This window comes from Solanum lycopersicum, chromosome 12, assembly GCF_036512215.1.
Source record: "Solanum lycopersicum chromosome 12, SLM_r2.1".
NCBI classification, from domain to species: domain Eukaryota; kingdom Viridiplantae; phylum Streptophyta; class Magnoliopsida; order Solanales; family Solanaceae; genus Solanum; species Solanum lycopersicum.
This window is the reverse complement of record NC_090811.1, coordinates 49,394,134-49,466,222: the sequence shown is the minus strand read 5'-3', so window position 1 is coordinate 49,466,222 and position 72,089 is coordinate 49,394,134. Positions and strand designations below refer to the sequence as shown.

Genomic DNA, 72,089 nt, shown 5'->3' with positions numbered 1-72,089 from the left:
TGCTGGTTTGTTGTTTCTTCTCAACTAAACTTATAAGTTATTATATTCTCCCATCTAACCCTCTCTCAAGGTTTTACCTTTTAAAAAGTGTGGTGGTTATGGTTTCTTCCTATCATTTACCAAACATCTAGGATCCAAGATATAGAATTAAAGAAACTCTTGGTAAGTAGTGTTTTTAACTTGTACGTAGCCATCTTGCAGGTAGAACATTACACAATATGATTGTGCATAATCTCATTAGGGAATTTATATGATTTGAGTAGTTGTGACGATTTTCGAACAACACTAAGTTGCAAGAAAATTACCTGTGTATCTCCTATTTTATAATTGTGAGGTGTCTGGAAAAAACAACAAATTCCTCTACAATATAAATTTCACGCATTTTAATTTTAAGTGAATTTTTGTACTAATACAATTTTTTCCCTTGTGATAAAGGATCTATGTACATTTGAGTCCAAAGGTAGTCAATTGAGTTGTATTATTTGATTATGAAATTGATGAATTAATTAATGTTAATTGGAATGAAATCAACAAGTAGTGCAGTCCTACACAATCATTGAGAGAAATGGTCATTGGGTTGGAGAATCTGGTGAAGCCTTCAACAGTGGGGGTCCTAATGTGTCTAATGCCTTTATAGAGTGTTTTTGGTAAGATTTATTGCTTAATGTGATTTATAGTATTAGCTAGCAGTCAAGTGAAACATTTTAAAAGACTCACTCGTGTTGTCATTGTGCATGTTTAAATGTATTAGCTAGCATGTTTGAATGTATGCGTCAAAATAATAGTGCAGAAAATAAATAACTCAAAGTTAATCAAGCATAAGAATTTTACATGAAAACCCTCTTGCTGCATGCTGGTTAAAACCATGACATGTACTCACAAGATTTAAACCCAAACTCAATTTAACTTAAATAGAGAAAAGTCTTAGAGAGAAAAATCTAGACATCAAGAACCCTACTACGCTAAATGTAGCCACCATCTCAGATCTCGAAATAAGAGCTAAGAAAGCAGCATCTCGGCTTCACAAACACATTAACCAAATCTAGTTGACACTCCTAAGGAACACTACCCAAGAGAACATAACAATAATGATGTAAAGAGGCTTGACTAAAACTTAGATGATTAATCTAACTAACTCTATTTATTTATCTCAACCTAAAAACATATGTAAGTATCGATCTACTATCCTTCATAACATAGAAGTAGATTTTCAATATAAGAACACAAGACATAAATCTGATAATACAGCAAAGATGCTTCTGCACTCCATCAGATCCCTTGTTGGATCTGAACAATATTCTTCCTAAAATATGGCTTCTTTTTGTAATCTTATAAATTTTCAGAATTCAAAAAGTGGATTTGTCTTTAGAGAATATATTATTATCAAATGGAAAAGCTCTTGGAACCAAGCCATGTAGAACAATGATATACCTTATTGATAAGAGGTCGATTAGATTTTTTTTGTTCTTACAAAATTCCAAATAATATTGTTATAGTATCTACCATTGTTTGTAATATTCCAAAAAACTTGATCCACCTTCTCGGGGTTTCCAATCTCTATTTTACAGATATATGCTCAAATATGGCTTGGAAAAATCATTCCAACTTTGTTGTTGATGAACATATTCACTTGAAATTTTGATCTTTTGGGTTAATCGGGGGCTTGATATGCTAGAGGTCCCTTACCGGCGATAAATCAACTAAATTTTTCTCAATTAACTTAAAAGTACTTGTGGGAGGAGTCAAAATAGAGAGAGTATAAATAGGAAGTTATTAGATAACACTCTTGATAAAAAGAAATTTACCCCCACCCCGACCCTACCCGTGAGTATTAAGCTTACCATGCAAACCATTATGCCTTTTGACAACCTTACGAACCAAATAATCAAAATATTCTAGATTCTTATTACCAACATACAATGGAAACAAGAGATAAGTAAAAAGAATGTTTTTTTCCATGAAATTGGTTCATTTTCTTCACCTATTAACTTTTGAGCTAAAGTTTTAGGAGCAGATAAAATAAACTTTTATATCTATTAACTAGCTGACAAAAACTTGACTCATATATTTTGATCCAGTTCATGATGATTATCATAGAAGGATTATTGTCACAACAAAAAATAACAATGTCATTAGTATAATCTAAGTGATTTATATCAGGACAATTGGGATATCTGGAAAAAGGGATGAACCTATTATGATCGTTCATATCATTTAATGATCTAGAGACGACCCTTATATGCAAAATAAAAATATAGGGGGAAGAGGATTACCATATCTTAAACCTTAAGAAGAAGAGTAAAAATTATATCTAGCGCCAGTAATGGAACATAGTACCACAGAGATAATATTAAAGATTATTTTTGTCCATTGTTTAGAGAAGCCAAACATAGTCAAAAACATATATCACAAAGTGACAAGACATTTTGTCATATAATTTCATCATAACAAAATTTCAAAGCAGCATTACCACCCTTATTATTCTTAGTAATATTCGGAATAATTCTTTGAGCTAAAAGAATATTCTCTATGATGAGTCTCTCTTTTACAAAGTCGTGTTGGTTGGGAGACACTAGATATTTTACCATAGCATTTAATATAAAAAATATTTTGGAATAATTTTGTTAATAAAATTTGAAAGACCTATGGGCCTGAACTCACCAAATCAACTAGAGGTGTCAACTTTAGAAATTAACACTAGGCAAGTGTGTGAAAAGTACCTGGTATAACACCCCTAAACGAACTAAGGTGAACTAGAGCCTCGTGAGTGTTTCTTGAGTTAATTTTGTTTTTGAATGAGTAAATTTAGTATTCTTAGGCATTATGTGAATTTTGATTAAGTTTGGAGATCAAACGTCCAAGAACGTCAATGACGTTCGAAAGAAATGACTTAGAAAATGTTCTTGCGTCTTGTTGCGTGTGAGTGAGTTTTACGTGTTCCTTTTGCTTGAAATTGATGGGATTATTCTAATACCTAGAAGACTTAGTTTAGGGGTTTAAATTCTGGGCAAGAACACACTTAGGACCCACAAAGGGCCCGAGATGAAGGGCCCAAGACTTGGCAACAAACTGCCAAAGCAGTGACCAAACGATGACCCTAAGACGGTTGTTAGTCCAACAACGGTCCGTCGACCTAGGAAGTCGATTGGACCTGCAAGTTGGGATTGTGCAGGCTCCAAATGTAGCTAATTCTTAACCAATGAGACCTCACCAACGGCCCGTCCCTTGACAAACGGTTTGTTTATTGGTCTGTTGGTGAGACTGCTCAAAAAGTTGTAAAGTGAACTGCCTTGGCTTGGTGTGTTTGGTAATTCTCTCCAAGTCTCTTATGACCCTAGGATATTATGTTAGGTTTATTTAGATATAATAAAATATTTCAAACCCCAAGACCCCTTTTTAGACTTCATTTCCTAAAACCCAAAACACCTCTTCCTTAGAATTCTCTCAAGTCTCTTTTGAAGATAGAAGTCAAGAAGAACTTGGAGGGCTGGTTAAGACGTGTTCTTCATAAAAATAAGTGGGTTGTCTTGCATTTGAGTTATGGTATCCATCCTTGAACCCTCCTTTATTCAGGGAGTCATTTCCAAAAGATTTTTACTAAGGGTTTTCGAACTCAAATTTCTTCTATCTTTGATTTTAAGCTTGGGTCTTGTTGTAAAAGCGTTCTAATGATTTAACTATGTTTATTATTTTACGAATTTATGATTTTCTTGTTAAAAAACTAATGAACTTATGTATACGTATATTTCAAACTTTTAGCTTAAGAAATAGGTTAAATGAGCATGTTTGGGTAAGGTATGAACTTTGGATTTCTTATGTTGATTATGTGGTTTAGCTACTGACCTAAGGGACTTATTATGATGAAATATTAATAAATTTATTATAGTTTATAATGGCCTTGTTAGATGATTAATTTTTTATATTTCATAGTTCTTATTGTAAATTGTTGTTGAGTGGTATGGTCCACCTTCTTGGTAGCGGTGCTTATTTGATGAATTTATATTACTTAGTGTGTTTCATGAGTGTGGTTTTGAAATCCTAGAATATGAAATGAAGTGATACAGAAAATGAGTCTTGTCTTGTGTTTTGTGAAGTTGAATAGCATGTTTGTCCTATATTAGGTCTAAGTAAAATTTATAACTTTCTGAAGCTTATCAAGTGTGTAAGTTTATGAATGTAGGTCTAAAGCATGTATAGAAATTAATATTAATGAAATGATGTTTATATGCAAGATGTGATCACAATTACTCAAACACACATAAATGAATGTATGAAGTTAAATTGAGTAAATAGAGGAGTTTTGAGGTGACCACTCTTCCTGAGTTGAGATAAAGTGTTTAGTAGAAACCTCACGAAATTCTAAGATATTTATAAGTTAGGTCGGAGGATGAATGCCCTTTGTGAGTTTTCACTAGCTATCCTTAACCTATAGTTTAAAGCGTTTAGAATCTGTGGGGATTATCTCTAGCACCGAGAAGATATGAAGAAGAGGTGATTACACTTCGTGAGTTGAGATTTTGTATTCCAATGTGCCTCTTGAGATGAGTACGTCTCGTGAGTAGAGAATGAGTTGCTTAGTAGCAATCTCTTATCCCTTGACTATGTGCCCGCATAGGTGTAACTGTCGGTATATCCATGTAAAACCTAAAAAGAATGACCTTACTCTAGGCAAGTGAGTATCCTTTATCCGATAAGGGTTAATGTTGAGATTCCATATATAGCTCTTATGGTCTATGTCGGTTAAGCTAACCATCCACAAAATAATTGATTAAACTAAGTCTTCTAGAAGAAAGTACTACTTAGGGTAGGTGGTTGTATGGGACACTATCTACTCATTGCACTAAGTAGGACCTTCGAAAAGGGAAGACTTGGTGCTAAACCTTCTAAAAGAATGTACTACTTAGGGTAGGTGGTGGTATGAGACACTATCTGCTCAATGATAATGATGAAAGTACCTCGATGATAATGAAAGTGACTCGATGATGATGATGAATGATGATTATGATTATGATGATAATGAGAAGGAGGAGGAGGAGAAGGAGAAGGAGGAGGAGAAGAAGAATAGGAAGAGGAGGAGGAGGAAAAGGAGGAAGATGAACAAGAGAAAGAGGAGGAAAAGGAGGTTGAAGAGGAAAAAAAGACAAGGAAGAATCGAATTCCTTGAATTGATTTCTCTGAGCACAAAATAGAGTGTTTAGTTGAATATTGTTTGGTGTCTAAATGGATCAGGAAGAGTGGTTGGACATCTATGGTAATTAATGGTAAAATTGATTATCGAATACAGTCGATATACTTTTGTAATATTTGATCATTAACCAAATCCATACCAATATTGTAGAAAGACAATAATGCCTGTGGATTAAAGTTGACTAATTCCTTAGTAGAAACATTAGACCCCCCACCCCGCCCCCACCGAATCTGATTTATTTCGTTCTGAGGCTACCCCCTTGATATAACACAAGACATAGAAATATGAGTGACCCCAAGTTAACCCGTAATTAAATGTATCATGAACATACGAAAAATAGCTAAGTAAAATGAACTAAGCATAAAATAAATCATTAAATTTCTGAAGAGGAACAAGCCCAACTAGTCTTAATAATAATATAACATAACTCAAATGTTTTATTGAACACTGAAATAACCATTAAACAACTCAAGGATTATCGACTACTTTGTCCAAAAATCTCTACTAAATTGAGTTGTTGGGACATGCCCCCTTACGAACTCTAACAAAACTAAAATTAAAAATAATGACTAAGATGAAAACATGTTTGTTATCCTCGGAATATGAGGACTTACCATTGAAGTTATTGAATGTTGACCCAAATTTGATCTACGCATGATTTGGACGTTGAGTACATGAACCTATATCATGAAACCATGTAGCAAAACATATGTGTTAGTACTTGGAATGTACTGAACATGCATGACATAGATACTAAGTTGAATAAAAGATATATAAGCTGAACAATTACATAAATGAAGAATGAGGTAATCTGATCAAACATATAGATATTCACTTTAATTTTAACTTAAAAGAACTAATTGAATGGAATGTCCAAGTACAAATCCTGAATGTACATGCAGAACTGAATAATCAAATATATATACTGAAAGCCTAGTCAAAGCTTTAAGAGTCTGACTATAGGAGCTATTATTAACTTACATAAACTACATGAGATAAATGTGGACTCTAATGTTAGGCCTCACCCGGAGGATCTAATATACTTTGACAGGGTATAAAGGCATGATTGTTGTACGATCACTAATAATGATGCCTAACATAAGGGACTTAAAATTCATATGCGGGCACGTAGTTTTGGGTAAATGACGGTGCACAGAACCGTAGTCCAAAGCAGTTTTATGTTCTCAACTAAATAAATCTGAAGCTCAAGACTAATACTAAATATCTCAAAATACTGACAAGCTAATTGAGAATGAAACATTTATTATTAAGACCGTAACATTCCTGAACTAAAAGAATTTTCACGAACTACAGTTCTGAGTTTCGTACAAGTTATTAAGTAAAATTTCCAAGAAAACATGTTATTTAGACAATAGACACTATAGCAACTAAACTCACAACAACTCCGAAGATTTTACAACTACCAGGTCTAAACAAGCTTTGTGGAATCAAGAGTCTGACAGAATTCTAAGGATTTAGTGGATGAAAGGGAACCATTAGTGAAATATTACATGCATGGTGATGAAATTACCGGATAAATCCTTTAGATTTTGGGGCTGAAACATTAAAAACACCTCTGCTTGTTCTTGGAAAACTAGCGCCTAATTCTTATCTCTTTACTCTTATTTTTGATCATTTTTGGAAAGTGAGGGTTCTAAGTGAGTTTTGACTAAATAATTAGGCATAGACTGAGTAAAATAACATAGTTTTGGTCTTAAACAACGTAATTTTTATGTACAATATATAGGGGAATAGGCAAGAATGATCCTAACATAAAGCTGATGAAGGGCAATCCATAAGACCACTAACAGACCGTCGGTAGGATTACAACCCGTTGACTGGATCGTGGTTCTTTTCCAGATTTTACTCATTCTTGGTAAGCCCATCCAAAGTCCCTTCAGTGGATCGTATGAAGCACCATGGGTTATCAAGGTCAAGATGTTTCTTCACTTTGGGATGGGGGCTACGAGGTAAGGTTGGCGAACCAACCCACGGCTCATCAGTGGGACCACGGCTCGTGGAGGGCTCTGTGGTCCACTATATTTAGCTAGGTATAAACCATGATGAGGGTAATGGGTCATGGTTCCTTTCACGGCTCGTAGACCTCCATTTGTCACCAATTTTCTATTGTTAGTCTTTGTTAGGTTCTGAGGTCTTACAATATCTCCCCTTAGAAACATTCATTCTTGAATGAAGACTAAGCAAGCTTGGTTAGGGGAAAAGGCTGAAACCCTTACGAAATAAATTTTAGAAACTAGTATCTGAATGAATTTAGTTCCATGAACCATGCAAATATACTGAAATGTTATGATAACTGAAAGAACAAGATACTGACTGTGAGTTAACCAAGAGTAAGCTTAGAGATTGTAGAGGAACTATTAGCTCAAGCTGTAACTGAATATGAAGGAAAGAGGTGAGGGATTCTAGAGCTCATTATTTCTTTAGCTTCCAAGTAGCTCCCTCTACGGATAGAGTCCTCGTGAAAAATCTTTAATTAAACAAATTCCTTATTTTTAAACCTATGAACTTGATGGTCAAGAATTTTAACTGGCATATCTTCATAAGTGAGACTATCCTTAACAACCACACTCGTTAATTGTACTATCGATGTCGGATCACCCAAACACTTCTTCAATACGAAAATATAGAAGGCTGGATGAACCTCTACTAGTTCTTTTGGAAACATTAACTCTTACACCACATTTCAAACCTTTTTCAGGAATATGTAAGGACTTACATATCTATAACTGAGCTTCCCTTTCTAGTCGAATCTCGTATCCTCCTTTGAAGGTTACACGATTAGGAAAATCCTGTCATCGATTTCAAATTCTTCTGAGTTGTCTTTAATATATCTCTGATGAGATTACGTTTTTTCTATAACTTCATGAATCAAATGTGTACTAATAAAGATTGTTTCACCGACTTCAAACCAACATATCGAGGATCTACATCTACATTCGTATAATGCATCATACGAGGCCATACAAATACTAGAATAAAAGCAAATATTATAGATGAACTCTATGAGATGTACGTGATCATCTGAACCTCTTTTCAAATCAATCACGCAAGCTCTCAACATGTTCTCTAAGGTTTGAATGGTATGCTCTGCCTGATCATCAATATGTGGATGAAATGTTTTTGAGATTTACCTGATTCCAAGACTTTTCTAAAATGATTCCATGAAATGAGAGGTAATCTGAGGACCTCTATCTAAGATGATACACAAGGTGACATCATGCAACCATATTATCTCATTGATGTTGAGTTTAGCATAGTCCACCACAGAAGCAGTAGTCTTCACCTCCAAGAAGTGAACGAACTTAGTGACTCGTTCAAATATCACCCAAATGAAATCATGTTGTCTACGAGTATGAGGTAAACTCGTAATGAAGTCCATGTTTATCACTTCTTAATTCCATGTAGTAACATTTAACATGTTGTCCTACATTAACATGTTGTCCTCATGGTTTCTGATGTCCTACATTAACATGTTGTCAGTTAGGACACTTAACAAGAAAATATGATATGTTCCTCCTCATGTCGTTCCACCAAAAGCTTTCTGTAGATCACGGTAGATCTTAGTGTATACTGGATGAATGGAATACCTAGATTTATGAGCTTCTATAATGATATATTGTCTCAACCAACCCACATTAGGAACACATAAGTGGACTTGGTAACGAAGCACATCATCTCTTCGTTGAGAAAAAATGTCAATTTTCTACTAAGAAACTGCACCTTTCAACGAAATTAATATAGGATCATTGCCCAGTTTTTCCTTAACCTATGCTACCAATGAAGATTCTGATCCATTTTGAACTATCACATCACCATCTCAGATTTTTGTAAGGAAAAATCCTAAGCGAGCAAGATAATGAACATATTTTGCTAACTCTTTCTTTTCTTCTTTAACATGTGCTACACTACACATAGGCAGTCTATTGAGAGCTTCAACCTATACATTGTCCTTACCAAGATGCTAAATCACGTTAATTTCATAGTCTTTGAGGATTTCAATTCATCTTATCCAACATAGATTCAACTCTTTCTAGATGAACACATAGTGAAGGCTCATATGATCTGTGAACACATGAATATGAACATCATACAAGGTATATCTCCAAATCTTTATGGTGAATACTACGACTTTAGAACCATAAGTTATGACCTTACCTCATTGCATCAACAACACACCCTACGCTAATCCTGGAGGCATCACACTAAATCACATAATTATCTGAACCATCTAATAGAGTAATCATCGGAGCTATAGTGAACCTAGTCTTCAGTTCTGAGAAGCCTTTCTCACGCTCATCTAACAACTTTAATTTAACCTTTTTCTGTCAACTTGGTCAATGGGGAAGCTATGGATGAAAATCCTTCAAAAACCTATTGTAATGACCGACCGAACCCAAGAAACGTCTAATATCTGGCGTAGAGTTTTGTCTAAGCCAGTGTTTCACTACCTCAGTTTTCTTAGAAACCACTAACATCCCTTTGTTAGATACTACATGACCAAGGAAAGTGACCAACTATAACCATAATTCACATTTGTTGAACTTAAAGAATAACTATTGATCTTTCAGAGTCTATAGAACAACTCTAAGATAAGTTGCAGGATCCTCCTTACCTAAAAAATAAATGATGATATCATCATAAAATGATAAAAAAAACTAGTCAAAATACTATTTGAATACCCAGTTCAGAAAGTCAATGAAAGTTCCAAGAGAAGTTGTTAGTCCAAAATACATAACCACAAATTTACAGTGACCCTACAGAGTCAGAGTCTTTGAGACTATCTTTGGAATGCCACTATGTCCTAATTTGAGTTGATTATAGTCGGATCTGACATATATTTTAAAAAACCAACAAACACCCTGAAGTTGGTTGAACAAGTCATCAATCACAGGGATGTGATATGTTTTCTTGATTGAGACTTTGTTCTATGGATGATAGTCAATGCACATTCTAAGAGGATTGACTTTCTTTTGCATAAACAACACTAGAGCACTTCAAGGAGAGTTCTTGGGTGTTATGAAACCTTTTTAAAAAAGGTCTTTCAATTATTTTTTAAATTTCTAGTCCATCGGAGACATTTTGTAAGGAGAAATTGAAATGTGTTGGGTATCTAGAAAGAGATCTATTTTGAAGTCAACTTCCATTTTGAGAACAAATCTGGGAAGATTTTATAGGAGCACTTCTAGAAACTCATTTACTATTAGGCTGACTCAATATTTGGGGTTTTGGGGTTTGTATGTTTAACCTGGACATGATGATAGATATACCCTTTGGAAATCTTTTTTTGTCCTTAATGTAAGAGATAAATCAACCGTAAGAGCTGAGCTACTACCCTGCCTTGTTAAGACTAGCTTGTTTGGAAACTTAAATTGAACGATTATAGTTCTATAATTGATAGAGCAATAACATATATATAACTAATCGATGCTTAGAATGACATCAAAATCTACCATTTATAACTCTACAAGGTCTGATGAGGTGATTTTCTAGGATATAATGTCAAAACAATTTAGACTATGGATACTATAGCAGCTGAAATCATAATAGAATCCTCTAATTTTACAAAACCTAAGGTTTAAACAACCTAGGTGGAATAATGTAACTAATTGAATTTCAGGGACCTAGTAGATTAAAGGAACCCACTAGTGAAATTCCACACACTTGGTTATGAAATTCTCTGAGAAATCCTTTAGATTTCAAGGCTGAAACTTGAAGAATACCTCTGCTTGTTCTTGGAAAACATGAGTCTCTTTGTTTTTATATTTTTGCTCTAAATTTTGGTGATTTTTTGGGAATTAGGGTTTTTCGTAGGTTCTGACAAGATTATTAGGCTAAAACCAAGTAAAACAACGCAGTTTAGTTATTAAATGACGTAGTATTAATGCCCAATTTGTAGGAGTAAAGACCAAAACAATCCTAACTTATAGTTGACAAGGGTCCATCCTCACGACTAATGATAAATCATTGATGGAACCACTACCCTTCTAGTAGATCATGGTTATTAGAAAGAGTCTCCTGGTTCTTGGTACACCCATCCACAACCCCTTCCACGGACCATGTGGAAGCACTATGGTTTTTCACTATAGTCTAGGGGTTACTTGATCAGGTCGACATACCAACCCATGAATCGTAAGTGGGACCACAGTCCGTAAAGGTGCTAAATTGTCCACCACATATGGTTGGGTGTGAACTACAATAATGGTAACGAGTCATAATTACTTTCACGGCCGTGAACCTTTGCGTGGTTCATTAATTTTTTGTTGTTCAGTTTTAATTAGTTTTGTAGGTGCTACACCTAGGATTACGAGTGGACCCACGCTATCCATAAGTATGGTATATATTAAGAATATTGAGAATAACTAAGTAAAACATTTACTACGTGGAAGCGAAATTGATTGATATATGAAGAGGGAAAAAATCCCAACTGGTTTGAAAGTATATATAAATAACAAAATTTTAGTGATGAATTAGCCAAACACTTAACATTTTGAGTTAAATATACTACTATGTCTTTAAAAAGCCTCTAACTAAGTTAAGTTGCTAGGAAATGCCCCCAACTAACTCTAACAACACTAAACTACTCAAAGTAAAGAATAAAATAAAAGGCATGTCCATTGTCCTTGAAGCATGAGGACTTAATACTAAAGCTTCTGAAGTTGAATTGAGAATCGATCTAATAATGATTTGGAAGATATGTTCCGAAACCAAAATCATGAAACTATGTAGCGCAATTTATGGGTCAGTACTTGGAAAGGTAATAAGCATGCAACATATGTATGCGAAGCTGAACAATGAGCACTGATATAAATGTGAACAAGGATATAGATGTCTACTAAACTATAACTAAAAATTAAACTTAATGAAATGACTAAGTACTAATCATGAAGATAACATGATGAATTGCTTACTAAAAAAATGTTAAAAACCTGGTAAATGCCATAAGAGTCTAACTGTGGGAACTACGATTAACCAACATAAAGCACGTGAGCGAAATGTGGAATATCGTGCATACACCCCATCAAGAGGACCCAATATACCCTGCTAGGGATTTAGAGGCATGACTTTGGAATGATAAATAAAAGTGATGTTAGACAGAGCAGCCTTACAAATCTACATAGGAAGACAGTTCTAGGACTTTGAGGGTACGCCGAAACCTAGTCCAATTAAGTGCTAAGTCTACTCCCAATTGAATATTTATGATGCTTAAATATGCTAAACACTGAATATCTCAAAAACTGACATGCTAACTGAGAATGCAACATTTAAATATACTGAGAATATAATATTTGAAATCTGAAGTACGAATTTCTATCTGGTTGTCCTAGCAAGGATAATTGATGAACTAGGATAAACATAAAAAGGATAGGGTTTTGAGTGCTATACATGGAATTATGCTAAATTATCAAGAAACATGTTATTTGGATCTAAGAAACCATAATTACAATAAATTTAGAAAATCTAAAAATCATAGGTTTAAGCAATTTATGAGAATACAAAGAAATAACTGAATTATTGGTACCTAATGGGTTAATGGAACCCACTAGTGAAATAGGGGTTGAACTTTGGAAAACTCTTATGATTGTTCTTAGGAGAGTTGGTCTCCTATTTCTCTTCTTTTTGCTTTATGTTGGGTGATATATGGAGAATGGGCGCTTTGGGTGGATTCTAAATAGATTATTATGTTTAGAGTGAGTAAAATAGCATAGATTAGGCCATAGTTTGAGTGCCCAATGTATAGGACAAAAACAAAATGACACTGACTTAAAACTGAGAAAGTGTCATTCACTGTGAGACCGAGAGATCGTCATTAGGACAAAGGTCCATCAATTAGGTCGTGGTTGTGGCCCTGCCCAACAAGGCTTTACTGAAATGATCATAAGATTTTCCTCTGTGCTTGGATTTTATCAAACTTAGTGGTGTTAGAAAAAGGACTCAATTATCATTAATTTTATCGGTCATGGGCCAGGTTGAACCCCAAATTTAACTCATTTAGAGCTTTATTTTGATAGAAATAGTGTCCTCAAATGCTTTTCCAGTCTTAATATCTAATGAAAACTCTTAAATTTAGGTATTTGAAGTTTTAGTGCAAGCATGGACACTTACATGCGAAAAGGAACAAAAATACTAAAAAGAACAAAGAAACTAAAACCTGGGCATCGCCAAGTACACCTGGCTAGTCGGTGAAGGAACGTACTCCGCCTTTTGTTCAAGCTTGCCAAATCATGAAGTAAGAGGATCAAAAAAGCGATGAAAGGAGCATTTGGCGCTTTGTTGAATAATTTCACAAAATAGTGCTATATCATCCAATGGTCCAGAACATAAAGATGTTGAAGGCAAGAACAAAATGGTGATAAAACAAAATAAGGGAGAGTCGCCGAGTAATTCAACGATCTCGACTAATCTCGCTTGTGCCACAACAAATTAATATAAAAGCTAAAATACTAGCCTTATTTATTGTTTTTAGATATCCATACATTATTATAGTTTTACACTTTAGAAATACTATTTTACTTGTATTTCTCTCAAGTTTTGAGAGGATTTTTGGGATACTTGAAGAAAGAAGAATTTCATGTTCCCCAAGTTGAAAGTGGGTTTCTCCATTCTTCTTCTTTTTCTTGAATCAAGATTTAATTTCTTATACCTATTTGATTTCAATGTCATTTTAGGTTTATTGCATTATTGCTTGATATGTGGCTAAAAACCTTCATTATTGTAGTGTAATTTAGCATATAGGAGTTGATATTATTGTTCGGTCTTGCATGTTGATAGGTAAGATGTATTCTAATGATGATTTCACCTAGTGGTTGTAATTTGATTTAATGTGTTTTTAGTTGCATATACAAATCCACCCATGTGTTTTCGGCGTGCCTGAGAGAAAGGTAATGAAACCAAGACCTCTAGATTGATGGCCTAAGGAGTGGGTCTACGTGAGGCTCAGCCCGAAAGGGTGAGCCCTATTCCCATATCCTAACACTCAGCTTGAAAGACTGAGTGGAGTAAGGCGTAGGCTAGCCTGTATGCCGCAAATGGGTGTCCGAGAGGAACATATTTTAAATGAGGTAAGTTGCTTGAGGGAGAAATTATTTCCATCTAAAGCTCAGCCTAGTCACTATTAATTTGCAAATTTTTCTCTCGAAAGAATGTACCCAATGATTTATCTCAACTTGTATTGAGGTCACACCCTAAGAACTTCTCCCTATACTTGGTTTTCTTTATTTTTTACCGTTTTTACTATATTTGTGACAACCCCTACCCCCAACCCAATCAATATTTGACACTTTGGTGTCACCCTCCTTAATTTACAATGTTTATATTTACAAATCTCTTTAGTTACGACTAATTAGAATGAGTTTCTAATTGACAACATCTTCTTGAAACCGCTCCTTTATGATACAACCTCAACCCTTGGTTGTGTTACTAAACTATCAAGGATCGTAGACACTCAAACCATAGGTTAGTGTTGTTGGGTATGATAGGCATCAAAATGGCGCAGCTGTAGGGGATTGGTTTTATGGAAAGATGTAGTTACATTAAGAAATTTGTTGTTTTAGTATGGTTTACTAATTTTACTTCTTGTTTTTTTCGTCGAAATGTTGCTTTAAGATAATCATGTCAAATTATGTAAGCAAGAAGATAAAACACTCTCTTCTCGAAGTAATGAGAATTTTATATAAGATTATAGCCTTTAAATGATTTGAAGGCGAACAACTACATGATGCACTAGATGATGTTCAATGAAATTTTGGGTCAATGCCCCTACCATGGACTCCCTAACGCAGTTATTCTAAAATCTTTCTACCGATGTCTCAATTTGGTAAACAAGAAATTGAATGATCAAATTACATTGGGTAGCCTAATATAGATTCCTATGAAATGACAATTAAATTGCTAGACAATTTGACTAACCCAGATCGGGATACGAAAAGGAAAGACTTCTACTTAGTGATCCTTCTTACTAAGTTTGATAAGCTGGCAGAGAAAATAGAGTATCTTAAAGTGCACTGCTACAAGAAAGAGAGATACATTCCTCAACTCTAACAAAATAAATTGAGAAAAGTGAGAAGGGGCATGTCAAAGAAATTTTGGCGCTTTTGCTCCAAAATTCATGATCATTAAAGGATACTAGAAGAGCTCATGAGAAATGTTCGGTGATTAACCAGATGAAAACTGCACATTCTACATTCATTCAATTGCTTGAATCCCAAACGACACACGTATTGATTGAGCTCCGTCAAAGTAAAAAAGTGGCTTAGTGAAACGGGGGAAAACCCCACCAGTGGAGCATAAGCACTACCTTATGTTTATGTTGTGTCACGACACTAACAAAGGTGACGTTTCGGAGGCAACCCAAAACCATCTATTGTTTTTTACTTGTTACTTTTGAAATAAAGGTGTTTTTATGTTTTAGGTTTGTGTGTGAAAAGCATGAAAGGAAGGATATAACCCTATGGGCGAATTGCCAACCCAATCAGTGAACTGGATGAAGAACGTTGTTAGGACCATCAGAAAATTGGAGGTCGAGTAAAACTCAACTAAGTTAATACCCACTTGGCGGATCACCGAATGGCTGACCAAAAGTAACTAATGTCGCCGAATGGGTAAGATTTTGATGAGTTGCATAAATTGGCAGACTTTAACTTTCATCTTTTCTCATTTCTCTCACTCACAAATTTTTTTAGCAAAATAGCCCTTACTTGGTATTATCAGAACTTTTAGTCCAAAATAAGTATATTAGTTGATTAACTAGTGTTTTGATCTGGTTCAATTTGCCTCCTAGAATCATAGTTTTGGATAGATTTGCAAAAAAGGTTAGTCCTTTACACATCCTCTATTTATAGTGATTGTAATCATGTGAGCTACTTTCATTGTATTCAAGTGTGTTGGCCTCTCTGGAAAACACCATGAACAGTGGTTGTTGTAGATCCAACCATAATATGAGTCGTGCATATTTCAAAATTGTATTTCAGAGGTTGCACAGTCGATCTTAAGAGGGGATGAGTTTGTCGGTGATCATGATTTGACTTGCCAACACATTTAATGATACACCTTAATATTCCAACTCGCCTTAAATTTCAAAGGATATTTGATCATTTCTATTAATATCGGCTAAAAACATGCACCTGTTAAGGGTGTTTGGCGACTCGCTGAAGGCAATCCTTGACCTCCCATAGAATGCACCTTAAGTTAATTTCGCATGGTGGCTTTCGGGGAATATAATCTTGTCACTAATCACTTCTTTGATTCGCCGAATGGTTGGAAATCTGTTTACAAACTGTGATTCACAAGATGTCAAGTGTGTCTAACTTGCGCCAACGTCATTGCAGATATGGCTAGGGATAAATTTGTTGGATGAACTCATCCACGTCAAGAGAAGGCAGTAGGAAGCACCTCAACTAAGAAGACAACAACCACAAAAGGTAAGGCACAGAAATTTATAGTAATTGATAGGAAAGAAGTGGTCAAAATAAAAGCACATGTGCCATAAGAAGCGAGCTTGGATAATGAAAGCATATATGACCCCTACTTGACTACCACTAAGAGTGAGGAATCGCACTAAGAATAAACTAGGGAATCCGACAAAGAGTGGAAACTGAAAGCGCAAAAGGAAAAACTACACACTGAAAAGAGTTAAATAACTCATTTAAGGTTGGAATCCTTCAAGTCATAACACCTTCTCACTCAACAAAATAGCAGGCAGGGAAGAAACAAAAGAAAGTGGTACCTACTAAAACCATACCTGCAAGGACACCTTGCTTGAACCAGCTTCTAAAACATCAGGTATGTCCTCAGTAATACCTATTTTCTGATGTAAAATGACTTGGTGTCGTTTTGTTGCCGAATAGATCCACTCCTGTTGTCACCTCCCCTCATGCAGTCTCCACCCATGTTCGGATCATACAGGCAATCCTGATCAGGATCGAACAACTTACTCTGTTTTCAAATCATCAGAATGCCGCCCTAGAAACCCCATACCTGGCATGATTCTGAATGCATTGACTAATGTTGTAACGCCTTTAACATCCACTACTGATGAACTCAAGGATAGAATAATAGTATACCAGTGTAACCAAGGGTTCAAAAATGAGGTGACAACATTATAGGCTAATATTTCTAAATTGAGAACAGATGCGGACCAGCTAATGTCCATTGATATAACCATGGTCTATGAGAAAGAGGCACTTCCAAATGTGTGAAGAAGACCTCATACAACCATCAGAGTCAAACAGATGGTTTTACCCAAGTTAGAGGTAGGGACAGAGAAGATATGGACGCCAATAATGAAGATCAGATAGAGACCCAAAAAATTTGATGAATGAAGAAGTTCTATTGTCCATGGTAAACATGAATTCTATTTTCTCCAATGCAGCTAAACATTCTAGAGTAACCATGAATCTTGATGTCCCTAGAACCAATGCACATACAGATAAATCAACTACTTAATCTGGATCCCGTCAATACCTTCATCTCTATATTTCTGTACTTTTACTTTTAGATTTTTATTTGCATTTAAGGACACATGCTTTTATTTGTGGTGGGTTGAGACCCACTTCTGCGTGCATATTTATGTTGTGTTTGTATGGATTTTCTATTTTACATTGTGTTTAGTACTGCTTGGGTGTTTCTTTTAGCTTATGGATTCTTTTTAATTATAAATGACTAAATGTTATGACCCTTTCGAAAATTTTAATTTTTCTAAAGTTTTTGTCACCTCTTTTGTTGAAAGTGGTTGTTCTCCTACAAATATAAGTCCCGGCTTTGATGAATACAGATGACTTAAATAGTGCTCTCAAACAAACAAACAAGGATGTACGGCTACAAAGAGATCAAATGAAGTTGTATATATAATATCTAAACTCTTGGCATCCCGTTATAATTAGACATGCATCAAATTAATTTCTCTTGTGATGATATTTGTACACTAGCAAAAGTGTGTAGTCTTTTTTGGATTTATTATTGATGTCTTGTGTGATGAGATTACTTTGAACAATGAATGAATAAACCTAGAATTTTCCCCATTAGTCTGATTGATTAGTAAGGTGTGCTCTTGAAATAATCTTACGCAACTTCAAAGAGTGTGAGCAAATTTGACATACACCTCCTTTGTGACCTACCCGTGAGTTTCACGATCGGAGTCAAAACCCCAGACAAGACCGGCATTGTTGACCTCTCAAAGGTCGCAGACAAGCATAATTACGTCATTCTTACTTCGTCTAGGTTAATTTTAGCAGAAAACTTGAAACTTTTTGTTTATCAACATACTTATAAAAAGATTATTGTTAATACGTAATTGTTCACCATCAACCATCTAACATTAAGATATAAGCAACTAAAAGAACTAGTTCCATTCGTATTTGGTGTATAATTGCCAATAAAAGCACCAATACGTAGTCTGAATAAAAACAGGAAAGAAACGCTAGTGGAACATGCTCCACTAACTCAACTCTAAAACTAAGATAGAATATAAACTAGTAGAATCCTCGAAAGCATGAGTACCTACCAACTCCGGATGAATGTTGGACGTCCGGATAAGTGTAACGGTGATCCTGTAGCTCTATCTTCCACATGTGCCTGCACCTAAAATAATGAGTTTGTATAGGTTAGAAAACAGTTGTACTAATTATAGGTATATGCAAGCACACACTAAGGACATGCATGAGAAAGAATATCTCTTTCCTAACAACATGATTTTATGAAGGCAAGTCACTGGACTTGCCAAATTGAGATTAGGAAAAATTCCAATTTGGATTTGGAAAGTCAATGAGCTTGCCAAATTTGGATTAGAAAAGTCAGTGAGCTTTCCTGATTTTGAATACAAAAGTTATGCCATGAGATTGATATGCATCATCATACTCTTCACATTTGCATATAGCACATAACATTTACACATAGCACATATCATATAGCATACAACACAATTTTCCTGAAGCACATAACTTCTTTTATATCATTTGTTCATATGCCATGAGACCTTGGAATCATGTACATAATATCAAGACATCCCAGAAATGAGGGGTCAATAGATGGGACCTCAACTAGGGAGTCTTTATTAGAAAACACAGATTCTGCTTCGTTCATTCATGTGTATTCCATTTCAATTCATTATAGGCCAGTGTAAACACCAGCTATACCTAGGATGTAGTTTAAGGCTTTAATTAGGTTCATTGTGCAATGACCAAGAAGGACCTAATGTCATTATTTGAATCTAACTCACTTTTTTATTATCATATCCTAACACCTTTGGTATCATTCATTTCTTCATGTGCATCATTTGAGGCAGTACTCATTCATTCATTTGGAACTTTAACTTTAACCGACATAGATAATGTGAGCATCATGAAATCCAGTGTCTCCCACCACAAAAAAGAGGTGGAATCACCGGCCAAAGTGACCCAAAACATGATAGCGTACATGGGAATTTAACCCTGCTAGATCCCTATATTGGTCGTATAGGTTGGAAGACTAGGAGATATAACAAGACCCATACCCGGCAATCCGGACAGTCTCATCTCATGAGAGTTACGTGAACCTCCGTCCTTCCCAAAAGAAGGCATCACCTCTCATAGCTAGCCTATCGTTGCTCAGTATAAAGTTTTATTCATTCATCTCATACGTCATGGAAGCTGGCTTCTAGTATGACGACATCATATCTCATTAGATGATTTCTCATCTCATCATTAGTATTAAGATGTTAAGCTCAATACTTTCATTAGAGTGTTCATAGAGACTGGTCTCTTTATTATCTTAAACTCTCATACGTGAGTACGTTTTGGATACAATTACTTAGACTTATTTGAGATGGCTCTCATCATTTACATTAGCCTCATATCATGTTGTCACCACATTTCTTATCATTAGCACCTTTTGCTTTTCATAGTTACTTACCTCTTATTAGATGAATGTACATTTCATCGTATGCCAATGCACTTGGACATTTAGTGTGTTTCACACCCTTACTTAACCCTTCTAGGGTTTCATCATTTCATTGTTCATTTCCTCATTTCATTGTTATTCTCATCTTATTCCAATGCACTTAGCCATTTAGTGTATCTTACATTCATACTTTACCCTTCTAGGGTTCATGATTTCATTACTATATCTTAGGTTCACTTACTTTTGAACGTATGCTACACGTATGAGTCTATACACACAAGACATGGGGCTTCACTCATAGTTTGTTAAGTGATTCATACATTCCTATGATTATGTAATACAAGACTTAAGTATCTTGTATAAATGCCAAGATCATGATTTCGATCTAAGTAGGTGGCATTATTCTTGGATATTTTGTTCACGCATGACTTATATATCAATACGGATGTTTGGGCAAGGAAACCAAGTTCGAATCACCTGGATAGGATTTACATTTTTCATTAATTTTATTTTTAATCTTCATGACATTGGGACTCAAGATTGAACCCCAACATTGACAATATACTTTTGATTTTCTACTTGGTTTCCCTCTTAAATTGGCCGAAGGGTTGTGGGCTTGAATCCCCACAACCTCTTCCATTTTATTCTTTAGATAAAAAATTTTTGGCCAGGGCACTGGGAGGTTGTGGGTTCGAACCCTCATGGCCTCCTTATTTTGGTTTTTAATTTCTTTATAGCATTGGTCGGTTGTGTGTTTGAACCCCTACACCTCCTTATATTGTTGTTAATTTCTCTAGAGCATTGGGAGATTGTGGGTTCGAACCCCCATAGTCTCCTTATTTAAATTTTTAGATAAAACTCACTAAGTTGGGCGTTAGGCAGTGAGTTTGTGCAATCGAGCCCCCACGGCCTTACTTCATTTTTTTTCTTATTGAAATCGCCTTATCATTTCCAGCCTTGAGGTCGTGGGTTCAATTTCCACGCCTCCCAATTTTTTTATTTTAGTTCTTATTCTCTTCTTTCTAACCCAACAGACCCCATTTCGATTCCTCCACAGCACTCTTTTCTTTTTTTGTTGCTTGCGAAATTCCAGTAGCTAAAGGGTGAGGTCACAGGCTTGAATCCTGGTGGCCTCACCTCTTTAACATGTACTAAATTTCCAGATTTTAACCCCCTTCTTGAATGAAATATGAAGTACACTAAGCTGGAAATTTTTTTATAATTCTTAGCTTCCTCCATCAACCTTTTCATATTAGTTTCTTAGGGCATTTCAGCAAGTATTTAGTGCATTGTTAGGTATAGTTTAGTAGTTACATTAGTCAAGCGTTTTCACTCAAAATTTGTAACTTCACACACCATATGAACATCACATCATGCACAACTTTAGCACATAAAATACAAGAATTTACATGCCTTCATACGTCCCAAAACAGTGACTACTTCTCCCAAACATTGCACACACACATAAACTTTTTCACATGATTTCAAACAACATAATCATTTTTCACACAATTTCGAACATACATACTTAAACATAAAAATCAAAGAAAACACATTTCATCCCTCCTTTGTACTGGCAAACATACCCAACCTAAAGTTTAATGGGAGCTAGTGAAAGGGACATGCAAAGAGGGAACAATCTTAGTTTTCGGAATGAATATCTTGAATGTTAAGAGGTATATTGGGAAAGGAACAAAGAGAAAATAAACCCATACCTTTATTGATGTTCAAATAATGAATTTTCTACCAAAAACCCTCTCCAAAATAAGTCCAAGCTACCTCAACGTCCACACCACTCAACGAACATCTTCTCTTTACCTTAACGTTTTTTGTTACTTTGTTTTTCTTAAAATTTTATGTGAGTTCTTCAAGTGTGAAGAACTCTTGATATTACTTCTATTATTTGTTTTTTTTTTGGCAGAACCAACGTGAGGGAGAGAATGATGAAACGTGAGAGAGAGAGATCGTGAGAGAGTAGTTAATAATAGGAGTTTTAGTTTGGGAATTAGTCAAACTAGGACTCCTTATTAATTTAAATAAAAACCTGATTTAATAAGATGAGTGAAAGGACCATTATGCCCTTAAAAATTAGATTATAAACATTAATTAAATCGCCAACTTGTTGCTTCCAATGGGGCTCGAATTCGGGTAGAGTGGCCCTTGTGAAATGGACCATTTTGGGTCAACTTAATCCGAATTGGTTCTTTAATTAAATTAACTAATTAATTAATTTCTTAGGGTAATTACAATATTACACTTGGCCTGTAAAAAGACCATTTTACCCCTGGACCCTCAAAACTCAAGATTTCTTCTTTTTAAGTCCGATAAAGACTCCTTCAATTAAATCTCCATTTTCGAGAGCCTTACTTGGTTTGTTCTAACCTTTTAGAGCTCAACCAATTCCCCAATTTAGTTGTCTTGGTCATAGCGAGGGCTCTGAGTTCTGGTTCTACGCGTATCAATTCGTGTGAACCTTGGTCTAATCATAAACATTCTTGACACCTTAAGTATTTATCATTTTTAGGGTTGTTACATTATCCACCCCCCCCCAGTAACATTCTTCCCTGAATGACACTACCACTACACATCGTAATACCAATCAGATCATATCATAATCACAATGCACAGTCAAGCAATAGCAAAAAAATACAGAGAGATAAGGAAACATAGAATTAAGAGTAGGAAATCTAACCTCAAGAGCTGAAAAGATGAGGGTATCGGGATCTCATGTCGGCCTCAGCCTTCCACGTAGCATCCTTAATAAGATGATTTCTCCACAATACCTTCACTGTGTTAATCTCCTTGTTCCTCAGCCGCTTGATCAGTCTGTCTAAGATATCAACAAGCACCTCCTCATAAGACAAGTCTTCATCAAGCCCCAAACCTTCCATGGGTAGAATCAATGCTGGATCACCTAGGCACTTCTTCAACATAGAGACATGAAAGACTGGATGGACAGAAGCTAGCTCCGCAGGCAATGCTAACTCATAGGCCACCTCACCCACACGTTGCAGGATCTCATTTGTCCCAACATACCTTCGACTCAGCTTCCCTTTTCTACCAAATCTCATCATTCCTTTCATAGGTGATATCTTCAAGTAAACCTGGTCACCAACCTCAAATTCTAAGGGTCGCTTTCTATTGTCTACATATGACTTCAGTCAGCTGTAAGCAGTAGCCAACCTGTCCATAATCATTTAACCTTCTCTATAGACTCGTGAATGATCTATGCACCCAAAATGGATGACTCTCCAGCCTCAAACCACTCAACTAGATATCTACACCTCCTACCATACAATGCCTCAAACGATACCATCCCAATGCTGGAGTGATAGATATTATTATACGACAACTCTATCAAAGACAGAAGGTTATCCCAGCTACCTCTGAAGTCAATCAAACACGCTCTCAACATGTCCTCCAATGTATGAATGGTTCTCTCTGCCTGCCTATCAGTTTGAGGATGAAAGGCAGTAGTAAGCTTCACCTGCTTGACTAAGCTTTTCTGGAAAGATCTCCATAAATGTAAAGTAAACTGATCTCCTCTATCTTAAATGATAGACAAAAGAATCCCATGCCACCTCACAATCTTATCAATATAAAGTCTCTCATAATCCTCAGCTTTGTAGGTAGAGTTCACATGGATAAAGTGAGCAGACTTAGCCAATATGTCCACAATAACCCATATGGAGTCGTTCTACCTTCTAGTCCTCGGAAGACCAACCACGAAGTCCATATTTATGGCCTCCAACTTCCAAGTCGGAACCTCAATAATCTGAGTCAGATCACCAGGCTTAAGATGTGCTGCCTTAACTTGCTGACAATTAGGACACTTAGCCACATATTCTGTAATGTCCTTCTTCATGCCATCCCACCAATAAATATTCTTAAGATCATGATACATTTTGGTGGAACCTGGATGTATGGAATATTAGGAACCTTGGTCCTCTGCCACAATCCTGGTCCGCAAATCATCCATATCTGGTACACACAGCGTATCCTGGTATCAATGTATGCCAGCACCTCCCAAAGTGAAATAGTCATTCATTTTTAACAACACTGAGTCCTTCAGCTCCATCAACACAGAATAAAGATGTTGAACCTTCTTGACTTCAATTACCAACGATGATTCAGAACTAGGATGAACTGAAACACCTGCACTAGTAGAGTCAATGAATCGCACACCTAGTCTGGCCCGTCTATGTACCTATTTTGACAACTCCTTCTTCTCGGCATCAACGTGGGATGTACCCCTCATGCTCATCCTTCTTAAAGCATCGGCAACAACATTAGCCTTACCTTGATGGCAGTGCAAATTCATGTCATAATCCTTCAACAGCTCCAACCATCTCCACTTACGTAGATTCTACTCCCTCTATGTGAATAAGTATTGGAGACTCTTATAATTTGTGAACACATCCACATGCACTCGATACAGATAATGCCATCTTTACTGCAAACACCACAGCTGCCAACGCCAGGTTATGAGTGAGATAATTTTTCTCATGAACCTTAAGTTGTCTAGAAGCATAGGCTATCACCTTACCAGCCTGCATTAGAACACAACCCAAACCAACCCTAGATGCAGCACAATAGACAGTGTAATTCTCACCACACTTAGGCAGAGTAAGCACCGGGGCTACAGTGAGTATGTCCTTGAGCTCCTGGAAACTCTTCTCACAACTCTCGGTCCATTCAAACTTGGGTTTCTTCTTCGTCAAAGATGTCAGTGGGGAAGCAATGAAATAAAAGCCCTCCACAAACCTACAATAGTAACCAGCTAATCCCAAAAGCTACGGATGTCAGTAGGAATAAGGGGCTTTGGCAAGTTCTTAACATCTTGAGCCTTCCTGGGGTCCACCTCTACACCTTGATCGAACACAACGTGACCCAGCAAGGTCACTGATCTGAGCCAAAATTTACACTTGTTGAATTTGGCATACAACTGATGTCTTCTAAGGACCTGCAAGGTTAGTATCAAATGTTTTTCATGATCTTCCTTGGTCTTAGAGTAGATGAGAATGTCATTAAGGAATACTATGACGAAAGAGTCAAGGTATTCACGAAAGACCCTGTTCATGAGATCCATAAATGCAGCAGGTGCATTCGTGAGACCAAATGACATTAATAGAAACTCATAATGACCATAGCGGGTACGAAAGGTCGTCTTTGGGATATATCCATCCCTAACCCTAAGTTGATGGTACCTTACACAAAGATCAATTTTCGAAAACAAACTAGACCCTTGGAGTTGGTCAAACAAGTCATCTATTCTAGGAAGTGGATACTTGTTCTTGATAGTGACTTTGTTGAGCTGCTGATAATCGAAAAACATTCTAAGGGTCCCATCTTCCTTCTTTAGAAACAACACTTGAACGCCCCAAGGGGATTTGCTTGGCTAAATGAAACCCTTATCGGTGAGTTTCTTTAAGTGCAGCTTCAACTCTTTGAGTTTTGCTAGAGCCATTCGATAAGGAGGAATTGAGAATTGTTTAGTATCGGGTTCTAAGTTGATACCAAAGTCCATTTCTCAAAGGGGAGGGAGTCCAGGCAAATCTTCAGGAAACACATTTAGCAACTCATTGACTACAGGCACAGAGTCTATGGAAGGAATTTCATGATCCAAATTGTTAACACACACAAGATGACATAGTAATCCCTTCGACATCATTTTATTGGCCTTAAGATTTTAAATTAGGGGATTAGGACGACTCGAATTGTACCCCTCCCAGACTAGCTCTTCTTCATTAGGGAAAAAAAATCTCACCACTCTACTATGGAACTCCAAGCAAGCATAATAATTGTGATGCCAGTCCATGCCAAGAATAATATCAAAATCATGCATGGGTAACTCAATCAACTTTACACACAGTCTTACCACTTACAACTATTAGGCAGTCCTTGTATACTCTAGCAGTTCTTAAATTTTCTCCTAAATGTGTAATAACCACTATAGTATCATGCAGAACTTCAGGTAGTATTTCAAAAGTAAGAGCAGAAGAGGAGTCAAAAAGGAAAGCATAGACCTTGGATCAAGTAAAGCATAAACAGGAGTTGAGAATACTTGCAACATACCTGTGACCAAATCAGCAGACTTCTCCTTCTCCTCCCTGCCCTTCAAGGAATAGAATTTGTTCCTCTTGGGAGGCTCATCTGCTGCTGCACTCTATGGGTTAGGACTAGGCTGAGCATTACCTCTAGCTTGACCTCTGTTCTGTGGAAAATCTCTGACCATGTCTCCACTCTTACCACAATCGAAGAAGACATTAGTGCCCTGTCTCTACTCTCCACTGTGAGCTCGGCAAAACTTAGCATTGTTCTTCTTGGGACGCTGCATCTCACCTTGATTTCCCCTTTTGGGTTCAGGTCTGCCTCCTCTAGGTTATGTACTCCTCTGAGAGTTCAAATTCCCAGAACTTTGTTTGCCCCTTCTTTACCCTGGCTGCTCACGGACGCCAAAATTGTTATTGTGGCCCCCATGGTTGGGACCTGCATGATCTTGAGTCCTAGGCCTCCAAACATCATGAACACCTCTCTTTTTGTGGTTGTCCTCTACCTGTTGGACATGCACCATCAACTTGGAAAGGTCCATATTATCATGGAGCATCGCAAATCGACACTTCTCCTCTAGGTCTCCATTGATTTCTCTGAGGAACCTGCTCATCTCATCCCTGCTGTTCAAAACCAGGGAAGTAGCATACTTGGATAATTTCAACAAAGCTCAGTACTGTCCTCATGCTTGCTATTAAATACTAAAGAAAGTAACATACCTTGATAGCTTAACAAGCTTCAGGGAATACTCCTTGACCGTCATAGAGCCTTGTTTAAGGTTGATTAACTCCTCAACCTTGGATTCCCTCATCTCTCTGTGGAAGAACCTCTCCTGAAATGCTGTCTTGAACAACTCCAAAGTGACTTGCACACTACCCCAAACACGGGCTATTTTGCAACATCTTGCACCAAGTCTGTGCAACATCCTTGAGCTGATAGGAAGCCAGCTCAGCCTTCTTAGTATCTGTAGCCCCTATATCCATAAGAATCTTATGTACTTCATCCACAAACTCCTAAGGATCCTTTGATGTCTTAGACCTTGTGAAAATAGGAGGGGTCATCCTCGTAAAGTCTCACAGCCTGACAGCCAGGCTGCGAACCGGTGGGTTCTCTCTCTGAAGATCCTGACGGTTGACTTGGGCAGTCATAGACTAAGCCTACATCGTAATGTCTTGTTCCATCTGAGCCAGAGATGTCCTCATCTCAGCATCAGTCAAGCCAGTTGGGTTAACTGCCATGGCTACTCCTTTAGCTGGAGCCTGGGGTGGATTCTTATTACCCTTAGCAGCTGTTCCTCCTCTCCTCTGACCATTAACTCTACTAGTATTCCTTCTCTTAAAAACAACAAGGATTGACGTTAGACACATTCATAACACAAAGAACTCAAACATTATGAAAACAATGATAAGATCAGAAGAAGGGAAATTTTTCCTACGCATCATGCAGTCTCTAATCAAGGATAGAGGTGAACTTCACTACCATTACTTAAAAATTACTCAATGTGGTTGATGTGAACTTATATTCCTTGGAATTTATCCTAGTGCTCTGATACAAACTTTGTCACAATGGGAGTCAAGACCCCAGACGAGACTGGCATCGTTGACCTCTCAGAGGTCGCAGACAAACCTACTTACATCATTCTTAATTCATCTAAGTTAATTTTAGCGGAAAATTTGAATCTTTTTGTTTAGTAACATACTTATAAAAATATTCTCATTAATACATAATCGTTCACCATCAACCATCTAACATTATGAGATAAGCAACTCAAAGAAATAGTTCAATTCTTATTAAGTGTATAATTGCCAAAAAAGCACCAATACATAGTCTGAATAAAAAAAAAAGAAACGCTAGTGGAGCATTCTCCAATAACTCAACTCTAAAAATAAGCTAGAATATAAAACAGTAACATCCTTGAATCATGAGGACCTACCAACTCCGGATAACTGCAACGGTGATCCTGTAGCTCTAACGTCCACTTATGCCTGCATCTAAAATAGTAGAGTTTGTATAGAGATAGTACACACTTGTACTAAGTATAGGCATATGCAATCACACACCAAGTACATGCATTAGAAAGAATAGCTCTTTCCTAACAATATAATTTTTGGAAGGCAAGTCAGTGGACTTGCCAAATTGAAATTAGGAAAGTTTCCAAATTTGAATTCTAAAGTTATGCCATGAGATTAACATATATCATCATACTCTTCACATTTGCATACAGCACATAAAATTTACACAAAGCACATATCATATAGCATACAACACAATTTGCCTGAGCACATAACTTCTTTAATATCATTTTTTCATATGCCATGAGACCTTGGAATCATGGACTTAACATCAAGACATCCCGTAAGTGAGGGATCAACAGATGGGACCTCATCTAGAGAGTCTTTATTAGCAAACATTGATTCTGCTTCGCTCATTCATACGTATTCCATTTCAATTCATTCATAGGCCAGTGTAAACAATATTTATACCTAGGATGTAGTTTAAGACTTTTATTAGGTTTGTTGTGCAATGAAACAAATGACCTAATGTCATTACTTGAATCATATCCTATCCTAACACCTTTGGTATCAATCATTTCTTTATGTGCATCATTTGAGGCTGGCCTCATTCATTCATTGGGAACTTTAACTTTAACCAACATATATCATGTGAGCATCATAAAATCCAGTGTCTCCCCCACACTGAAAAGAGGTGGAATCACTGGCCAAACTGACCCAAAAAATGATAGGGTACATGGGAATTTAACCCCGCCAGATCCCTATATTGGCTGTATAGGTTCGAAGACTAGGAGATATAACGAGACCCATACCTATCAAGCCGAACAGTCTCATCACATGAGAGTTACGTGAACCTCTGTCCTTCCTGAAAGAAGGCATCACCACTCATAGCTGGACCATAACTGCTCAGTATAAAGTTCCATTTCATTCATCTCATACGTCATGGAAGTTGGTTTCTAGTATGACGACATCATAGCTCATTAGATTATTTCTCATATCATTATTAGTATAAAGAATGTTAAGCTCAATACTTTCGTTAGAGTGTTCATAGAGACTGGTCTTATCATGATCTTACACTCTCATAGGTGAGTAAATTTTGGTAACATTTACTTAGGCTCATTTGAGATTGCTCTCATCATTTACACTAGCCACATATCATGTTGTCACCACATTCCTTATCATTAGTACCTTTTGCTTTTCATAGTTACTCACCTCTTATAATGTGAATGTTCATTTCATCATATGTCAATGCACTTGGACATTTAGTGTGTTTCACACCCTTACTTAACCCTTCTAGGGTTTCATCATTTCATTGTTCATTTCTTCATTTCGTTGTTCGTCTCATTTTATGCCAATGCAATTGTCCATTTAGTGAATCTTACATCATACTTAACCCTTCTAGGGTTCATCATTTCATTACAGACATCTTAGGTTCACTTACTTTTGAACGTATGCTAGACTTATGAGTCTATACACAAAAGTCATGGGGCTTCATTTATAGTTTGTTAAGCGATTCATACATTCCTAAGATTATGTAGTACAAGACTTATGTATCTTGTATATATGCCAAGATCTTGATTTCGATCTATGTAGGTGGTATTATTCTTGGATCTTTTGTTCACGCATGACTTATGTATCAATACGGAAGTTTGGGCAAGGAAACCCAAGTTCAAATCACTTGGATAGCATTTACATTTTTCATTGATTTTATTTTTAATCTCCATGACATTGGAACTCAAGATTGAACCCCAACATTAACATTATACTTTTGATTTTCTACTTGGTTTCCCTGTTAAATTGGTTGAAGGGTTGTGGGTTAGAACCCCCAAAACCTCTTCCATTTTATTCTTTAAATAAATCTTTTTTTTGGCAAGGCAGTGGGAGGTTGTGGGTTCGAACCCCCATAGGCTCCTTATTTTTGTTTTTAATTGTGCTATAGCATTGGGAGGTTGTGGGTTCGAACCCCCACAACCTCTTTTTTTTGTTTTTAATTTCGCTAGAGCCTTGGGAGATTGTGGGTTCAAATGCCCACAACCTCCTTATTTAAATTTATAATTAAAACTCATTATTCTAGGCGTTAGGCAGTGAGGGTGTAGGATCGATCCCCCACAGCCTCACTTCATTTTTTTCTTATTTAAATCGCCTTCTCATTTCCAGCCTTAAGGTCTTGGGTTCGATTCTCACGGCTCACATTTTCCTTTCTTTATTTTAAATTCTTTCACTCGCTGACTAGAGGTTGTTGATTTTATGTCCATGCCTCCTAATTTTTTATTTTAATTCTTATTCTCTTATTACTATCCCAACACACCCCATTTCAATTCCCCCCATCCCCCTTTTCTTTTTCCTTGCTCGCGAAATTCAAGTAGCTAAAGCGTGAGGTCATAGGTTTGAATCCTGGTGGCCTCACCTCTTTAAAATATATTAAATTTCAAAATTTCAACCCCCTTGTTAAAAGAATTATAAAGTACACTAAGCTAGAAATTTTTAATAATTCTTAGCTTCCTTTCATCAACATTTTCATGTTAGTTTTTTAGGGCATTTCACCATACATTTAGTGCATTGTTAGATATAGTCTAATAGTTACATTATTCAAGCGTTTTCACTCAAAATTTGTAACTTCACACACCATATGAACATCACATTATGCAAAACTTCAGCACATGAAATACAAGAATTTACATGCCTTCATACGTCCCAAAACAGAGACTACTTCACTGCCACGCATTGCACACACACATCAACTTTTTCACATGATTTTGAACAACATCATCATTATTCACACAATTTTGAACATGCTACTTAAACATAAACATCACGAAAACACATTTTATCCCTACTTTGTACAAGCAAACATACCCAACCTAAAGTTCAATGGGAGCTAGTGACAGGGACATGCAAAGGGGGAACAATCCTAGTTTTCGGAATGAATATCTTGAATCATAAGGAGTCTCTTGGGAAAGGAACCAAGAGGAAATAAACCTATGCCTTTATTGATGTTCAAACAATGAATTTGCAGCCCAAAACCCTCTCCAACTTAAGTCCAAGCTACCTCAATGTCCACACAACTCAACGAACAACATCTCTTTGCCTTAATGTTTTTGGTTACTTTGTTTTTCTTAAAATTTTATGTGAGTTCTTCCAGTGTGAAGAACCCTTGATATTACTTCTGTTATTTGTTGTTTTTGGCAGAACGAACGTGAGGGAGAGAATGATGAAACATGAGAGAGAGATCGTGAGAGAGTAGTTAATAATAGGAGTTTTTGTTTGGGAATTAGTCAAACTAGGACACCTTATTAATTTAAATAAAAACTGATTTAATTTGCTCAGTGAAAGGACCATTATGCCCTTAAAAAATCAGATTATAAAAAGTAATTACATCACCAACTTGTTGCTTCCAATGGGGCTCCAACTCGGTAGAGTGGCCCTTGTGAAATGGACCATTTCGGGTCAACCTAAGCCGAATAGGTTTTTTAATTAAATTAAATAATTAATTAATTAATTCCTTAAGGTAATTACTATATTACCCTTGGCCTGGAAAAAGACTATTTTACCCCTAGACCCTCAAAACTCAAGATTTCTTCTTTTTAAGTCCGGTAAAGACTCCTTCAATTAAATCTTCGTTTTCGAGAGCCTGTTTTGGTTGTTCTAAACTTTTAAAGCTCAACTAACTCCCTAATTTAGTTGGCTTGGTCGTAGAAAGGGTTCTGAGGTCTGGTTCTACGCGTATCAATTCGTGTCAACCTTGGTCTAATCGTAAACAATCTTGACACCTTAAGTATTTATCCTATTCATTTTTAGGGTTGTTACAGTGAGCGTGTGAAACTCTTTTGAACACAGCTTGAACCTTACCCTTCTTTTGGAAGAAAACTTGTGATAACCTAGACCTTTATTCAACCCCCAGCTATAATCCTCATGACTTTTGATTTAATGAATAGCCAACATAAGATTTTGGATTAAGTTGGGGGTGTGGTGAAAAGGAAAAGGAGAGGTCAAGAAGTGCAAAAAAAGTCTACTCCAACTCATGATGTTGTCAAAAATGGAAACCCTCTATATAAAAAAAAAGCAAAGGAAAGAAAGAACAAGAAAAAGAAAAGAAAAGAATGAATAATATAGTTGAAAAATAAAAGAACAAAAGAAATTTGGGTTTCCATGGAGTAAATAATACGATGACCTAGAAATACTAGAAAAAATTGATAGAAGAAGGTGAATAAATGGAAGTGTTTTGAGCTCCACGATTCATGAAGATCTTTAATCACTAATCTTAAATGGCATGCCTTTGCACTCAGACCAATTACAAGCCCGGAAAAGACCTTTTTGATCTTCCATAAGCCAAACAAAAGTTGATCAGAAAATAAGGGCAAACATATGGGTGAAAACATGCATTGTGTTCCTCTTTTTGAGTGTGAGTGTTGCATGTGATTCCTGATCTTAAAGTGATTAACCCATATGCGTGAATATGGAATCATTCTTTGTGTGAGGGCGTTCCGTTACTATTGTTGAACTTGAACTTGCATTAATAGCAAGTATTGTGAGCATGAGAATCTTCGGTAATGGTGTGTCATAACTTTAGTCTTTGAGTATACAATTGATCTTTGCGTGATTAGTTTGAGTATTGTTCTGTATGTTCATGATTGAGTCTTCTCTAGCAATATTTGATACATCCATATGAATTGTTGAACTAGAGCTTTACTTAAAGACAACCAAAAGTTCAAGTTGGGAGTGTTGATGAGTCCACATATTGGACTTATTCAAGGCTTTTTTTTATACATATAGTGACCTCAAATGCTTATTTAGTCTCAGTATATGATGAAAACTCTTAAGTTTCAAGTATTTGAAGTATTAGTGCAAGCATGGACACCTATGCACAAAAAGGAACAAAAAGGATGAAAAAAATGAAAAACTGAAGCTTGAGCATCACCAAGTACACTTGCGTAATAGCAAAAAGAACGTACTCTAACCTTCGTTCCAGCATACGAAGCCCTGAAGAAAGAGGATCAAAAAGGCGATGGAAGTAGAAGATGATGCTTTGCCAAATAGTTTCGCAAAGCGGTGTTATACCACCCACTGGTCCAGAACATGAAGAAGGGCGAGTCGCCGAGTCATTCGATGATCTTAGATAATCTCGCCGAATGGTCCGCCAAAACACTTAATGTGAAAGCTAAAAATAGTAACCTTAGTTATAATTTTAGATATCCAAACATTATCATACTTTTTCACTTAAGAAATACTATATTCCTTATATTTTCTCTAAAGTGTGCAGAGGGTTTTTGGGACACTTGCAGAAAGAAGAATTTCATCTTTCCAAAGTTGGAAGTGGGTCTTCTCCGTTCAACTTCCTTTGCTTAAATCAAGGTTTGATTTCTTATAGCCATTTGATTTCAATATAATCTTAGGTGTATTTTGTTATTGCTTGATGTGTTGCTAAAAAAATCCTTCTTGGGTTGTGATTTAGCAAATATGAGTTGATATTATTCTTGGGTCTTTCTTGCTTATAGGTTAGATGTATTTTAACGATGATTTCAACTAGTGGTTGTGGTTTAATTTAATGGATGTTTAGTTGCACATACAAATCAACTCATGTGAGAGGGAAGTCGTGAAACTAAGACCGCTAGACTGATGGCATAATGAGTGGATCTACATGAGTTTTAGCCCGAGAGGGTGAGACCTAGTCTCATATCCTAACACTCAGCTCGAAAGAGTTAGAGGGGTAAGACCTAGACTAGCCTTTATGCGGAAAAAAGGTGTTCGAGAGGAACGTATTTTAAATGGGATAAGATTCTCGAGGGAAAAATTTTATTCATCAAAAGATTAACCTGGGGTGTGTTTGGTATGAAGGAAAATGTTTTCTATGGAAAATGTTTTCTAGGAAAACAAGTTGATTTCTAACTTGTTTTCTATGGAAAATGTTTTCTAGGAAAACAAGTTGATTTCTAACTTGTTTTCCTATGTTTGGTTAGAGAGTGGAAAACATTTTCCGGAAAACAATTTCTAGTGTTTGGTTGGTGAGTGAGGAATTCTTTTAGGAAAATAATTTTCTATGCTATTTCACCCCCAACTCCCTCCCCACTAGATCTTGATATTTTTCTATTATTTCTAAACAAACTATCAAATACTAATCCTTTAAAATAAGATCTCTAATTTTGCAATGAATATAAGATATTTTATGTATCAAACTGTCGTTTTAATAAAAAAAAAACTTGAAGATAGCGTACCATACATTAGTACATACTTTTAGCTAACACTATACTATACAGACCAATAAATTAAAGGCGAGCAGAATTGCTCATCTCTGTACACCACACACATATTGTGCACAATTGCTCACATTATTGTGCACAATAATTGTTCATCTCTGTACACCACACATATTATTGTGCACAATTGCTCATCTCTATACCATAAGCCTTAGGTACCGTACCATAAGCCTTGAAGTTTTTCACATTATTATGCACTATTTCTCATCTCTGTACACCACACACATATCAAACAGTAAGTTGTAAAAACATATCATAATAATATAATTGTGAATACTTATTTCAATAACACCATTAAATCAACAAACTAACAATTTGTAAACATGTAAAACAACTTTGTCTCAAGCACACTAATCAAATTCAAGCAAAAAGATATCAAGTCCTTTAATAATAGTAGTACTGTATAGAGTTATGTTCTTCCTATTCACTTATATATTCTATTTATGTAGTCGCTTGAACCTTTCCAACCAAACCTTACGAAGATTTTGATTTTTAGCCATGAGAACCTTAGCTAAAGTATCACTTTGTACCAAATAGTCAAAAGCATCCCCTAAGAAATCTTCCCCATAACCTTCAATTGCCATAACTTCTTCATACAAACTTGTCACATCTAATCGGTTATCAGCTATCTTACTTATTGTTGCTACCACTTCTCCAAGTTTTGTTGAAATATCACCAACCACATCTTGCACATTAGAATGACGATTTCTTTTACGACTTGACTTTACTTGAGATGTTTCACTCACATCTTGCACTCCATTCTCCTTAGACGGTCCTTCAATCTCATCTTCATTACCTTTCTCTGAACTACAATCCAAGCCTATATCTTCAAACGACTTAGCACAATCACCCCTAGCTCGATCATTCCCACAAACAAGAGACATTTCTTCAAACATATCAATCTTCTTTTTGATGAACTTATCATGACTAGGATGCGCCTACAATATAAATGACAAAAACATGGTATTAAACAAGAGACATCAACATATAACACAATTGTAACATAAACTTCATGAAATGGCAAAATATAGAACTAAAACACCCCCTCTCTCTTTTCTTCTTTTCCTATAAAACTAAAGCCTCAACTCTTTAATTTCTCACAAACAAAAAAACAGAGTTCAAGTCAAAATTAATAAATAAGATATTTCATGAATATCTTGAATATTCATAGAGTTGCATAAACGACGTCAATACTGATACAACAACATTACCTGAATATGCATTGCATACACTCTGGGACTAGCAGTAATCATCTTCAAGTTGTCATCCCATCCAAGACCACTTTTGTTTAGTAGAGTTTGCACTATATTCCATGTGCTTCTTAGCGTTTTATGGTGATTCTCCACATGCTTTAGAGAACAGTCCATTCCTAGTTGTTCATTAATGGCATTCGAAACACGATTGAATGAGATAACCTTAAACTTATTGGTTGATTTATTTCCCTGCTTCACTTGATCCGCTAAGATCTCCAACATCAAATATTCCATTGGCTTTGACCACCTAAACTGCTTCTCTCCTTTTTTGCCTTTGCTGTTACCAAAAACATTCACACATAAGAAAGACTCCCCCACTCTCCAAGTTGAGGATTTTGTTTAAAAATCTGATTCAAACAGCCACTTTTAAACTAGAAATTAACTTTTTTCATGTGAGAAAAGTAATATCACAATATAGGCAGTCACTCATATAACATTCATAAGAAAGTTTACTTTCGTACTTCCAACATAATGAACAAGTCGGGAGCAGAGTGATTAACATCCATATAAGGAAATGATCACAACCAATATTTAGAGCAATGAACACAATATTCGGATGATATTTTAAATCAATTTCAGCAAAGCGATCCGCAAAGAATAAACATTCAACAGGGAAGTCAAAACTTTGAAGTAGACACTACAAAAACATATTACTCCTAATCTAATCCCATAACTGTTAAAACAAATGACTCTTTGACAACAACAGAAGCAAACAATAATGCAAAGAAATCTATGTCTGCTACTATAGCCAATGGTAAAGTAAACAGCAACAGTGTTAAAAAAAACAGCAAGATACAGTTCACAAAATCAGGACATGTAATAATTAAATCAGGAACTTTGACTTGATAGTTATACCTACTCTTTAAGAACATCTAATTCCTCCTCCTATAATAATTGGTAAACATGGCATGAGCAATGGCATCTCTTTTCGACGACCATTCTCTAGCTACTTCACGTCTCTGTCTTTGGGTTTGATAGCTTTGACTCCCTTGAGAGCTTTGAGTAATTTGAACATTTTGAGGTTGAACTAGTGGTTCCACATCTACTTCTTGAATTATCATGTCGTTAGGATCCAAATTAATTATGTGATTATGTAAAATGCATGAAGCTAACACCACATCCACTTGAGTTTTAAAGTCCCAAAAGGGTTCATTATAAATTACACGGAATAGTCGCTTGAGAATAGCAAAGGCACGTTCAACTGTGGATCTCAATGATGCATGCCGAAGATTGAATAATTCCTTTTCATTTTGGGGTGGACGATCACTATACTCTTGTAAGTGATAGCATACTCCATGATAAGGAGGAATGAATCCCTTACGAAGTCCAAATCCCGCATCTCCAAGATAGAATTTATCTACAAAGTCATGATATAGTTAATTAATATACGTTGTCCACCTAATTTTTTCGATAAAACTACTTTAGATTGAATAAGATACCTTGGGGGATTTGAAACCCATGTGGTCTCTCTAATGCATCATTTAATATGCGAGAGTCATGAGCAGATCCTTCCCAACCAGCTAGTACATACGTGAACTTCAAATTAAAGTTGATGGCAGCCAATACATTTTGTGTTGGTGTGCCTTTTCGACCACGAAATCTACTTTGTTGTTCAATAGGAACGGGTGCAAGCACATGTGTGCCATCTATTACTCCTACACAATTCTATATACAACTTAGTTAATAATATGTACTATTTTTCATAAAATGGTTGAAATTTTAGTATGTCACTTACAGCAAACCATCGATAATATCGATAGTTGTTCCTTATCTCCGATTTAATACTACCATCTGGTGGTTTTATAAGGATAGGGTAGAGCTTCAAAACTGCTTGAAGTACCGTGTGAAAGCATCGATGAATAGATTCGATTGACCGATAGAAGTGTGATCCAATCTTGCGAAATCGTTCATTAAAACCAACGATCTCTAAAAATATTAATACTTGTTCTTGAATAGACATGTTTTTGCTTGAACTCAACAAATTGTTTCTTCTAAGAGCATTGCATAGTTCATAAAACGCATGCTTGCTCATCCTTATTTGTCCTATACAATGAACATCACTTCCATTCAAAATACTATTCATGTAAAATTTCCTTTCTTGATCTTTATTCCTATAAGGTTCTCTAGAAATGCTACTTTGATTTTTATAGGCTCAATAATCGCAACTCCGAAAGCTAAAACAAATGTAGCTATAGCTCAAACTATTGCATCATCTTCATCTTTCTTTGTCATATCCATTTGTTCAAACGACCAATATAACGTAATTGCGTTTATGATATAACAAAGAAAAGAACATAATAAGAAAATATGCCAAAACTTATAGCAACGTCTGATCAATTTTTAGAAAATCAATATCAAAACCAGCAGAGAATTGAAATGCCTTTCCCCCAAATTACCCAATAAAAAGGAAAAAACAAGAAATCTAAAGGGAATACAAAGAATCCATGAAAGGTAGTTTGAATCCTAGTTGCAGCCTATTCTTCCCTAACAGCCTTAAAATCATTAGGAGGAGCTCTAACTACAGCAGCAACAACAGCTGTATAAGCATCATTATTCATTGATGAACAATCAGACCCTTCTGACGCAACACCATTTCTCTGTTTCAAACCCTTAACATCACTCCTCCATATCTTGCATTTCTTAACCACAAACCAGAATCTAAAATCCTATTTCAAATCTACATATCTATGAATAGATAACATTACACACACAACCAAACATACTTGGGTCAAATCCCAGAAAAATATGAAATAATCGAAAGTAATAGGCCACAATTCATAGATTTACCAAAAAATATTGAACCAAATGCATAAATTCACCATATAATGTCAAATTCAAACTCATGAGCAAGTATTTCAGTAAAGAAACAAGTGAAAGATGAATATTTTGAAGAACTTCGCAATAAAAAATGGCACAATTATAATTATTGAAAGCATACCTTCGAATTTCTTACAGAAATATGAATGAGAAGAACAACAATGGGAACCCTAAATTTGGAGAGGAACAAGCTGGAGATATAATAGGGAAACAACCTCCTTTACTACGTTTGAGAGTGGGGATATGCCGAGGGGTGAGATTCACGTCGGCTTCTTTTCTGGAAAATGACTTTCGCTGATTTGTTACGGAAGTCGTTTTCCGCTGATTTTAGGAAAATAAGTCGTTTGGGAAAATGTTTTCCCAATATTTTGTTGCAACCAAACAAAAGAAAATAGGAAAATGTTTTCCTCCATACCAAACACACCCCTAGTCATTATTAATTTTCAAATTTCCTATCGAAATCATGTACCCTGCTGATACCCAATTTATATATTTAATAGTTCAAAATATAATTTTTTAATAATGTTAGATAATTTTATCGATAAATATCCTTATTTGTCAAATTAAGGATTTTTTAAGAAACAATTAGGTCAAAAGCTAAAGGTGGTGGAAAGACTTTTGGGGTAATTTTTTTAGTTTTTTTATTCTTTAATTTTTTGGTGAACAAGTTCACCGAGTTTTGCCGGAATCCGGCGAGTCCACCAAAAAAACCCTTTTCCTCTTAGCCTTTTTCTGGCGAAACCAGCTTCCAACTCCACCTGTAGCAGCAAACGACCAGAACACCTTCCCCTTTTATGTTGTTTCCAGCAATACCCTCGTCCCCCTTCTCATCGTTGCCACTAGACCAACGAACCAGAAACGAAATCAACAGTTATGATGAAAAACCAAGTCCTCACGAGCTTAGCCAAACAAACCTGTATATAAACCCGCGGGAAACCATCACCTCACGCCAGACCCACAACAACCAGACCAAACCCTGCTTCGTTTTTCTCCCTTTTCCGGTGAAAAAGTCACTGAAAATGACACCAAAATTGCTGTCAGTCCCATTCCTCTTCCCCTTTCATGATTCCTCTTCTATTTTTGCAGTTCATCGACTGAAACCAATGAGCTCGGAACCATGAAACAACCAGCGCTAACAATGGCAGAAATCAATCAGATCTCACAACCACTAGCTCCAAAGTTGGAGCAAACACGAATAACAATCCAAACCAGCACCCTTAAGCTTTAAATTCCAACGAACATCAATGTTTTCATCCAATATCTGGTAGAAATTTCTAACGATTTTATAACTTTTTGATGATTTTGTTCACTTTAAGTGTTTGAACTTTGTGTTTAATTGAAGATTTTGTTAATAGTTTTAGTTGTTTGCAAATTTCCTCGGTTAAGTTTATCTATTTTATTTGTTTCGTTCTTTTGTTGTTATATTTTTGTGGCGTTTTTCTTATCTATATGTATTTGTTAGATTTCAAATTTTAAGATCCGCATATATTCTTTAGTTTTGTTTGATTATTTTGCTTTGACTTGGGTTTTATTTGTTGTTGTCTAAGACATAATTTTATTTATTATGTTATTAACATTTTTTACTATGAAATAATGTAGTGTATAGTATTGTTTGGATTTTCTTTTTTTAAATTATTTTTAATCCTTAGCTTTCTACAGTTAGCTAGGTAGTTTTATTTATGTTTGTTGAAATATATAATGTACCATTTACAATGTTCCATTAATGAATAACACGTTCTGGTTGCTATTGTCTTTCATATTGTTTTAAGTTAATATCAATCTTATATATATCTTTTTCTCTTGATGGTTGTTATTTTTTGTTTTGCTTTATGTATCTATCTTTTGCTAAAACTTTGTTGATTGTATTATTTGGTTAATTTTTTTTACTCCAGGGTTCATGTTCTTTGGTCTTCATTGTTTCACTATTCTACCTTTTAGTTGTTATAATTTTTATACGATAAAATTGGCCAATGAGAAAATCTCTCTGTTGGTTTTGGAGGCTCCCCAATGTTAAAAAACAGAAATTTAGTTTAAGTTCATATATTTTATTTGTTGAAATTGGTCAATGAAGAAATTATCATCGATTTGCAAGGCTTTTCACATTAATAAGACGGGTTTTTATTTTTAAGTTATTATTTGAGTTATTCATTTTTGTTTATATGTATTTAGTACCGACTCTTTTACAAAATGTCTTTACAGGTACGTCGAGTTACTTTCCATCGAAGTTATTAGAATAAAATTCAAAATGCAATTTTATTTATTATTGTATATATTATTGGCGATAAGCAAACTTAGGCCGTCTCTTATTATTGTTTTATTTTGTTATTTGCATATATTGCATGCCTATTTTATTTGTATATTATTGTTATCTCCTCCTCAATTTGAAAAAATAAATTCAATTGCGACCCATATTTGTGGATTTCGAAGGATGCCTAACACCTTCCTTTCGGAATAACCTGAACCCTTACCACAATCAAATGGTTTCGTAGATCACTTAAAAGGCTTCCTAGTTTTTTCCTAAAATTAGGTGGTGACTCCTTTAATATTTGTTTATTCTTTAAAATTGAATCAATTAATAAATTTTGAGTCACCTCGACATTTTGCCCTATTTGAATATAGTAGGGATATAAATAGAATGGCGACTCCGCTGGAAAATATAGAGGTTCTAACCAATATGAAATCATTTTTTCATATTGAGGAAAAAATTCCTTTATTGTGTTATACTTTGTATTTTTTTTGTATTTTTCTGATTATTTGTATATAATAGTTGTTGTTTATTCATTATTCATCTTATAAAATGTATTTGGACATTGAATTTTATGGCATATTTCCGCTAAATAGAAAATAGAATTCACTAGGACAAAGGCGGTTATGTGGCTCTCACGACTGTCCTTCGGAAAACATCTTCGAATTATTTTAAAGTGGTAAATGAATAGTTAGCTTGTGGTCATCCAACATCATTTTTATACTTCATCCCGTAGTTTATCCAACTCGGGTAACCTTGTCTTATCTAAGCCACTCTTAGTCAGCCAGTGTAGAGCAAAGTCAAAACCTCGAATTTTGCGCATTCATTTAAGATGAGTCAACAGTCAAGGCATATTTGTATAAAGACATGCATTTATTTTTTGTATGTTATGTGATATACATGTTTTATATGAATATGTTGTATGATAGTCCTTTGTTTAGAAGTTTCCATAAGATCTTCATAGACATTAATATCAAGTCTCATTTACCTTTTGAGTTGTTTTTGAAAGCTTGAAGGTGATTGCTTATTCAGAGGGATAAGGGATAAGAGAACTTGCAAAAAATGAGTTTTTGGATTTCACAAGAAAATAATAACCATTGAAAAGACAAAACAGGAGAGTCTTTGACTATGAGATCACACTCATCCATTTTTTGTAATGTATTTTGCATGTTGGCCCTGTTTTAATAGATTTCTCATTTTTTGCAGGGAGACCATCCCCGACAACAGTCGAGGATAGTGATAATAATGTATAGTTCTTTTGAATAATTGAGAGTATACACAGTTTGAAGAAACAACCAAGAAACAACGCAACAAGTAGTTACTGTAGAAATTTGGATGACACATTCAATAGACGGTACAAAGATTGACAGTTAAGAGGACGCAAAACATATTGGTGCAATAAAATGTAAAAATAAATAAATTTCTGACTATCAATTTCAATGGCGCTAGACCTACGAGGTATTATTTCGAGTTTTTCTAAAGTTTTAAATTTTTATATGTCTTGTCTGAACGAACTAATTGTACCTGATTCTCATTTTAATGAGATAAGTAGGCAAACCTTATTGGGTTCGATATCCATTTTTAAAAATTAAATTAATTTGTGTATATTTTCAAATATATATCTGTACGAACTACGCGGACATGATTCTTATTTTTGTTAAATACATAGGTAGCCCTTCTAGAGTTCGGTATTTATTCTTTCAAATTTCAAAAAAAAGGTGAAAAACTAAATAATTTGTACATATTTCAAAGACATATTTGCATGAAATACGCACACCTCATTCTTATCCAAATGAGATATGTAGGCAACCCTTCTTGGGTTCGGTATTTATTCTTTAAAAAAATATTGTGTATATATCGTAAAAGTCATCTATTCAACTCAATTGAGACCAATGCAGTTACGAGCGTGTAAATATTTTATTTAAAGGAGAGGATTGACTTTGTGATAAACTGTAGATTCTTTTGGTACCTCCTATTTTTACTTTTGTGATGCTTGAAAATCTCCTACATGCATTCAAGATAAGAATAAAACCAACCTTATGTTTCATGTGCATTGTGTGATGAGATTTTATATTAAAATTTAATTGTATCGCACTGTTGATCTAGAGCTTAGCATCAATGTCATAGAGGTGAAATCCTGAGTAATGTTTAGTTTGAGAAAAGGATTGTAGACCTTTTTTGACCTGATTGAGCATTTTAAAGCCTACCAAATGACATTAATCCATAGTATTTTCACATTGATCATGAAATCTTTCTTTGAACAACCACATTTTAGCCATTGCCCTTTTGAGTGCTTACATGAACTATTCCTCTCTTGGCCCAACCTTCTTGAGTGCACCAAGAACGTTCAAATTATAAGAGAAGATTCATGTTTGAAATTTCCAAAAGCAAAGATATCGAGTCTCCCAAAGTCAAGGAAGCCAACAAGACTTCAAGAGAAAGAAAAAGAAAGAAAGTAAGGAAAAAAATTTGACAGTAATAAAAAAGTACACAAATCCCTCTTCAAGGTCAGCGAAAGACAAGAAAAAAATACTCCAATAAAAGAGGAGAAAAAATCAAAAGAAATGAGTGAAATAAAAGAAAGGATCCAAGAAAATGAGGACTTAAAAGAAGTCGAAATAAAGGGGTGAAATACAAGAAAAACTCCAAGAAATAAGGACTCAAAAGAAGTCGAAATAAAAGGGGTGAAAAAAAAGGGAAAAAGCTCCAAAAATGAGAATTCAAAAGAAGTCAGAAAAGGAGAGGACACTGAAGCGGATCTGACGCCAAAGGCGTATCAATCATTAAAGGAAAAAATTCAGTGTGAAACTCAAAGAGAAGTTAAGTCACTCTTATCCCAAATAAATACCCTGCCAAATGACAAGCCCTACATGATCTCATTCAAAATGTTCTCACGTTAGTGGAGATTTACATAAGGGCCAAGAATATGGTATTACAGTTTTATGCATTGAACATTCTTGTGAGTGTGACTGCACTTTGAAAAATGTCTTAAGATCGAATGTTTCAAATATGCGTGAAATAGGACCAGTCTTTGTCGTGGGACATTTGAAACATGAGGATTGATACAATTCAAAACATGTGTTTGAAGTAAGATGAATGAATCTTATTGATCCTTAAGTATGTTTGCTATACCACTTGAAGCTGCATGAATTACCTTGAATGCAATCTTAATTAGAAAAAGAGCAAAATAAGTATAAGAGATTACCTGCAATCCTAACTGTTGGTAACAATTGTAGTCAATATTTGACTATCTCATCACATTCTTTAATTTTCAAAAAGAAAATTAGAACAAAAGAAAGTGACACACACACACTCTTTAATATTTTTAAACCTTTTTTAGAATCTTTCCATTTAAAAAAGAAGAAGAAGAAGAAAAAGAAAAAGAAATTGTCTTTTTGAGTTTTTTGTTGTAAAATGTATAATTAGGTTAATCTAGTATGTCTGAGAGTCCTAATTTACTTCATGGGGTTGTCCGTCCCAAAAATGTGATATATCTTATTATTAGGCTTTGAATATAGCAAGGAATTTCATTCATATTTCTTAATGTTCATATTGTGAATTTTCTACTGATGATCTCTCAGATACTTTGCAGTATTTATCATCTACAGGATTGGAATTGCATTTGACCTGATTCCTGCCTCAACAGGATATGTAGGCACCACGACTATTCGATCATATACCCAGTGTGATTCTTCTTTCTCCTTGTAATAAACACTGGGACATAATTTTTGACAATATCTCAAAAATTCACAATAAAGATGTTATATCCAACAAGTCAAGATGGAAGATAGTTTTTGAGATTCACCAAAAGTTTTAACTGGAACAGAATTTTTGAGGAAGACCTCAAAAATATCGAGTATTGTGAGAAGCATGATAGTCAAATTCGAACGATTTATTATCACTTGAAGTTCAAAGTCAACTTGTAGACCTCTAGAATTTTTATGGCGAGCCAGCAACTCCTCGTACAAATTCCCAATAAAACATGAGTTTCAAAAAACATAAAGCGTTCAAGAACAAATTGATGATTGTTCACTTGTGCCGAAGTGAAAGGCACTTTGTACATATTCTCTTGTGAATCTTTCCTTAAAGTTTCTTAATCATGTTGCAAGCTAAAGCGACATTGTGTCTTCTAATTGTTCTTTTTCGAATACAGGGACACATGATATCATCGAGATGATGAAATTTTCAAGACACACGAGTCGTCCACATCGTAACAGTAAAAAATCATTAAGTCATCCATCAGTTGCATTTTCGTTGCATTTTTTATTTGCCGAGAAGGCTATTGCATTTTTCATTTTCACAAAGGATAATTGCTTTTTTCATTTTCCAAGAGAGCGATTATGTTTTATTTGCCAAGAGGTCCATTGTATTTTTTAGCTACCGAGAAGGTCATTTCATTTTTATTTGTGCAGAGGGTGATTGCATTTTTTTCCCAAGATATCCATTGTATATTTTATTTACCGAGAAGGCCATTTAATTTTATTTGTCAAGAGGGTCATTGCATTTTTTATTTACAGAAGAAGGTCATTGCATTTTTCATTTTCAAAAGGATAATTGCATTTATCATTTGCCAAGAGTGTCGTTGCATTATACATTTACCAAAAAGGTCATGCATTTTTAATTTACCAAAAAGGTCATGTATTTTTTATTTACCAAAAAGGTCATGCATTTTTTATTTACCAAGTCAGTGAAAACATGCGTTGAAAGATATTTACATGTAAGCCACATCTATTCGGTGTTAAAGGATGTGCACCCTATATTTTCAACGTTCAAGTTGGTGAAACTTGTGTTTAAAGATATTTCATTTAAGTCGCATCTATTCTGTTGTGAAGGGTGTGCACCCTATCTTTTCAACGTCCAAATTGTTGGAAACTTGCGTTTGAAAGATATTTGCATTTAAGTTGCATTTATTCGGTGCTGAATGATGTGCACCATATCTTTTCAATGTTCAAGTCGGTGAAAACTTACGTTGAATGATATTTCCATTTAAATTTTATCTATTCGGAGTGAAGGATGTGCACCCTTTTCAACATTCAAGTCGGTGGAAACTTACTTTGAAAGATATTCTCATTTAAGTCACATCTATTTGGTGGTGAAGGATGTGCACCCTATCAATTCAACCTTCAAGTCGGTGGAAACTTGTGTTGAAAGATATTTGCAGTTTTCCTACTGATGGAAATACATTCAAAATCCTACCTATGGATAATATTTTAATTCGTCCTATGATGCACATACATTCAAAATCCTACCGATGGATAATCGTTTCATTTGTCCTATCGATGGACATACATCTGGATCCTACCGATTGGCCTTTTATTCATTCTACAAATGGATAATCTTTTTTCTTTCATCCTACCGATGGACATACACTCGAAATCCTACCGATGGATTATCTTTTTCTTTCATCTTGCTGATGTACATACATTCAAGTTCCTACCGATGGGTAATCATTTTTATTTTTCATACCAATGGACATACACTCGAAATCCTACAGATGGATTATCTTTTTTCGTTCATCCTACCGGTGGACATACATTCAAATTCCTGCATATGGATAATCATTTTCATTTTTCTTACCGATGGACATACATGAAAAATTCTACCGATGGATCATCTTTTTCTATTCGTCATGTCGATGGATATACATTCAAAATCCTATCGATGGATCATGTTTTTCTATTCGTCCTATCGATGGACATACATTCAAAATCCTACCGATCGATTATCTTTTTTCATTCGTCCTACCGATGGACATACACATACGTCCAATCTGATCAATGGATCATCTTTTTTCATTCGTCCTACCGATGGACATATACTCAAAATTCTACAGATGAATTATCTTTTTTAATTCGTCCTATCGATGGACATACATTCAAATCATAGCAATGGATTATCTTTTTTTCATTCTTCCTACCGATGGACATACATTTCAAAATACTACCGATGAATCATTTTTTTCATTTGTCCTGTCGATGGATATACCTTCAAAATCATACCGATAGATCCTCTTTTTCCAATCATCCTACTGATGGACATACATGAATATATATCCTTCAAATTGATCATTTTATTCGTCCTACTGATGGACATATAATCAAAATCCCATCGATGAATCATCCTTTTTCATTCTTCCTGCTGACAAAATCCTACCATGGATCATTCTTTTTCATCTGTCTTATCGATGTATGTGCATTTATATCCTATCGATGGATCATCTCCATTCATCGTATCGTAAGAGATACTACCTTTTTCTTTTAGTTTTGTCTATACTAATGAGTCTTTTTCGAACATCCCATAGGATGCATTCTCAGTGGACCCAGAGGTGCAAACTACTTCAATTAGGACGCAATACAGTATGGATCCTTTTGGAGGCAAGTCTGCAATCGCCTTCCACCACAATCCAGCCATAATTTTATACAAAGGTCATATGTTCGACCAAAATTAGATTTGTCAATTTCTATTGTCCACGATTTCTTTCATCAATCATATAAACCAAAAGTATATGTGTGGACACCCAATTTCGGCCTAACATTTTAAAATTCTTAAGTTTTAAGTTTATTTATTTAATAGTTCAGAATATATTTTTGTATAATTTTAAATAATTTTATCGATAACTATCCTTATTTATCAAAATTTTAAGATTTTTTATTAGTTGACCTGAATTACATTTTTTCATATCCGATTGAATACATTCATATATAAATATTTTGGGTGAATTTTGCATAGGAAGATTCAATCAATAATTTTTTGCCATAATTTCGAGCTCATAATTTGAGCTCATTGAATAACAATTCATTATTTAAGAAACAAGTAGGTCAAAAACTAAGGGTGGTGGAAAGACTTTTGGGGTAATTTTTTATTCTTTTATTTTTCGGTAACAAGTTAACCAGAGTTCCGCCGGCATCCTCTTAGTTTTTTTTCCGGGGAAACCAGCTTCCAACTCCACCGCTATAGCAGCAAATGACCAGAACACCTTCCCCTTTTCCATTGTTTCTAGCAATACCCTCGTCCCCCTTTTCATCGTTGCAACCAGATCAGCGAACCAGAACCGAAATCAACTGTTCCGATGAAAAACCAAGTCTTCACGAGTCCTACAAAAAAAACCTATAATCGACTTCCACAACTAAAAACCCGCTGGAAACCACCACCTCACGCCAGACAGACTACAACCAGACCAAACCCCTCTTCATTTTTCTCCCTTTTCCGGTGAAATAGTCACTGAATATAACACCAAAATCGCTGTCAGATCCATTCCTCTTCCCCTTTCACGATTCCTCTTGTATTTTTGCAGGTCATGACTGAAACCCATGAGCTCGGAACCATGAAACAACCAGCGCCAACAATGGCAGAAATCAATCAGATCTCACAACCAGTAGCTCCAAAGTCGGAGCAAACACGAATACCGATCCAAACCAGCAACCTAAAGTTCAAAATTCCAGGAAATTTCAATGTTTTCATCCAATATATGGTAGAAATTTCTAACAATTTTATAACTTTTCGATGATTTGGTTCACTGCTAGTGTTTGAACTTTGTATTTGATTGAAGATTTTGTGTTGTTTACAAATATCCTCTTTTAAGTTTATCTATTTTACGGAAAAAGTTTGATATATTTCTCAATTTTGTCATTTGCAGCACTGTCGTTACAAAATGGCTAATATATATTAAAAAATTAATTTTAAATTTATATTTATTACTTTTGATTGTTTTTAAAAAATTATTTAGAGGTATATATTATTCTTCTATCAAAGTTCGAGGTTATATTTAATTTTTTTTATACATAAATTATTGTTTGACTTCTTTTATTATAATTATTTGAGTTTGTTATTCTAATTTTTTTTCTTTCATTCCTTAGTTTAAAGAGAAAAAAAACTAAACTATTTTTTTTGTGTGTATTGTAATTTAATTTGGTATTCAAAGAAAAAATTTGGTCATCTACAATAAGTTTTACAAGAATATTAGTGAAATATAAATAAATTTGATTATCAAAATAATAATTATAAATTAGTCATTGAAACAAAAAAAAATCAAAAAAAAATATATTTGACGAGGATTAAATTTACTCATATGGGATTATATTTTTTTGAAAAAAATAATAAAAATTTAGATTAAAATTATTTTTTTCTATTTTCGTTAAAGGAAAATGGTATATGTGAGCTATTTGTTTACAAGTAGGGGTATATATGAGTCACTTTCATAACAAGAGTATATCAATTCTAAATGACAAAACTGAGAAGTCACACCCTTTTCCCTCTATTTTATTTGTTTCGTTCTTTTGTTTCTATATATTTGTGAGCATTTTTCTTATCTATATGTAGTTGTTAGTTTTCAAATTTTGAGATACGCATATTCTTTTGTTTTGTTTAATTATTTTGCTTTGAGTTGGGTTTTATTTGTTGTTGTCTAAGTCTTAATTTTATTTATTATGTTATTAACATTTTTTACTATGAAATGATTTAGTGTATAGCATTGTTTAACTTTTCTTTTTTTATTATATTTAATTCTTAGTTTTCTACAGTTGGCTTGGTAGTTTTAATTTTATATTTGTTGAAATATATAATGTACCATTTACATTGTTCCATTAATGAGTAACACTTCCTGGTTGCTATTGTCTTTAATATTGTTTTAAATTCTTATCAATCTTATATGTATCTTTTTCTCTTGATGGTTTTTTTTTTTTTGCTTTATGTATCTATCTTTTGCTAAAACTTTGATGATTGTATTATTTGGTTAATTTTTCTTACTCCACGGTTCATGTTGTTTTGTCTTCATTGTTTCACTATTCTACCTTTTAGTTATCATTTTTGTATGTAAAATTGGCCAATGAGAAAAATTTCTCCGTCGATTTTGGAGGCTCCCCAATGTTAAAAGACGAAAATTTAATTCAAGTTCATATATTTTATTTGTTACAATTGGCCGATAAAGAAATTACCTCGATTTCTAAGGTCTCCAATTCTAATAAGACGGTTTTTTATTTTTAAGTTATTATTTGAGTTATTCATTTTTGTTTATATTTATTTAGTACTAACTCTAATACTAAGTGCCTTTACAGGTACACCAAATTGCTTTCTATCGAAGCTATTCGAATAAAATTCGAATTCTAATTTTATTTATTAATGTGTATATTATTGGCGATAGGCAAACTTATGCCATCTCTTATTATTGTTTTATTTATTATTTATGTATATAACATGCCTATTCTATTTGTATATTATTATTAGCTCCTCCTCAAATTGAAAAATAAATTCAGTCGGTACCCGCATTTATGGATTTTGAATCGTGCCTACCATCTTTCCTTCAGAATAACCTGAACCCTTACCTAGAATCTAATGATTTTCTAGATCACTTAAAAGGTTTCCTAGTTTTTTCCTAAAATTAGGTGGTGACTCCTTTAAAATTCGTTTATTCTTTAAATTCCTTAAAATTAAATCAATTGATAAATTTTTGAGTCACCTCGACGTTTCTCCCTATTTGAATAGAGTACGGATGTAAACATACCCAATGATTTATCTAATCTTGTATTGCGGTCACACCCCAAGAACTTCTCCTCATAATTGAGTTTCCTTATTTTTTACTGTTGTTACTATACTTGTGACAAACCCAACCCCCCACCCCCCACCCCCCGCTCCTAAATCAATAGTTGACACTTTTGTGTCACCCCTCTTAATTTACAATGTTTTTATTCACAAATCTTTTTAGCTACAACTAATAAGAATGAAATTCTAAGTGACTAGATCTTCTCGAAACTGATGCCTTGGAAAACAAACCCAACACTTGGCTGGGTTACTCAACTAGCAACGATCATAGACACACAAACCATAGGTTAGTGTCGTTGGTCACGATAATCAACAGGCCTTTTAATTCATTTTTAAAAAAAGATATTACTATTTTACATTGACTCAAAAAATTAAAGGTTGAACATCCCTATTCACGGTCCACTTCACGGACCATGTGAAGCATCACGTGTCGTCTAGGACGCTGTGGTTCTTTACAATGAGGTAGGGTTAGATTGCTTCATTTCAATGGCACACTTAAAGAGTTGTGTGGGGTTCCATGTACCGTCTCGTGGTTTGTGGCTCCTTACTATTCTTGGGTTGATCTCAAGATTGCTTTCACGGTTATATTGACGGACCGTGTGGGGTCCCCCGTCCCTGTAAAGGCTCGTGGACCTTTATGGTTTACCTATTATCCTAGTTTAGTTTTAGGTAGATCTGTAAGGTGTTACACTATCTTCCATTTGGGATCGTTTGTCCTCAAATGAAGGCTAAACAGGTTGAGTTTCAAGGAAAGAGTTGAAATTCCTACCAACTCAGTACTAAAAGTTTGTATTTATGGGAATGAGTTTCATGAACTTGCAAATATGCTAAAATGCAAAGATAACTGAGAGAACAAGATGTTGATACTGAATTACACAAGAGTAAATTGAGAGAGTCGATATGATCTATTACCTCAAGCTAATACATAATCGGAAAGAAAAGAGATGACGATACTTGGCCATCATGGTTGCTTCTGCTTTCAAAGAAGCTCCCTATAAGGATTGGGTTCTCCAGAAAACCTTTATTGATGCGACCTTATTATTGATCAACGTACAAACTTTTCAGTTAATTTCAACTGGAATCTCCTCATAGGTGAGACTATCCTTCACAAACGCACTCTCTAAGGGTACTATTAATGTCGGATCACCCATACACTTCTTCAACAGGGAAATGTGAAAGACTAGATGAACCGCTACTAGTTCTGTTAGAAGCTCTAGCTCATAAGCCATTGTATCCACTCTTTTTAGGGATTTTGTACGAACCTACGTACCTTGGGATTGGTCTTCCCTTTCTGGCCAAATCTCATCACCCCCTTCATTGGTGACGCCTTCAAGAAAACCAGATAATTTATTTCAAACTCGAAGTACCTCCTCTCATATATGTATAGGACTTCTAACAACTCTAAGATGTCTCTAGCCTATCCATAATGAGTTGAACTTACTCTATAGCCTCATGAACCGAATTTGGTCAAATCAAGGCTACTTCACCTATTTCAATCCAACCAAACGGACAAATGCACTTACGTGCATATAGTGCCTCATAAGGGACATATAAATACTTCAATGGAATCTGTTATTATAGATGAACTCTACGAGAAGTAGGTTATCATCCCAACTACCCTTGAAAAATTTCATGCGAGATATCAATATGTCCTCCAAGGTATGAATGATACGCTCTTCCAGACCATCCATCTGTGGATGAAATTGTGTATTGAGATTTACCTGAGTACCAAGACCTTTTTGAAATAACTTCCAAAACTGAGAAGTAAATGAGGATCTCTATCTGAGATGATAGACATGAGAATCTCATGCAACCTGACTATCTCATTGATGTAGAGTTCAGCATAGTCCTCCACCGAATTTGTAATTTTGACAGCAAAAAAAATGAGTGGACTTAGTAACTTTGTCCACTATCACCCAAATGGATTATGTATACAAGTATGAGGTAAACCCTTAATGAAGTTCGTGTTTATCACTTCCCAGTTTAATGTGGGAATACTAATCTCTTGTGTCACACCTCCTAGTTTCTGATGAGAAACTTTAACCAGTAAGGATACTTAGCCACAAAATATGTGATGTCCCTCTTAATGTCATTTCTCCAATAGACTTTCTATAGATTATGGTACATCTAAGTGGCCCCTAGATGGATTGAATATCTAGAACTTCTATAAAGATATGTTACCTCAACTCACGCACATTTGGACCCTGGTAAAGAAACACACCATCTCCCCCTTCGAAGAAAACTTCAACTAGTTGTTGATAAACTACATTTTTTATTTGAAGTAGTATAAGGATCATTATCCTATTTTTCTTTAATTTTCTCTACAGAGGAAGATTTTGATTCATTCTAACCATCACCCCACCACCTGACATATTTGTAAGTCAAACTTCTAAGAGAGAAAACTGTGAGCATATTTGTCTAACTCTTTGTTTTCTTCCTGCTATATTACCCGTAGACAATTTGTTGAGAGCATCAACCACTACGTTGTCATAACCTTGATGGTAAAGCACATTCATGTCATAGTCTTTTGAGGAATCAAAGTCATCTCCTTTGACGAAGATTTGATTCTTTTTGGGTAACACATACCAGAGGCTCTTATGATTTGTGAACACATCAAAATGCACACAACACAAGTAATGCCTCCTAATCTTTAGGACAAATACTAAGGGCCTGTTTGGATGGGCTTAATAAAAGCAGCTTTAAAAAAGTACTTTTGAAAGTGCTGAAACTTATTTTTAAAATAAGCAGTTATGCGTTTGGATAAAAGTGCTGAAGTTGTTATGCCAAACGTGAAAAGGGAAAAATAGAAGAAAGAGATGTTAGGGTTATATGGGTAATTTGAAGATTGTATAAAAATATTAAGGGAAAAAACATAAAAATGTGGTCAACTTAAAACAGCTTATAAGCTAAAAAAAAAAGCACCCCTACCCCAGCTTTTAACCTTTGGCTTAAAATAAGTTTTTATTTTTAACTTAAAATAAACTATTTTGAGTATAACCAAACAGTTAAATAAGTCAAAAACCAGCTTTTAAGTCAGTTTGACCAGCTTTTAAGCTGAGCCAAACAGGCCCTAAGGCTGCAAGATAAAGGTCATGAGTTGAGAAGTTCTTCTCATCGACCTTTAGCTACCTAGAAGCATAAATTATGACCTTACCTTGTTGCATCATTACACAACCCAGGCCGATCCTAGATACATCGCAATAAATCATATAACTATTTGAACCCTCTATTAGAGTAAAAACCAGAGTTGTAGTTAACATGGTCATAAGTTCTAGGAAGCTTTTTTAACACTCAACTAACCACTAAAACTTGAGATTTTTTAGTTAACTTAGTCAATGGGGAAGTTATGGATGAAAATCGTTCAACAAACATCCGGTTATAATCGACCAAAGCCAAAAAAAACCCTGATATCAATCAGAGAGGTGGGTCTGGGACAATGTTTTATTGCCTCAATTTTATGAGAATGTACTCAGATATCTCCATTAGATACCACATGATAAAGGAAATCTACTGATTGTAACTAGAATTCATATTTGCTGAACTCTGTAAATAGCTAGCAATATTTGAGAGTTTGCAAAACAACTTTGAAATGCGTCACATGCTCTTCCTTACTCTGAGAATAAATGGGATATCATCAATACAAATAATGACAAACAAGTCCAAGTATTTCTTGAAAACCTTGTTCATTAAGTCCATGAAAGTTGCAGGAGCATTTTTTAGTCCAAAAGACATAACTAAAAATTCATAATGGTCGTACCGAGTCCAAAAGGTTGTCTTCGGGATGTCACTATCTCTGACTATAAGTTGATAGTACCCGGATCTGAGGTATATCTTAGAAAACCAACTAGAAGACTAAAGTTAGTCAAACAATTCATTTATCCTCGGGATGGGATACTTATTATTGATTATGACTTTGTTCAACTAATGATAGTCAATGCACATCCTGAGAAAATTGTCTTTCTTTCCCACGAGCAATACTAGAGCACCTCATGGAGAGATGTTGGGTCTAATAAAGCCTTTATTTAGAAGTTCTGTCCAGTATTCTTTCAATCTATTTAGCTCACCTTGAGCCATTCTGTAGGGATGAATCAAAATGGGTTGGGTATGTGGAAGAAGATATATTCCAAAGTCGATTTCCCTTTCAAGTGGGACTCCAAGAATATTTTTTGGGAAAACTTTTGGAAACTCATTTACGACAGGAACTGATTCAAGATTTGGGGTTTCAAGTTATAAATCCTTAACCTAAACAAGATTATACATTTATCCAATGTTTAAATCCTTAAACCTAAACAAGACTGTAGATATATCTTTTAGAAATCATTTTCCTGCTCTTAAGGTAAGTGATAAATCGACCTATAGTCATACAAGTACTACCCTTCCCCTATAAGATTGGTTCATCTAGAAACTGAAACTGAATTATCCTAGTTATATAATCAGCTAAGGCATAATAGAAATGTATTTAATTCGTGGCTAGAGTGATATCAAAATCTATCAATTCTAACTCTACCAGGTCTATGGAAGTGACATTCTGGCAAACTTTGATAGGACCCGTAGAAATGTATCCAATTCATGGCTAGAGTGATATCAAAATCTATCAATTCTAACTCTACCAGGTCTATGGAAGTGACATTCTGGCAAACTTTGATAGGACCCATCTAACTATAATTTGGTCACCAACTTGAGTAGAAACTGAGAAGGGTTCTGAGATATTTTATGGATTGACACCGAAATTGACTACTATATCTGGAGTTACAAAAGACAGTGTGTGTCCACTTAATCTAACAATGCATAAACATCTTAATTAAAGACTCGCAATGTACCAGTGACCACATTAGGAGAATATTGCTATTCGTAGTAATCCTGAAGAGCATACAAATTGTTCTGATGCTGATCGCCACCTCTACCAGATGACGCACCCTCCTAAGTGGGGCGTCTTGTTGGCACTGCTAAGTAGTAGACTGAGCCCTACTACCTCCTTGTCTTTGGTTAACAGAAGGAAAATCCTTCAACATATGACAAGACAGGCCACACCCAAAACACCCCTCTTTGTCAGCAAGACATGCACCCAGATGGTCCTTACCACCCTTTGGGCAAATTAGAAAAGTAAGATTACTTGAAGCACTCTCTTGTGACTTAGTGAGTGATGCTCTCCTTTTCTAATCCCATCGAAACCTGGGGGACGGAGTGCTAGTTGATGACGGTTCTGCGATGTAGCCTATGCGTAAACTGTAAGTGAACTTATTTGATAGTAAACGTGAGATACATGCATCATTAAATGTGAGATTTGTGTATCCAACAATTTTTAAATAAATACATTCATGTTAATGTTGAATAAATTTTAAATTATATGAATTTTCCAATGTTACATTTATATAAAGTAGCTTGGATTGTCGACAATGTTAAGTATTGATACAGTATATGAGACTTTTGCTATTTTTCATAAAATTAGTTAAATTTTGCAGGTGAGTGATTTATCTTATATTATTATCTTGCGTGTTTACTATATGTATTGATAAGAATTATATCTAAGTTATCTTTTAATAAATAACTTATGTGAATCTGATACAAAATTATATAATAATATATACATTAATAAGATTCATATCTAATGAGATGAGATATGAGCGATACAAAAGTTATGAAATTGTTGTTGGTCAAAATATTAATTTTATGAATCTCAAATTAGTTATTGCAATTGATGAATTGAGAAAAAATTTGTACTAGGTACATTTTTAGGTAAAAAAATAAGAGTCGGGATTTTCAATGTGTCTGCTATGCATTGATTCACCATACAAAACGATTGAAGAGATGCATAGTTTTGATTGATACATGTTGGTGTGGTAATTTCTATATATCAAATACATTTAATATATATTCAAATTTATATCATTCCTAAAATATTAGTGCATGATATATTATAATTTATGTATCTTATTTTTGTACAATAAATATTGTATTTTATAAAAAGATACATAATAGATGTCATTATTTCAAATAACATTTTTTGTGTTTGATGCATAACACAATAGTGATAATTTGATATGTATATAATACATATAATAAAGTTTGAAAATTATTAAATTTTATATGTATTACCTATCATGCACATTTCGGTTAATTTGATACATAGTATTTTAGCTATAGAACATAAAGGTTTATAAATAAAATGTATTTATTGGGTGGTGTTTACAGATAAGTAGCCTTCTAGTTGAATAATTTTGGGTGTAAATATCTGATACTAAAAGATTGCCACTCATATGCAAAGTATACCTATTGTTGAATCTGATACATAATTCTCTAGTTACAGACCATTATGATCTATGTTTCAAGATTGAAGATACATTATATAATTGATACATGTAAATGATACATTAGGTAGTTTTTAGAAATCAACTACAATTATATTGAAAATGATAAACATTGTTGACACCCAATTTTGGGCCTCCACAATATAAATTAATCATCGAGCTTTTTAAATTCAAAACATTTTAAGTAATACCGTCATTTTTATGATTTTTATACTAATTTATTTATTCTTATAATTTTATATATATTTACTACATTTCATAAATATTTGAGAATCATCTCAAAGATTTTGTATAATTAAATATTTGATTAATTAGTTAAACCATTCAACAGTTTAATTAATAGTTTATAATTGAGTTGATCAATTTATCTCCGTTAAGATTAAGAAGCTTGTTAATTAACTATATTAACTCATCTTATTTTAATTTTGGCTGAATTCAACCAATTTCCTCAATTTGATTGAATTTGCAATTCACGCAAAATCATTTTCTTAAGTCAAATAGACCACATTCATGAATTACTTTTCTTTGACATATCATGACAACCTATAGACTTTATTGTCGAAAAATAGTCTGTTTTGAACTTTTTAGCAAAACAAGTTTTTTTAAAAAAATATATATATTTGGAATTAAATAGCCACATTCTTTTTTTGAAAATAGATTCCCCCCCCTCCTAATTTTCTCTCTATTTCCTAGCAGTTAGCTACTTTTATTGTTCCTTTTTTCTCTCTCCTTATAATTTGTCAATAAAAAAGAAGTTATGTATTTTTCAATTCTCTCTTTCTCCCCTTTTTTTCTCCCTCTTTCAAGTGTAGGATTTCTATATTCTTCTCTAAAATATTTTCTTAAAGATCAATCACCAACTCTTCACGGTAAGTAACTAAATCATACCAATTTTATTTATATTGATTGTCTGTGTTATTTTTAAAAAAGTTGAGATCTTCTACATTCTTTATCTTGTTGTTGGATAGAAAAAATGTTCTTTTTATAAATTATCGTATTTGTATTTTTTGCAACATTTTCCTCCCTAAAAAAATTCAATGTTTTGTGATTTCTTGATTTGAGGTTTTTTCAATTTCTAAGAAATAATTAATTAATATATTTATGAAAAAAATTTAAAATATTGAATTTTGTTGATTGAAGTTGATTATAAATATTATTTTGTCTCCATCAAATGTATGTAAATTTGTTAATGAATACAAACGAACACATAATAATGTAAAATTATCTGAATTTATTAATGAATTTTGTTGATTGCATTCCAAAATAGTAATAAAAAAATTGTGTACATGTGTAAGACGGGGCAGCAGACCGGATCAGATTGGAACCACTGGACCAGAACGGGACGAGTTGACTGGTTCGTTTACCGATACTAGAATGAACCAAACCTAAATTACCAGGAGAAGTGCTCGATTTTTTCCTATCCCACTATATACTAGGATGGAACCGGAACAGACCGAAATGGAATGTGATGGGATAAACGGAAGACATATCTAGTTATGTCAAAAACTGATAAAAAATTTTTTAGTTATTTTTTATTTTTTAATTAAGAAAATATGAATATTTTATTTTATTTTTCTAAGTTGAAATAAATAGTTATTAAATTTATAATGTAATTTCTTACTTAAGTTTATTTTAAATATATTTTTTTAAAAAAAATTACTTATTAAGTTTGCAAGTTAAGTCTAATTAGGTTTTCAAGATTGAACCTTTTTAAGTTTATAAGTTATTACTTACTAATATGTTATAACTTATAAGTTATATTTATAACTTGTAATTTAAATAAATTCTATTTGTAATTTTAAAAAATTAAATAAATATAAAGATAAAATAATCACACAAATTAAAAATATATCAAATCAATTTATTTAAATTTGTATTACAATTTCAATTTACAACTTTTCGTTGAGCGCATAGTTTACGTGCCACCTTCTACGAAGGGTTCTATTTCAAGTAAGCCTAGAATGTGATACTAACAGTGGTATAATTCCTTAAATCTTTTTTCTAACTCAAATAAAGATTGATAGTAATAAACTTCTGGACTTGGTAAAGCTCATTAACAATCTTGAAGTTCCATGTCATCATAACAACCACATACAATGGCTGAATCTATGAAAAGTTCAAATTGACTATGTAATATTGGGTGTCCTTGATTTCTCTGCTTAGCATTTGTCCAATCTCTAAAAAGCACTGATATCTCCAGAATGTCTTCTGCTAGCGAATATTTGTTGTCTCCAATTTGAAATCTTGCTGCGCTAAAAGTTGGCTCCAAAGATATTGATGATCCTTGAATTGCAAGCATATCCTTCACCATCCTACTAAGTTTTGATAATTGAGTTCCACGAGCCATCCACCAGTTCAATGTGGTATATCTTCCTCATTTGTAATATTATCCGAACCCTATTAAAGATATTCAACAAATTCACATTTATTAGAAGATTCAAGACAAGTTTATGCTGTACTCGACCATGAGCACCTACTCAAGGTATAGACATTTGAGGATTTTCAAAATTATCTAAGGAAGAATATTTATCATACATTTCTTTAGCAAGTAATTTTAAACTATTTTGACATGTTAACAAATTAGGTTCTTCTTTTGGTTTGATAAATAAATTTTGATAAATGTATTCAACTGAATCTTTTGCACCATATTCTTTATATTCAGGGTTGAAAAGAATTGCAGTTAAATGCATTTGAGGATAGAAAAAAAATTCTTAAATTTTGTAATCATAACTTCAATAACAATGGTAAATAAATCATTTGTTTTTATTCAGAAAAGATAGATGAAATCTCACATATGTATATTAAAATTTCAAAAATAGTAGGATAATATATTCCAGAAAAAATGTTAGTAGCAGCAAAAAAAGATTTAAAAATATTCTAAGTTCATTTACTTCATCTCGATCACTATCACTAATTTTAAATCAGGATAAGCATTATGATTGTTAAATAGCGTAATAATAGATTGTCTATATGTATAAGCAATTCAAGCATGTCATAAAAAGAGTTCCATCTAGTTTTTACATGCTTCGAAATTTTTCTAAACGAAAGTTTAAATGCATAACAAAGATCTTTAAATTAATTAATCTACTAGTACTATTCATATGAAAAATATATAATCAAGCATTATAAACTATAAAATAACTATTTTCAAATAATTTCACACTGTCACTAACAACCAAATTTAATATATGTGCAACACATCTAACATGAAAAACATATTTACTAATAGGACAAAGTCTAGGTTCTGGCATATTAATAGCATTTAAATTAGTAGAAGTATTATCCAAAGTAATATTAATGACTTTATCACAATGACCGAAAAAATATAAAATTTCCAACACAGTAGTAGCAATATACATTTAAGTTTTTTCCTTTTGACAAATTTTATAACCAATAATTCTATTTTATAAATTCCAATTATAATCAGTCCAATGCGTAGTAACAGTTAAATAATCAAAATCATTAGGACTACGACCCATATCAGTGGTAATAGCAACTCTACAATCCATTAAATCAAAATAGGCACGCAAATATTGACCCTGTTTTTCTTGAAATTCAAAAATATTCAAAATAGACACGCAAATATTGACAATATTTTTCTTGAAATTCAAAAATATCTCTTTTTTATCATACTTCTTGATAAATTCTTAAAACTAGGATTATATGTATCACGAATAGATGCAATACAACCTCGATGTTCTCCAAAACTAAAAGGTAAACCACAAACAACAATCATTTTAGCAAAATTTTCACGATAGTGATCATTGTTATAGGTTTGATGTGTAAGGGGAGCAACTGGGTTCGAAGTATTTAAGTCACCTTGAACCATATTTGATCCTCTAGCCGATGCTTCAGTGCTAGAATTTTCACCAACACCAAGAGAAGATATATATGTAATCACTCTTTACTATGATCTTTAATCAAATACTTTTTAGTCCCCAATTGAACCTCTACTCGCACCAAATGTGTATTTATAATATTTTTTAAAAATATTATATATATGGAAAAAAATTCATCATTCGAATAAAAAAATTTCACACATGTGATTTTAAAGCATGTTGTACCTTGGTCTTACCTCCACTTAAAATAATAGGGGGAAGAGGAGTTCCGACTGGAGGTGGAACTTCAGTACCTGTATTGAGGCCGGGACTAGTTGGTGTATCATCTACACTAAAACAAATATGATATATAGCTAATAAATAATCAGCTACGCCATCAAATTCCTTACTAATTATTCGATTTTAGTGAGAAAATTTACTTTTTGTGCTTAAATATATGAGACACATACTTTTAGTGAACAAACATAAAAATCCGCAGAAAAGTTTTGTCAACTTAAGTTTCCCACCATAAAATTAATTGGTGTCATTTGTTAAATATTGTTCGTGACGAATTTAAAGTTATCAGTGACACATAATTTTGTCGCTAATAATGTATCTAATTCATGACAAAATATTTTTTGACTTATAATTTATTAAATTTTTGATACAATAAATTTTTATCTAAAAAATATGTTGTTTCAATATCGACAAAATAGAGTTCGTAGTTAAATATTATAGATTTTAGGTAAGAAAATTTATATTCAATTATGACACTTATTGTGTTATTGTAACATAAATAATTGGTGACAAATACTTTATCGTCCCTAATCAATCTATGATTTAGTAACAACAAAAAAATTGTCACAAGATATATAAGGTGTTAAATAGCGACGACTTAAAATATGTAGTGAATAATTAAACTATTTGCTACTAAAAAAAATTCATAGCTAAATACATTTTTTTCTACAATTGTTCATAATTCCAAGTGACGACTTACAAAAAGGATAATACAAGTGCTTCATAAGAAGTAGATAGAGTTCCTTCGTTAATTGACAAGTGAAAATATTAAAACCAGTGAATTCAATCGATTTGGTAGAACTGAAAAAATTTAATACATCAAATTTCTTAAATTACGTAATTATAAAATGCATCATTTGAAAATACAATCCGTATTATAGGTATTGTGAGTCGACACAATTCTACAACTGGATGATTAATATTTATTGGTTTAGTACTTCTGTTTTTTATTTGACACACTTTCGTTGATAAGCACGATAAAAAAATAGTTTGTGATGTCTTTGTGCTAAGTTTTGTGCATGTCTATTGATTTGTGATTTGTAAACTACATAGTTTAAGTCAATTTATTTACTTTTGTCTATAAATATGTACATATTTAATAGTAATTCCACATACATACGTAGAGTAACTATACAGAGATAATATCGACTTACAAACTTAGACTTTGCAAAAGTGCAACATATTTCATGAATTTATATTAACTTTTCCCATCAGTATGAAAATTGAAATAATCTAAAAAAATAAAAACACAATTAAAAGAAAGGAACTAACAAGTATTTCAAATATATTATAATGAAGTACAATAGTTATTGGTATCGATGTTAAACTTGAATCGATTATTCATTTTTGAATAAAATAAAAAATTACTTTTAAATAAATTTATTATTGTACTGAATAATTTAAAAAAATAAAAAAATAAAAAATTGATAAAACCTTACTAATATATTTAAAGATATTTAAAAAAAATACACAATTTAATTAAAGTATAATCTACATTTGAATGAATTGTGGGTGGTAAATTTCATGTCTTTTTATATGAGTATAAATAATGATATAATATATTTGTTTCTACAAAACTTAAATTTGAAATAAGTGAATGAAGTATAAATAAAACAAAAAAAGAACAAGAGAGAGTTGGTCTGATGATAAGCTGTAACATCTCATAACTTTAAATAACTAAGAGTAAGATAAGAAAATAAGAATAATCATTTTTGAAAATAAATAGGGAAATCTGGAAAAAAAAATAGATTTTCTAAAAGTGAGTTTTTGGTCATTTTCAAACGGTCATAATTTCCTGCTCAGGAAAAGTTAAGGTGATTTCTTTACATGGATGGAACTCCCTTGGGAATATCTTTCCAACGACGTCAAGTTTGCGCATTTTCTATGTGGTATGAGAGAGATATGTCTTTCGGAAGTTGGGTTGTTCGACTGAGGAAAGTCCAATTCGGATTTTAGTAAAGGTAAAATAGTCTTATTACCGTAGTATTGCCTAATTCATTTTAAGGCGTTTATTAGGAGTAAAACCAAGTCCCAATTCAGTTTTAGAAAATTTGAGAACACTTGGGGCTTAGGAGAAAAGAGAAGAGAATAGGAAGATCAAGAATTCTTTAAGAACGCCAAGAATCGTTGTGTAAATTTCGTCGGGGGTGATCACTTTAAGGTATATGAGATATTCTATGTTGGGTTCGTTCTCCCACACACTGACATGTTTAGTTCAGCAAGTTTTGTATTGATTGAGTAATGAATCTTGAAGTTCTTGATGAACAATTGTTGAATCCTTATTGGTAGAGTTGTAGTGTACCTTTAGTGATTTTGATTGGTGTTTCCGGAATGTTTTATGGGTCTTAACTATTGTGTATTGAGTATACTAGTGATCCGAAGTGTTTGGGGGAGCATCAATGGAATTTTTGAAGGTTTAGAGTTTAAAATTTGAGAAGAAAAATTAGAAAAAACATGTCTGACATGCCTTAGGGAGCCGCGCCTACCAGACCCCTCAGGACAAACTCTTTCCATTAGGCTATAGGACGCCGCGCCAGCCAGAGCGCCTGAGCACAACCTCTTTCTGTTAGTCTCTAGATCCCCGCCCCGCTTAGAGCACCAATATCACATGGAGATCTCATTTTTCCTCCATCTTTTCATACGAGTTCCTAAGTGATGTACCTATAATTCCTAGTTGATTCTGACACTCTAAAGTACATGTAAGCATCATGAAATCATCCATAAACATGATATCATGATCCTTGAATCCATAATCCAATTCAAGAAAAGTTAAGATCAAAGTCAAAGAAGTTATGAGTCAAGTCTAAAAGTTAAGAAGCAAGTCAAAGAGAGTTTTTAAAGATTTCGAAAGTCTTAAATAAACATTCTAACTTTATTTTAAGGCTCAAGCCAAAATCCAAGAAAAGAGTAATGAGTTAAGTGTAAATCTCAAAAGTTATAAGGGAACTAAGTATCTGCTAAGAGTTAAGTTTCATGTAAAGCAAAGAGCAAAGAGTGAGTTCATTTCCCAAAAGATATAAGGGAACTAAGTAGTCCCTAAGAGTCACAAATGTTTTCACATTATTAGAAAGAGGAAGCTAGACTTCCACAAAGCCTTTGGCTAGTTTAGAAATGGGAACTATGATTTCCAAGAGAGATTTTAAAACTAAGTTTGAGAAATTACCCCAAACCAGAGAAGAACTTGTTTTAAAAATATATGAGCTAAGTATTTTGGGAGTAGTATTGAGCACCGTTATGGGAATGTGAGTTCATATCAATTCAAGTCTCCATAAACCATGTAGCCAACATAAACAGATAAATTGTCATACTTTTTAAATGATTCCTTAGCGCTTCTTAGAATAGACTGGTGGATCCACTCAACAGTTCAGGTTCTACACTGAAGACAAGGTATAGAGCGGTCCTCTTGCAACATGAGATAATACGTTGTACCATCACTTAGTCTTATAGTGATAGTTGTCGGTTAGAGAATCTCCCATATAAATTATATTACTTTCACATATAAGTAAAGTTGAGTTTATTATTGTTTATATTTAATGAACTAAGTGTTTACACTTTTTAAAAAGCTTTCTTTATATTGCATGTGTCCTTACTGCTTTATATTGAGTTGTTATTTTATGAGTTGAGCAGAGCCAAGGTAAGTTCATTATTACTCCCTTCAAGCCCTATAATTGTTTTTAGCATTCCAATTCGCATACTCGTACATTCAATGTACTGATGTTTGTTGTCCTACATTCTCTGATGATGTAGACGCAGGTAGAAAGGATCATGAAAGAGCGCTTCGTTGATCCAGTTTGAGATCCAAAGTTAGTGGTGAGCCTCCTTGTATTCCGGAGGACCCGTGTTATATTTTCCAGTCTTTCTATTTCAGAATGTTGTGGGGTATGTCCAAACAATCATCAAAGTAGTTTTAGAGGTAGATGGATAGGTAGTAGTTCGGTTGTGTCTCTTTATTTGAGATTCTATATTTGAGACTTAAATGTCATTTTTGCCAAGACAGTATTTAAAGTTATTTTATGAGAACTTTTCCAATTCTATAACTGAGTTAAGTTGAGTCTGCTGCTGATTCGAGTAAGTCAGGTCAAGGGTTTTCTCAAGGCCAACAATAGTCATTGGGTGTCGGTCACGTCCAGGGTGTAAGCTCGAGGCGTGACATAAATACTCTTCACTTCCAACCTTAAGGTTGTGAGTTCAATCCCCCAAGTCAGCACAATGTGCGAGCTACTGGCCAGGGTTGAAAAAAATGAGATAGGAGATATTTACATTATATATATATAAAAACCCATTTTTATAATGATAAATTTTATTATATATACATTAAGAATAAAATAATTTTTTTGCATATAAAATATAGTCATTAGTGATGAAATAAGATTTTGTTCAACTACGAAATACATATAACTTTAGAGACAATTGATTTCATCACTGATTGAAGTGAAATAATTAGCGATACTACAATTTTGTCAGTTGTAATAACCTTTTTAGTGACAAAGCATACTATTAACTACAAAAAAATATACATTTTACAACAAATAAATTTTTCATAAATGTTTAAACATTTCGGGATGATTTTTCTTTTTGTAGTTAATATAATACTTTTAACGACGAAATACTAAATCGTCTTTGTATATTTGTAGAGACACATATTTAGTGACGACTGAGTGACGAATTATTTTTCATCACACAAGATATTTAGTGACGAAATATGATTTATTAATGACGAAATTATTTGTCCCTGATAATCAAATTTGTTGTATGCTACTCGTTCATCTAAATTTAGTTCTTCATCAATTTTTACTTCTTCATTTTCTTGATTATTACCATAATGTATTTTTTAAAGCTTATGAAGAATTATAGGAGTATATAAATTAATTTCTATAGTACCGGGATGGGAAAAGTTAGTTTCATTCACATGTGTAAATTCATCCGTATTCATTCTAACAAGAGGAAATTTAGATTTAGAAGAACTAGCACAATCATTATTTTTTGTAACTATATCTTTTACTAATTGTACAAAACTTTTTTTACCTCCACTTTTTTTTTTAGACTCCATGATATAAAATTTTAATAAAATACGAAATTTAACAAGAACAAATAATTACTAAATGATGATTGTGATGAAAAAAGGTTCTCATACTATACTTAATGAGCTAATGACATAATCATACAACGAGTTTGGCTCAAATGGCCTGTATTTAGATTGATGAGAATATTGACTTAAAGTTATTTTAAAAAAGGACTTTAACATAGCACCGGGCGAAATATATATGAGAGGTGTCCCTTCATAATGTTGCAAGGTAGGTTCAAAAATGGTTCTGATAACATATAGATCACGATGCAATTCTGCATAAAAAGATTCTCTAGTATATCTTCTAGTTCCTTTACTATGTATCCCCCATAGGAATACTAGCTAGTGGATCCGCCTAGAATGATATGTTCATTTTTTTATTCTTCCTTGCAAAGTAGATCATTTTATTTCAGGGTAAGGTTTCATGACATCGGCTTCCATGTTTAGCTCACGTCATGCGTTTCTGTTAAGTCATTGTTCTCAAAAGTAAAAAAAAATTAACGAATGAAGTAGTGAAGATTGACACTAATTAGGGTGACTTAAAGGGTTCTTCTTAGTGTATGTAGGGATATGATACTCTATCTATGCATTACCCAATTTGTCCTTGAAGGGAGTCCTAGGAAGTTGTTGTTATGTTATTATGAACTTATGATAGCATGAAATGTATATATGTTGGTTCTATATGATGTTGCTCATATATATTGTTATCTTCACTTGATGAACATGGTATTGATCTAGATTTTTATATTTGATAAATACTACAAAAGATGGTATGTATATGAAGCAAGGCTTTATTTATGGTTCCTTTTCTTGTTTACTTGATTGTGATGGATTATGGGGCTTTACATAAGCATTGCACTTGTAGACTTCGCATGGGATTGTTGGTAAGAGTCTTGTATTTTTATGATATGAACTACTGAATATTAATTGGTGATATGACTTTATGATGTTGTTATCCTTGTTTAGGAACATGTCTTATGTTACTGTCATTCTTGACAAGTATATGCTCTCTTGTGTGTGCATAAAGGCTTCAAAATGAAGTAGCATGTTTCTATAGAAAAATTGTTTTTCATGCATGCCTTCAAATGGTTTTATGTGCAAATGCTTCCATAGTTAGTACAAATGGTTGTACTAACCATATCATTATATTTCTACTTATACATAGGTTCAGGTTTTTGAGGTGCTTACAGGCCATTTGCAAGAAGACATGGACTTTTTCCAAGTTTTTGGTGAGTCCTCAATTATTCGAGTATGGTGCCACTTTCTACCTTAAAAGGATTTGCTATATCTAAAGACTATTATTTCTTTTATTATCTTTGAGACTATTGTTGTAAGACTGTAATAGCATATTGTAATTGTGTATGGGGTTATGCTAAACTTTGTAATACTCTTTAGATGGTTTACATGTGAAAAAAGATATTAGACTCTTAAAAATTTTGTTTATTATGTAAACTTTATAATCGAGGAGTCTATGTAAACTCCCTATATGATATGTGAGAAGTCTAATTATAGTTCACTATGTAAAAGTTTTAAATTTGCCGCACTCTTTACCTATGACGTGTAATGATGAATGCTAAGGACTAGTCTAAGTCCTCTTTGAGGATGAAGTTGCCGATTAAATCTAGGGGGTGCTCCCAGGTCAGAATAACCTTTGTATCAGAGAAAAAGGTTAAGTAACCTTATAGTTGATGTCTCATTAAGCCACGTCTATGTAGGTTCTTTTTCATAATTGTGAAGCGCGCCACACTTTTGAATGAGAAGATATCTTTTTGGTAATCCTATGTCGTGCCTCAAGAGTCTTAACTCTATGTGTACTTTTTAATCTGACCGTTTTATTGTGGTTATAATATATGAATACTAGAATGGTAGGCGCTAGAAGAGTTGATGCGGGAGATCCTCCCCAAGGCAATAAAGCTCCTCCCCAATGCAATCAAGCTCCTCCAAAGAACAAGTTCCTTTGGGTGGCTAAGCTCAGGTCAATCCTTTAGATATGAATGATCGAGAGATAACATCGGATTTTCTTAGTTTGGCTGAAGCTGTGACTACTCAAGCACAAGCCATAACTACTAAAGTCCAAGCTAAGACAACTCATGCGAATTGGGAAGTTGGACCTCGTGTGCATGGAAATTCTATCACCATGGCTTCTCGTTTAAGACAATTCACTAGAATGAATCCTCCTATGTTCTTTAGGTCGAAGGCCGGTGAAGACCCTCAAGACGTTCTTAATGAGGTAGATATAATCTAATTTTCTATGGGGGTGACTTCAATTGAAAAAGTGGATCTATCCACTTATGAACTCAAGGATGTGGCCCAAACATGTTATACTAAATTGAGAAATGATAGGTCTTTGAATGTGCGCCCAGTGACTTGGGAAATCTTTACGAAGGCCTTTATTGATAGATTCATTCTTAGAGGAAAAAGGAAAGCTAAGGTGGAAAAGTTTATCAACCTTCATTAAGGAAGTATGACAGTGCTAGACTACTATTTAAAATTAACTAAATTATTTAAGTATGCTCCTTCCTTTATGTCTAACACAAGGGATGAGATTGGTTGCTTTGTGACGGGACTGTCCAAAGACTTAGTAGAATAATGTCGTGCAGATATGCTTCATGAAAATATGAATATTTCTCTTTTTATGGTGCATGGTTAACAAGAGGAAGAGAGTAGGCTAAGGACAAAGAACAGAGATGCAAAAAGGGCAAGATCTTATGAAGGTTGTTTTTCTAAGGGTAGGTTTAAATTCTAGATAATCCTAGGTTCAAAAATAGGTTTTCCAACCAAGTTCCTTCCAGATTCCCCAAGGATCGTGATGATAGGGTTTCTAACCCTAAGCCCCAAAAGGGCAGAGGTGGTAATTCACCAAGAAAGAAGCCTACTTATAGAATGTGTGGCAAGAAACAAGTGGGTTAATATCTAGTTGGGATGGATAATTGATTTGGGTGTGGTAAGAATTGCCATAAGGTGAGGGATTGTCCTAATGTAAGATGAAAAGAGAAGGGGAGTAGCAAAGATCAAACAAGTCGTCCTAGTTTTGGTGCTCCAAAGAGAAATCAGTTTTGTGCTGTTCTCTCTAGGAGTGGAAAAGAGAGTTCTCCCGATGCGGTGGCCGGTATGTTACAAGTATTTTCTATTAATGTTTATGCTTCACTTGATCCCAGTTCAACCTTATAATTTTTTACTCATTTTCTAGATGGAAAGTTTGATATATTGCCAGATATTTTAATTGAACCATTTTTGGTTACTACCTCGGTGAGTTTCTTTGTTATAGCTATAATATCCTATAGAAAATGTCTTATAATGTTGCCCAATAGAGTTACTGTTGTTGAATTGGATGATATTGATATGGTTGATTTTGATATCATTTTGGGAATGAGTTTGTTGCATGCTTGTTTTACTTCAACAGAATGTAGAACAAGGATAGTAAAGTTCAATTTTCCAAATGAACTCATTTTAAATTGGAAAGGGGGAAACTCAATCCCTATAGGTTAAATAATTTCTTGTATTAAAGCTTGAAAGATGATCTTCAAGGGGTGTCTCTACCGTGTTGTAGGAGTCAAAGATCTTCAATAATAAATACCTCCTATAGAACATGTCCCCATAGTAAAGGACTTTCCGGAAGTCTTTCCCAATGACTTGCCCAGAATTTCTCTAGAACGAGAAATTAATTTTTGTATTAAATTATTGTCAGATAATAATCCTATTTCAATTCCTACTTATTAGATGGCTCCGGACGAAATGATAGAGTTGAAGGCTCAATCTAAAGATTTACTAGATAAAGGCTTTATTAAACCTAGTATTTTTTCATGGGGTTCTCCAGTGTTGTTTGTGAAAAAGAAAGATGGGTTTGTTAGGATGTGTATTTACTACCAGAAACTTAATAAGGTCACTATAAAGAAAAAGTATCCTCTCCCTAGTATTGATGATTTATTTGATCAATTCAAAGGTGGGTGCGACTTTTCAAAAATATATTTGAGGACATGATATCAGCAACTTAGGGTGAGAGGTGCAGAAAATCCCAAAACAACTTTCCAAACAAGATGTGGTCATTATGAGTTTCGAGTAATGTCTTTTGGGTTAACTAATGCTCTGACGGATTTTTTGGATCTCATTAATATAGTATTCTGGAGTTATCTTGATGCCTTTGTCTTCATTGATGATATCTTTGTATGTTCTAAAGAAAATGAGGATGAGCATATGGCCAATTGAGGGTTGTATTGCTAGTCCTCAAGGAACATCAAATCTTGCTAAATATACTAAGTGTGAGTTTTGGTTGAGATCAGTTTTGTTTCTTGGTCATATTACTAGTGAGGGTATAGAAGTATATCAAAAGAAAATGGAAGCGATTATAAATTGGCCTAGACCTTTGGCTCCAACCAATATTTGAAGTTTCTTGGATATTTTCGTGCATTATAGAAGTTTTATTGATTGGTTTTCGTCATCTTTTACAACACTTACTCAAAACAAGGTGAACTTTGAGTGGCCGAAGTCTTGTGATAGAAGATTCCAAAAGTTGAAAACTAAGCTTACCTTTGCTCTGGTATTGACTTTAACGGAGAGTACCAAGGATTTTTTAGTGTATTGTGACGCTTACCTAGTAGGTTTGGGTTGTGTCCTCATGAAACATGGTAAGGTCATAGCTTATACCTCTAGACAACTCAAGGTACATGATATGAATTTCAAACTCATAATTTTGGAGTAGAGGTTGTGATGTTTGCCTTGAAAATATGGATGCATTATATCTATTAGGTACATGTCGACATATTTACCAACCACAAGAGTCTTCACTATGTCTTTACTAAAAAAAGAGTTAAATCTCCAGCAAAGGAGGTGGTTAGAACACTTGAAGGATTATGACATGAGCGCCCTTTACCACCCCGGAAAAGCAAATGTTGTTTTTGATGCCTTGAGTAGAATAACAATGGGTAGTTTATCTCATTTGTTCAATGATAAGAAAGATCTAGTGAAAGAGGTTCATAGATTTGCTCGGTTAGGTGTTCGGTTGGAAGATTCTCCAAATATAGGTTCTATTGTTCTTCATAACTCGATATCAACTTTAGTGGTCTAAGTGGAGTCTAAACAACACCTTGATGCTCTATTGATAATATTGATAGAGTCTATGCTTAGTAAGATCAATGAGTCATCTCCAAGGGGGATGGGGTACAAAGATACCAAGGTAGTTTATGTGTACCGGATGTTGATTATTTGAGAAAAAGAATTTTGGAAGAATATCATGGTTCTCGATATTCTATTCATATGGGTGCCACCAAACTGTATTTTGATTTTAGAAAGGTCTATCAGTGAGATGGTTTAAAAAGGAACATAGCGGATTTTATTGCTAAGTGCCCAAATTTTTGACAAGTTAAGGTCGAGCATCAAATGTCGAGTGGTTTGACTCAAGCAATGGATGTGCCTACTTGGAAGTGGGAGGTTATCAATATGGATTTTGTTGTTGAATTTCCTCAAACCCGAAGGAAGAATTACTCAATATTGGTTACTGTGGATAGGGTGGTGAAATCTTCTCACTTTATCCCGGTCAAATCTAAATATTCGGCGGAGGAATTTACTGGAACTTATAGTAATTGTATAGTGATCTTTCATGATATCCATTTATCCATCATCTCATATAGAGGCGCCCAATTTACTTCTCGTTTTTTGGAGATCTTTTCATAAAGGGTTCGGTTATCAAGTGAAATTAAGTACCGCTTTTCATCCTAAAATAGATGGTCAAGCGGAAGGTACGATTCAAACCCTGGAATATATTTTACTAGCTTTTGTTATTTAATCCAAAGGAAATTGAAATGATCACTTGTCGTTGATCTAGTTTTCTTATAATAATAGTTATCATTCGAGTATATGTATGGAACCTTTTGAAAAAATCTATTGTAGGAGAGGTAGGTCACCGTTTAGGTGGTTTGAGGTTGGTGAGTCTTCCACGCCTTGTTATTGATTTAGTCTATGAGGCTTTTGAAAAAGTATGGTTGATAAGAAATAGGTTGAGAACAGTCTATAGTCGGCAAAAATCCCAAGCCGACAATAGAAGGAGAGAACTTGAGTTTGAAATAGGTGATTCGATGTACTTGAAGATTTCACATATGAACGCGGTAATGAAATCTGGTAAAAAAGGGAAGCTAAGTACCCTATATATGTGTCGTTATGAGGTTTCAAAGTTTCTTATGAGTTCAAAAACTATTTAATGAACTAATTTCGTTTCATCTGGTATTTCATGTTCCTTTGATCAAGAAATGTTTAGTTGACCCGGTGTCTATTCTCCCTATTGAAGGGAGAGGGGTTAATGAGGACCTCTCATATGAAGAGGTTCTAATTGAGATACTAGATCTCCAAGTTAACAAGT

General features: G+C 34.2%; 1 protein-coding gene and 2 long non-coding RNA genes across 3 annotated transcripts; 2 read left to right on the top strand and 1 right to left on the bottom strand.

The window, feature by feature from the left end:
• Nucleotides 1-34,698: 34,698 nt before the first annotated feature.
• On the bottom strand, nt 34,699-35,884 carry LOC101262394 (uncharacterized). Its single transcript, XM_019211459.3, has 2 exons — nt 35,609-35,884; nt 34,699-35,335 (listed from the first exon to the last, which is right to left on the bottom strand). The coding sequence occupies exons 1-2, from the start codon at nt 35,882-35,884 to the stop codon at nt 34,835-34,837; spliced, it is 777 nt and encodes a 258-aa protein (XP_019067004.1). The 3' UTR covers nt 34,699-34,834.
• Nucleotides 35,885-36,628: 744 nt separating this feature from the next.
• Nucleotides 36,629-42,284, top strand: LOC138340636 (uncharacterized). Its single transcript, XR_011213331.1, has 2 exons — nt 36,629-39,731; nt 41,722-42,284. It is a non-coding gene; the product is annotated as an uncharacterized lncRNA (long non-coding RNA).
• A 14,992-nt stretch (nt 42,285-57,276) lies between these two features.
• Nucleotides 57,277-58,170, top strand: LOC138340677 (uncharacterized). Its single transcript, XR_011213421.1, has 2 exons — nt 57,277-57,426; nt 57,853-58,170. It is a non-coding gene; the product is annotated as an uncharacterized lncRNA (long non-coding RNA).
• Nucleotides 58,171-72,089: the final 13,919 nt, after the last annotated feature.

Coding starts and splice junctions, on each gene's coding strand:
- LOC101262394 (XM_019211459.3), bottom strand. CDS start 35,884: ATGGAATATTTGATGTTGGAGATCTTAGCGGATCAAGTGAAGCAGGGA. Junction 35,336..35,608: donor TGTATGCAATGCATATTCAG/GTAATGTTGTTG, acceptor TTTATATTGTAG/GCGCATCCTAGTCATGATAA.